Genomic DNA, 60948 nt, shown 5'->3' on the forward strand with positions numbered 1-60948 from the left:
CTTAATTATAGTTTGAAGTTAATCCTTCCAAATTAGAAAAGAACACTTAAACTGATCTTTGAATATTACCAAGCAGCTTGGATGACGGCAAATCGATTTGGCTTCTTCAGAATTTTTCTATTCATTGCCAAGTCAAATTGATGTGTTGGCAGCGTTTTTGCAACTCTCTCATCCCCATCATCATGACTACACAAGCTTGGCAATAAACTTGTTGAAATTAGTACACATTTAATTAATTAATTTTATCGTATTTGTTCATGTGTCAACGCCATTTTTTATCACTTATTTCTTCTTGAAAACTGTCAATTTTTTTCTTAAAAAGAAAACAAAAACGGGGTAGCAACGAGTTTTATAACTGAAGTATCAATTGAGAAATCCCTCTAATACATAAGAGATAAATTCACGTATGAAGGCGTAAGAACATAGAGAGGTGTACATGCAGAGCATGTTTTTGTCGGAATAAACCCCAGTTTCTTCACCCGAAAGGAATTATATAAAATGATGCCATGGAGATATAACTACATAATCCTAAGGGGATGGATTCCTAAGCCCGATCCATAGAGCTGGTGATAGAAGAGACAATTACGAGGAAAAGTAGAAAGAATCATGAATTTCCTGTGACAAATCTTGGTGTCAGCCATGGTATGATCTCTGCAGGATCATGACTCTATGAGCATGTGGGTTTCTCATGCACGAGTCTTGTGTGTGTCGTCGTCTCCGATTTGATTCTCAGTACACAGCACAGACTTTGGCAATTGTAAGGCCTCTGCACTGCCACCTTCACGTGCACATCCACGAGCACACATCAAGCGGTTACTCTCTCTCAAGACCTCACCTCGCCAGCCTTGCTAGCACCTTCCCTAATTTGACAATTTTCTTACACGCTTATTGTTCTTGTTAGATATCCCAGTCATCTTGTAGTATCAACCATGGTTTCTGAACTTGATCCGGGTTCTACCTGATGTTAGGCCTGGTCAAGGATTAAGTGTGTTGATAAAGGTAGATCATTTTTAAAAAATAAAATAACGTAAAACTATATTATTTAGCATTGTTTATTTACTGGAAAATAATTTTCTTTTAGAAAATAAATTCCGAGAAAGTGAATTATTTTCTGATATTTGGTAGTGCAATGGAAAATAAGTTGGAAAACACTTTCAAGTGTTTGGTTATGTCATGGAAAATGAGTTAAAAAATAACTTATTAATGTTTTAATTTTTTCAAGTTTATAAAAATAATGATGAATAAATCTTACAAATTTAAAAGTTGAATGAGAATGAAATTGAAAAAAAAATATAATTTCATAAATTATCTCAAATAAAATAAATAATAATCAAAATAATAGAGATTAAATCTAAAAAATAAAAAAATTGAAAGATGAAGAAATTAAAATAATAATAATTAACATTTCATTAATTATTTCAAATAAAATAAGTACCAATTAAAAGAACGAGGACCAAATTTAATAGATAAAAAATTTCAATTAAAAAATGATAAGGAAAAAGCAAATAACAATTATAAAAATAAGGACCAAAGTTAATATAAAAATTAAATTCTAAGAGATGAAATTGAAAAACAAATATTCAAAACAAAATATATGTAGCAATCAAAAGTTTGAGGACCAAATTTGATTAATCAGCAAATAATATGATATTTCTAAATTTTTCACAATTTCCGGAAAGTATTTTCCGCCCAAAATCAAAGGAAAACACTTTCCTGTAAACCAGACCAAATTTTTCTTTGATTGGAAAGTGTTTTCCGTTGACCAGAGAGTGTTTTCTGTTGATCAACTTTTCTAATGGCAAACAAATACAGGAAAGTTTGGAAAGTGGTTTTTCAAAAAATCACTTTCCAGGAAACAAACGCAGCTTCAACTAGGTTTTTTACTAGGTTTTGTCTGGTTTGCGAGTTGATCTGTTGAATCAACCAAGTTAATTTTAAGTTAAATTTTTTTTAACACTGGCATGAGTTAGATAATGGGATAATCGGGTTTTAAGTCAATCTGTCAAGTCAAATCAAGTTTAATAATGGTGGCATCAATATTTAAAACAATTTTTTTCTCAATTCAATTCTCATGCACATTGATTTAATATATTCAAGGAGCTGGTTTTAAAATTTAAAATAAAAAATCAGAGGAAAAAAATAAATTTTAACTATAAAGTGGTCTGTCTCTTAAGGTTTTTCTGTAGTGTTGTTACTTTTAATTGATCGATAATCAAAAAATTAGAAAATTAAATCATTAAATTTGTTTGAACTACTTCCTTCGACATTCTGTGTTTCTCTTGACACTAAAAGTTCGAAAGTCAAGAAAGTTCCTAAAGATTGAATAATCATAATGAACTTGATCTGATGTTTTATTTTAATAGCATATTATAAAAACCCCAAAAACTCTGTGGGCTGTAATAAGATGGGAATTGAGATAATTAATGTGTTATATAGTACATGTACGTAGTATATACGTATTTTGTACTTGGCTAGCTGCAGGAAGGCAAAGGCAAATCAATGTCAGTTGCTGGATGGTTTATTTCATTGACCCTTGTAATTCTATATTTGTGATTCTATGAATATCCAAAAGACAGCCTTATCGACCCTTAATTAATTACCAAAAATCCTTTTTTTTTTTTAATTAAGTCAATCGCCCGACTTCTCTTCTATTTAAGCCTCCGTTTATTCCCTGCAAAAAACAACGGACACGTTAATTTCATCTGAACCTGGCTAGCTGCATGCTACAAGCCCCCTTCTCTCTTCTCCTAGCCTCCTTTCTTGCTTTATTAATTGTAACTTCCTAGTGTGTGCGCGCGTGTAGCCATGGAAGGCATAGTAAGGCCACGCTCATGTAACCCTAGTTCATCAGCTTCTTCCAAGCTAGGCATGCACAGAGAGTCACATGTAATATCACAGTTGATCAAGCCCAAAGTTCGCATAATTCACGTATTTGCACCAAAAGTTATAAAGACTGATGTTGCAAATTTTAGAGAGCTTGTTCAAAGACTCACTGGTCAACCATGTGGAAGTGAAGGCATGATCAAGAAGAAAGCAAGAAGCAGTGCTCCAGGCAAGAGAAAGAAGACCGGTTCCTCAATATGTGAGTCAAGCAAGAAAGCGATGCAGCAGCTGCCAGAGCTAGGATTGCCTAGTTTGATGAGAGGAGAGAAACTCAGGGTGGAGGTGGAAGCAAATGAAATGTTGGGGGGTCAGAATTGTTCGAGTAACTTTAATTCCCTTGATGGGTATGGAGATTTGAAAGGTTTTGTACCAGATGTGAGCAACAACTTTTCTTTGACAACACCTAATTCACAATCTTCTCATGAAATGGATGGTTATGAAGACACGCACCTTTCTTGGCAAAAGGTGGATTAGTTTAGTTTGAGGGCAATTATCCAAAAAAAAGTTTAGTTTGAGGGCATGGCCGGTTTTATTTTGTGTTTCTTTGTTCTGTCAGTCAATGACTCTCTCTTGCCAGAAAAGCTGATATGAAATTAGATATTGTTTCTTTGATGGGTTTGCAGGTATGGATGGCGCCTGATTGATTTCGTCATATATAGTATGGGGCTTGCATGGACTTCCTCGATCTTCTTACATGGTTTCTCCAGGTTTCTGTTTCATGGGGTTTGCTTAGCGAAACAGCTCTATATATGGAGGATTGACTTCAAGAACTGGGTTCATTGGGGGTTTCTTTTCTTCTTCTTCTTTTGGCTTATATGCCTTTTCATTATTGACTTTATGATCTGATCTCGACCATGTACGCATTGAAACGTATATATATTTTGCTGATCTTTTATATTGCATGCATTGCAATGAGCAACTGGACTTAATTAATTGGAATTGCATGCTTGCTTTGTCATTTTTGCTGATGACTATTCTCCATTAATTTTTCATTTTTCCCTTGAGTTTGAAAAACTGGGAAGGCTGTGAGGCGATAGCTACAACCCTGTTTTTTATTTGTTTCTTCTTAGACTTGGAATCACATGCTTGCTTTGGTGTTTTTGCCTAAGATTTTGCTCTCAGTTTGATGTGAAGTGGAGAGGCGTTCAGGGATCGAGGCTCCCTAAAACCCTATCCTCTCTTCTCCTCCTCCTTGCATATGAATTAAAATGTTAACTGTTGGATAACCGAGAGTTCATTCTATAATGTTGGGTAATCATGGTTGGCCTTGCTGATAAGACAACAATATTCATATTAGAAATCAAGATTCATCTGGTGTCATTTCGCTTATTGCTTAAGCTTGTTTATCAACAGAGTTCTATCCATTCTTGCTCGAAATATAAATCTTGAACCATTCGATCAATTTTACAGTGAAAAATAAACGCAGGCACCAAGAATTCCGTTGAAAGAGCATTTCCAATAACTTTCAATTTTAATCCTTTTGAGTTTTACAAACTCGAGAGGAGAAAATCCAAAGTTTCAGACAAGACACAAAGTCAACACCTGCCTCTGTCAACTTCCTCGACAAATAAATCTTGAAAGCAGCAGCTAATTGAACACCTTCCATGTTTCTTCAATAAAATATCTAGCCGCCCCAAATTGCAAGATTACGGTGATGTGTGCTACTTTGTGAAATCTTATACTACACTCAATATGATTTACTTCCGTTTGTCTTATACTATTATCATACATGGACAATCATAGACCAGAAAATTCAGGAGAAATGTCTATTTAGTATGACAAGCTCACGCCCACCTCCTCTCTGAACTCATAATCTAATTAGCTCGTTATGTTGTTTCTCTTTCGTGTTTTTTTAGAAATGGCATCATGCTGTTTTTTACTGACTTTCATTAATCCGAATTGTAATAAAATAACCAAAGAAAACAATGTGAAAAGAAGAACATTAGAAGGAAACTGCTCCAAGCAATGCTGAGAACAATGATCTCATAGCGTCCATTGACTTGAGATTTTGATGAGAAGATGGGAAACTGGAGATCCCTACAATATTTGACCAGCAATAATGCGATATCTAGGATGCTAGATTATCATCCTTTACACACATATAATTCACATTACACTACGAGGACGACCAGTTGTTTGTTCATACAAATGCAAAGAAGCAGGTAAATTAGAAGAAAATTGATGATGATGATAATGTTAAAGCAATTCAAATTAATACAAAAGAAATACAAACGTAAGAGAGAAGGAGGCTAGGTTTTCATTGATCATTTTATTCTAAAGTTATTATTTTAAAATAAATATAAAGAGATTAAATGTAGGCTAAACTAAAAATAATATTTTACCCTTAACAAATAAAACAAAATAAATATATTTCTTAACATCTCCTCTCAAACTCATGATGCGGCAGCTACAAATATTGAGAGTTTGTCAACTAGAAAACGACAATGAGAAATGAAATACGAATTGGTAAAGAAATCTGCAATTTGTAAAGAAGAAGAAACAAAAGGCAAAGTAATGGTGTCATGCTTGAGATGATGATGAGTAAGATGACAATTGATCTCAATGTGCTTAGTTCGTTTATAAAAAAACCAAGTTGTGAGCAATATGAATAGAACTTTGGTTGTCACAATACATAGGAGTAGGATGAGAAAGGGAAACTCTCATATCCACAAGTAACCAACGTAACCAAACAATCTCTTTGATAGTAGATGTCATAGCACGATATTCTGCTTCGATTGAAGATTGAAAAACAATATATTGTTTCTTGCTCTTCCAAGAAATGAGAGAATCACCTAAAAAGATATAGAAACCAGTAACAAACTTGCAATATGTGGGATCACTATCATGATCAGCATCAGAGTATGCACACAGCTCTAAAGAAGAGGTGGATAGAAGTATATAAAAGACTCTGTAAGACTGTTACCCGAAGATATTGTAAATTACAAAGAACAGTTGCCTAGTGAACAGTAGTAGAAGAAGTAACAAACTAACTAATAATATGAACAATATATGCAATATCTAGACGAGTAATAGTGAGATATATTAAGCTCCTAACAATAGTACGGTATAAAGTAGGATTTGTCAAAGTGTTAAAGATAAGTCATCAAAAGAAGAATACATTGCGTTAACCTCAATAGGAGTATCTACAGTTTTGTTATCAGTAAGTCTAGGCCGCTAAAAAACATTTGCAATATATTTTGATTGAGAAAGAAGGTAACCCAATGGGTGAGTAAGCTACCTCAATACCCAGGAAATATCGAAGATAACCCAAATTCTTCATTTCAAACTGTCTAGCCAACTTTATCTTCAAAACTGAAATACCATCAATATCATCACCAGTAATAATCATGTCATCAACATATAAAGACAGAATGATAAGACCTACATCAGTGCACTTAATAAAAAAAAAAGAATCATGACTACTAGAAATAAAGCCAAAAGAGGAGATCACAACAAAAAATTTCTCAAACCAAGCACGAGGTGCTTGTTTGAGACCATATAACGCTTTCTTGAGCTTATAAACATACCCAGAGTCATGTGAAACACCAGGAGAGGGCGTTATATAAACTTTTTCTTAAAGATCTCTATTCAAGAAGGCATTTTTAACATCAAGTTAAGAGATATACCACTAACGAACCAAAGCTATGGCAATACAAGTATGAATAGTAATCATTTTTGCAATAAGGGCTAATGTCTCCTCATAATTCATACTATACTGTTGAGAGTATCCTTTTACAACCAACATAGTTTTGTATCACTTAATATACCCATCAGAATTAGTCTTGATCTTATACACCCAATGACAACCAACAACATTCTTATCAAGAGGTAAAGGAACCAAATTTCAAGTATCTATCTTATGCAAAGCAGAAAGTTCCTCATCCATAACTCGCTGTCAAAGAGGATCAAGAATTGTCTCTTCATAGGAAGAGGGCTCAAAAAGACAATGAAAAAAAGCTAAAACGAAAGTATATGATGAATAACAAGAATAAACAAAAATCTGGTAGCTTTGTAGACTTACAAATGTGTGTGGATTGACATAAAGGTGGATCCATAATCTCAGATGAAGCTTGAGGGATTGTATATGAGAATGAAGCTGCAGGTGTGCTGGAGAGTAAAGTGTTAGTACTTGCAGAATGATAAGTACAAATTGGTCGAACATGGGGAGAGGTATCTGAAGTACTAGAAACCTAAGATGATAAACTATAAGAAACCTTCGAATACACACACACGCACACACAAATAAGATCAGATCTAGTCAAGCTATGAGTAGTTGATGGACAAGAAAATAAAGGTATATGCTTGAGAAAGACAACATGATGGGATATAAAGTTTCTGAGTTATTGGATCAAAACAACAATATCCCTTTTTACTTTCACCATAACCAAGAAAGATACAAATAGCAAATCGAGAGAACAACTTACTGTGTTTTACATGAGGACAAAGAACGAAACAAATACAACAAAAAACTCTAAAGGAGGAATAATCAGGGGTATACCGATATAACTTTTTGAAATGAGAAAAACCTAAAATATAAGAAGATGAGATTGTATTAATCAAAGTTGCAACAGTAATGACAGTTTCTCCCTAAAATTCACTAAGAACAAAAGTAGATACAAGAAAGAACGAGCAATTTCGACAATGTGCCTATGTTTTCTTGCAGCAACTTCATTTTGCTCAAGAATATGTACATGAAGTTTAGTTAATGGTTCTATCTAAGGCAAGCAACTCACAAAATTTATTAGAGGTGTATTCCCCACTCAAATCACACCTAAAGCATTTGATAACAGTAGAATGTTGAGTTTTGAAAAAAGCTCGAAAGGTTGTATATATCTCAAAGAATTCGGAATGATGTTTTATTAAATAAACCCAACAATAATAAATATGATTATCAATAAAAGAAACATGATATCGAGACCCTCTTTATGGCAATAGGATAAGGTCCTCATACATCATAATAAATCAAGTTAAATTGGAAAGAAGAAACAGAAATACTTTGATTAAAAGGTAAAGCAAAAAATTTCATCGGTTTATATCCACTATAATCAGAAATATCACAAGTTTTAAAATTTCCTAAAGCTCTTGCAGATGCTAAAAATTTCAAACGAGAAGACGAAACATGACCTAGATGAGAATGTCATAAATAAAAACTAGAAGATGAAGGACTCAAATGAAAAGAAGACAAATCAAACAGTAGTAATAGTAACAGCACCAACTAGCACTTTTAACTCATCCAAAATATATAGTTCATTCTCCCTATGGCCTGTTCCAATCAATCCATTCTCCCTAAGGCATGTTCCAATCAACTTCTAAGATTGTAGATCTTGTACACAACAAAAAAAAATAGGAAAAATCATTAAATAATCACCAAAATCACATAACTTACCAACAAAGGCAAGATTCAATCTAAGTTTCAGAATAAGATAAGCATTAGGGAGAGACAGATGAGTTGTGATAATAGAACCAACACCTGTTAAGGGCATAGGAGTGCTATCGGCAGTCATAACAGGAATAAAGAGCGAAGGGGACACAGAAATAAAAGATAAAGAATCTGGAGACATATGATATGAAGCACCAAAATCCAAAACCCATTCAGAATGTGACATACCTTAGAAACTATGAGGCAACTAACCTACAGAAAAAGAAGCGTACATTGCTTGTGGCTGTAAGGAGAGAAACTTCTGAAATTGCTCAGCTAGAGTACTAGGATCGATGATAGATAACAAAATTATTGTTGCAGTGTTGTGGTGTGGTGGTCTATGAGCATTGGATTGTGATTGGTTGTCAGGATTCCAAACTTGTTTTTGTTGTCTCAACTTAGAACACTAAGTCTTCCAATGACCTTTCTGTTTACAGAAACTGCACTCGTCGAAGGCAGCCCTTGTTTAAGGCTTATTCTAATTATTAGAGAATGACTTAGAGGATACTGCTTGTACAAAAGGATTTTAAACAGAAAGAATTCTCATTTTAGAATAAGACTAAAGATGTATTTCTTCAGCCAATAACTCACTAATAACAGAGTCAACAAAAGACAGTGGAGAACAATGCAGAATTGAACCTCTAAGTCCTTTAAAATCATTATGAAGTGCTATAAAAATGGTATTAATTGTTGTATATCTCTACGATCAATACAGGCACCACATACCTTTAATTATGTCAATTATGTAAGAGTCAATTAATCCCAAAAATCTGTCATAACAGAATAAAACTCATGAATACTCATATTCTTCTGGTGAAGAGCTACTATGTCATTCTCTAATTGATATTGCTTTGCAAAATTTGATTGCGTGAATAACCTTTGCAGATGATCTCAAACCTCTTTTGTTGTCTCATATTTTACCAACTGCATACCTATAGAATGCTCAATAGAATTGTCAATTCAAATAATAATCTTTGCATTGTTTGTTTCTTATGTATCTATCAAAGTATATCATTCTCCTCCGTATTCTTAGGTATCACATAAGTTACACTAACATATCCCCACATCTTTTTACCCTTAAGGAAATTTCTCATTACATAACTCCAATACGAATAGTTCTTTCCATCTAACCTCACACATACAAACTAAAGCGAATCATATCTTCCAATAGCCATAATCAACAAACAAAGAAAACCAGAACACAAAAGCACCGAAAAACAAAATACCAGATTGCAGAAATGAATAGATATCACAGAAACTGAACAAATATCTTCTCAAAGTTATACGATTACTCCAAAACAAAATAACAATACATAAACAGAACGCAAATACCAAATTGTAAAAACTGAAGGGAAGATAAAATACCAGATTTGCAAAAACTAAACAAATATCATCTATTTTAGGGCTCTGCCTCAAACCCCAGCTATGATATCATGTTAAAGCAATCCAAATTAACACAAAAAAAAATACAAATGTAAAAGAGAAGGAGGCTAGGGTTTTTATTGATCACTTTATTCTAAAGTTATTGTTTTAACTAAATTTAACATATTATTCTACCCTTAACAAATAAAACAAAATAAACATATTTCTTAGCAAATAAGACCTAGCTGATTCACTAAAATCAATGGCTTATATCATGTATATGATTAAACAACAAGGTCTTTCTGTTTTTTCCTAAACTGTGGTCCAATATGATATTTTATCCATAGTATTCTCTGTATATGATTACATGATCAGTGTAAAATAATGCATGGCTTGCTTAATGAATCAAAGCCTCTACTTTATTTAAAGTAAAGTTGATCGTACAAGCAAGGCACAAAAATGACAGAACTGAAAAACATTTGTCACCATGATTGTAAAGGTAATCATTACAAATTTCAGGTACAATATCCGAAAGTTCTTCTAAGGTCTAGGATGAATTTTGATCACGTCTTGCCCATTGATTTTGAATTTTTAGGAGTGGTGATGGCTCATGGTTAGCAAGCAATGTGGTTTTCATCTCAATGCAATATCTATCAAAGAACCAATTCAACCCAAAAGCTTAAGCTGTTAGATGAAGTCCCAAGATATGATTTATATTATTCTCTAACACGTCCTCTCTAGTGAAAGTCCTTTGGGCTTGAAACTTGCACATGCTATATTACCTTATACTTAATTTTTATCAAATAAATAGGGATGGTAAGATTTGAACTCGTGACCGCTTAGTCATCAAGGTTCTGATATCATGTCAAAGAATCAATTCAACCATAAAACTTAAGTTGTTTGGTGAAATCCCAAGATATGATATATATTATTCTCTAACAATAACATGAGTCGTTTCTACTCTACATCGCCTCACCAAACTTGAAAGGAATTGCAATTGTGTTTTAGGCTGTGTTTGTTTCTTGGAAATTGATTTTCAGGAAATCACTTTCCAAACTTTCATGTGTTTGTTTGCTATTAGAAAAGTTGGTCAAAGAAAATTTGGCTTGGTTTTCAAGAAAGTGTTTTTCTTTTATTTTGGGCGGAAAACACTTTCTGGAAGTTGTGAAAAAATTAGAAATGTCATATTATTTGTTGATTATATCAAATTTGGTCTTCAAATTTTTTATTGCTATATATATTTTGTTTTGAATATTTATTTTTTAATTTCATCCCTTAGAATTTAATTTTTATATTAATTTTGGTTCTTATTTTTATAATTGTTATTTGTTTTTCCCTTATCATTTTTTAATTGAAATTTTTTATCTATCAAATTTAGTCCTCATTCTTTTGATTGTTAATTATTTTATTTGAAATAATTTATGAAATGTTAATTATTATTATTTTAATTTCTTTATCTTTTAATTTTTTTAATTTTTTAGATTTGATCTCTATTGTTTTGATTATTATTAATTTTATTTGAGATAATTTATGAAATTATATTTTTTTTCAATTTTATTATCATTCAACTTTTTTAATTTGTAAGATTTGTTCCTTATTATTTTAATAAACTTGAAAAAAATAAAACATTAATAAGTTATTTTCTAACTCATTTTCCATGACATAACCAAACACTGCAAAGTGTTTTCCAACTTATTTTTCATTACACTATCAAATATCAAAAAAATTTACTTTTCTAAAAAGTTTTTTTCAGAATTTACTTTCTAAAAAAAATTACTTTCAAGCTAACAAGCCGTTCTTAAAAGTAAAACTCTATTTTAGCTTTAGATTGAGTGTTCATAGCGGACTTTTAGAAGGGTAATCAGTTGCTATGCTTTTCGCAGCATCTTCATAAGATAAAGTGGTCCTAAGCATAAAGAGAGGGTAAATGGAAACATAATTTATAAAGATTCGCTCTCATTTATGCACCTATGCTTCACTGCTAACTAAACTAACCAGAGAAAATGCTTCAACTATGGGTTCGTCCAGAGAGAAAACAGGGGTAACAGGTGATATCTTGATGGGTTGAGTGCAGATAAATCTGGGCTAGCAAGATTCACATGCTGTATAAGAGTAGGTGGAAAAGCTCGAGGGAAGTTTCAGATTTGAAACAACTCAAGTGAGCTGGCTAAGATTTTTGTAAAATTTCTCCAACTCGATGAGTGGAAATTGTCATGGTGAAATCCCGAGGGAAGCTTGAAGAGCAGACTAGGTACTTTAGTTTTTTCCAAAACCACCAAATCTCTGTACTATATTAAGAGTGCACTGCAGTACCGCACTCACATGCCTAGGATCTTACCTGTAAGTAGCTTTTTAGTTGGAAGTATTTTGTCTGTGAGAGCACCAATTCACCTCCCACGAAAGGTGTGACCAAGCCTAATATTCTTCTAATTAAATAAACACCATAAGATATGCTAGTTTTTTGAGGTTGAAAGCAACTTTAAGAGAAAAAAAAAATTCACCGACAATGGAGTTGGACCGATCTGAATAAATAATGCAGGAAACATTTCCATCTGGATGAACACTAAACAGGTACCATCTATAGAAAATTCAACATTAGCATTCAGAAAAGGGGTCCGCGGACACGCCAGGCCTTGGCCACCTATATGTATCATTGGCCTATTCACCGTTTTTGCAATGTCAAACATCCCAGCATGTGAAGCTTTTTTCCTTCTTGATCTGAAGCAAACAAGATAAATTCAATGAGACAAGCAATAAAAGCTTAATAACAAAGCATATTTATTTTTAAACACAATACTGCTAGAATCTCTTGGTTTCTACATCAGTTCAGCTAGATTGGTAAACTTTTAATCATTTAATGAAAAAGGATACATATTTTTCACTAGAATTAAGGCATGCATTGATTTAAGTACTAGTATTTTTATTTCCAGTGAAATTCTTTTAAAATTCATTCATAAGAGACAGGTTGCTAAAAATTAATAAAAATTCATGTGCATTAGTTCCAAAACTATAGCCCGGAATGGAGTAACACTGGACCAGGGAAGTAACTGCAATCGCAGCTTAGGACAGTGCAAGGAATGTTAATCCTAATGATGATCTGCAACATCTATCTATTTTAGAAAACGCTGGCAAGACTACAAATTTCATACCGCTGCCCCAATTATTTCCTTAAGCTCACGTTCTTCAGCACCTCGACGAAGGGGATCTCCCAAGCTAACCTGAAAAGGACAAATAACCTTTAGAAATCAAAACAAAATATTGTAATTTCCGAGTTTGTATGAATCCCAAGGATGCATGGAGTTTAAATCTTACAGGTTTTTCTTTCTCTCTCTTTTTTTTTTTTTTTTGACCATTTAGTATGATAGCACACCTCTGATCTCATACAAAATGTTCTCTTGTTAAATGGTTTTGGCTGCTTTTTATGTCAGTCAATGGGAGGCAAGATGGACGGAGACAATTTTAGGTTGAGCCACATAAATATGAAACACGCAAAGAAAAAGTCTGCAATAAGATAACTCAATTCAACCAAATTCAATGTAATAGTTGCAACAACCACAAGAAGAAAAGAAAGAGGATGCTGCCCGAGCAAGTGGGATAGAAGAACTAAAGTTTTCTCTTCGATGGTTACCAGAAAGAAAAGGAGAAGATCCTTAATACTAAGAATGTAACAAGCACTCCTACTCAATTGGCAACCTGTTAGTCAAATTGCAGATAATATTGTGTACACTAGAGTAGAGTAGCACTATGTGCCGTGGTATGACAGTCATCTAAAAGAGAATGCTGTGATGGATCTGTGGCACCTGAAAGGAAGAAAAATAAATATAAATATTTCTACATTAGATGAAGAATTAGTAAATAAATAAATATGTGACTAATAGTGAACCTATCGTTGCAGCAGTCAATAAAAGAATTGTACGTGTTAAGATATTGAATATGAAGAGAGCATAATTAGGAGAGAAAGCAAAGACCAACAGAATTGCAAAGATGATATATACTTTTGCTGGATTGACAGTCCACAGCAGTATTAATTGAATCCACAACTCTTTCATGACCTTTCCGCCTGGTCAAAAATTCAAATTTTGCCGGGACCAATGTGTCTAAGCTGATATTTACAGAAGTAAGCCCGCATTCTTTCAGCTCTGGAAGTTTTCTCGCAGAGTGATTCCATTGGCTGCCATGGCCAATGGCTTTAGTCCTTTCAAGTTAGACAGCTGTAAGCATGTCTTCAATACCTTTTCTAATGGTTGGCTCACCACCAGTCAAACGAATTTTATCTACTCCAGAGCTTACAAAGAGATTTGCCAAATGAACAATCTCATTCTGCGAGAGTAATTGAGGGCTCGGAGTGAGCTCCACACCCTGCATACAGTATTGACAATTTGGATTGCGACGATCTGTCGAGGAGATCCTCAAGTAAGTGTGCATCCTCCCAAATGAATCAATTAACATTTCAGAAGTGGTGCTCTGTGGATCTTCTGACAACTTAGCACATGAAGTTGTATACGCCTTTGTCAAGGAACCATTAAGATGGCCGCTAAAAGAACCTTGGCATTTGCTCTTTCTGGATGCAGAATAAGATCCAACCTCACAATCAACCTACAATTGAATTCTGAACATCGTTACCATTTTAAACTTGCATGTTAACTACAGTAGCAATCAAAATACTGAAAATCATCAGGCATGCTCAAGGTGTAAACACAAGCAGGTGCAACAAGCACATAATTGATCAACATAATTCCTTTAGATGATAGAGATTAGTGAAAACACTTTTAGAGTTGTATTTGGGTATACATCAAATAATTGAACATCAAAAGGCTTGTGGAATAACCTAATGACTATGAAAAGTGATCAGATAACAGTAGTCGTATACTGTCATCAACCTTGACGTGAAGAAAGACCATCCTAAAGCCAAATCTCCCAAGGTTAACAATCATAAAAAGACACTAAGATGGAAGTTTGTTGAGAAAGAACAGTTTTTTCACTATAATTCCCCTTAGTAGTCACAGAGCAATGAATTTTCCTCGTGTATTATGAACGAAAAAATTAGGAGATTGGCATTAATGGCGTAGCATGTCAAAAACATGATGAGAGAAAATTGAAGATGTTCTGCTAGAACAAACAAAAGGAAAGATTTAAAAATTTGAAAAAAAAAAAATTCACGGGCTTCACTAAGTAGCATTGTGATCAAATGAAAACAACTTCAAATCATCTGATATGGTTCCCTAAATGCACGCGGCAGCGAGGAGCTAGTTTTGGACATTGCATCAAAGCATCAATTAGTCCCATCCCCATGAGAAAAGACATTACTAGCGGACACAACACTCATTGCTTTCACAGATATTCTAAAAAAGCAAACACCCCAAAAAATGTAAATTAAACATAAATAGGATGCTACAAGGATGTCCAGTCATGCAGAATCTTAATGAAAAACTAAGAGTGCAAAGAAAAGAAAAGGAATAGAAAATGGCTACATACCATGGAGGGACTGGAATTCTTCAAACCCAAGAGCCAATTAATAAATTTTGAAGCAGACCGCCTCCTCATAGCTTAGTAACTGCTAAACACACCAGAAAAAAAATTCCCTTGCAGCTTAAATCTTTAACTCAGAGGTTCGAGAATCCTAGCTTTATATCCACGCTAGACACTTCAATTGCTTTTACGAGAGGTGATCTTTCGCCATTTGAAAAGGTTAGAAAAGAAGGTGTGCCAAGTGTGAAAAATGACGGCCATGACTCTTGTACATGTCCAAAGAAAGAAAAGGCAATGGATCCAAGCTCAATGAATGCTTTTGATCTGAGTAGTTTAGCCAGTTCGTCATTCAACAGCACTGAGGGCTTTAAAGATTTATGTTTGTGTGTGTGTGTTTTAATTATTCAACGTAGGATAATTTTTACAGTTAAATATCTATTTATTTTGTTTTTATATGCAGACAGCCACATGGTTTTGATGAAGATATTTGGAAGCATTTTGTGTTTTAAAAATATTTATGAAAATTTTAAAAAATATTTTTTTTATTTTAAATTAATTATTTTAATATCATTTTAATATACTTATTACAATTAAAATTTAAAATCCTTACTACAATTTATTTTTTTATGCAATAACCCATAATTTCTCAAAATGTACATGGCCGAAACCGTCTGGTTTCGTTTTAATTGACTTGTCATGCTATGCACGATGCTTGATTTATTTATTTATTTGTCTTTATCTGGAGTTTCCAATTCTGGGTATACACACGCCACTGAGTGCTTTTCGTGCAATATTTTGATTTGTTCAATCTAAGCAAGTCAAGTAAGCCCCCCCCCCCCCCCAATCAAATGGTGATCTAATTAAAACAAATTCCACGTCGACATAGTTTTAACATCTAGCTAACCTTAGTTTAAATGTGAAATAATAGGTTGTTAAAAGATTAAAACTTTAAAAAAAAAATGAGGAGCAAAATGAAAAAATAATAATATATTAAATGAACTCCGGTTAACTTGTGAAATTGACTGCATGGATAATGAACACTATTACAATGAGTTAATCAGGATAGACAATCCATGTCTTTCTTTTTTCTTCTCTTATTCTCTTCCTAGTTGAACTTTAATTGGGTCTTGCTTGACCTCGAGTTGGATTAAATTTGAAACTAAATTAAAGAGTTGTAAAAGAATTAGAGATGAAATTTAAAAAATAAATAAATATTAAAAAAAAATTAAATAAAGGGGAAAAAACAAGCAAAGTCAGGCGAATCTCCTAAAGCTGAATTAATTTTCTAAACTCGCATCCCGTGAAATCCTACAACGGTACTTCACCAAAAAGCTCAATTCACAACCAATTTAATGTTGAAAACTAAAATAAATAAATAAATATCAATTTAAAAAATTTGTCAAAGCAAAATAAATAAGAATAAAAAAAAGAATCAAATCTAATAGTTAACAAAGTTGAATAAGGATGAAATTATAAAAGAATTAACTTTAAAGATGATCTAAAATTAAACAAATTATAACAATCAAAAGAACATGAACCAAATTTGATAGATGAGAAAATTAAAGGAAGATGAAATTGAAAAACAAATTTAATTTGTAAAATTATTTAAAAAAAAACAGGGACAAAATTTGAAGGAAAAACAAATTAAAAGGTTTCTTTAAAAATTTAAAGTGTCGTGCGCTAAAATTAAAAAGAAAAAAAAATAAAAAGCCGATGATGTCAAACTAGAAGTTTATTAATCACGCGCCCTGACCAAGGATGAAGAGCCACTAAGATAATCTTGTTTTAAATAAAGAGAGTGTAAAATAGTAAATATTAGAAGTGAAAAGATTCAACCAAACTAGAAGTTGTTATTCTTTGATAATATGACAGAAAAAAAAAAGTAAAAAACTGATTCATTTCAATCAATCAAGGTCCGCTTGATGATATATCCAAACACAAACACAGACACAATTGGAGCAAACCATGTCCATTATTCAAGATTTCCAACGAACAGTGGCGGAGGGAGGGGGGGGCTGGCAGGGGCCCCGGCCCCTGCAAGAAAATGCCCCCTCCCTTATAAATATTTAATAAAAGTAATAAAAAATTTTCTTCCCCCCTAATTTAGAATTTGGCCCTCCCTAATTTTTTTCTCTTGCTCCGCCCCTGCCAACGAAGTCCAGGTTATGAACTCAGCAGGTCCGCCGGCTTTGATTGTCAAAGATAAATCCCAGCGGGTTCTAGATTGTTTTCAAGGACACATTATATGAATGAATTGGAACAAATGGCAATTAAGGTTCTGATTCCGTGTATAGAATTCATGTTTAAGAACTGATCGGTTGTTTATGATACATTATAGCAGCAAAGAGTGAGAGGAAAAGAAAAGGGAACCGTTAAATCAACTGATTAAAATAAGAGAGTCAAGTTCCATTTTGAAGAGTTCACTGCGAATCCTATGAGAAGATGAACCAAAAACTAGCAATTATAACAATTATAATTATATTATATAATTAACAATACTCTAAAAGGCGTGGGAAGCTTTCCCCACATCTTTTATTTTCATTATACTAATATTTTTTTTAGTTTTTTTTACTTGTTTTTTTTTCTTTTCTCATGATTGATTTCTTTTTTAAAAAAAAACAATTTGTATGTTTTTTTCAAAATTATTTTTGCTGATTTTTTTTCTAATATTGAACTGATTGAGAATTTAGCTATATCATTTAAAAAAAAACATTGTGGATTACTATAATGCTTCCCTCTATGATTTTTTTCTTTCTTTTTATGAAATTTTTTTTCAAAATAGTTCTTTTTGGGTTTTTTTTCATATTGAGCTGGTTGATAATTTAGTTTTATAGTTTTTTTATATAAAAAAACATTGTAGATTACTACAGTATTTTCTCCACATGTTTTTTTATCAAAATTATCTTTGTTGAATTTATTTTTTTTAATATTGAGCTGGTTGAGAATTTAGCTTTAGCTTTCCCCACGTGTTTTTTTCTTTATTTTTTTGTTTTTATTTTTGCTTTTTTTTTTCTTCCTCAAAAATGTAATTTTTTTTGTGTTTTTTCAGAATTATTTTTGTCGATTTTAATTTTTTAATATTGAGCTGGTTGAAAATTTAGCTTTGTAGTTTTTTCTTTAAAACATTGTTGATTGCTATAGTGTTTTTCCATATGGTTTTTTTTTTCTTTGTTTTTTTTTCAAAATTGTCTTTGTCAATTTTAGTTTTTTTCATATTGAGCTGGTTGATAATTTAACTTTATAGTTTTTTTCTTGAAAAAAAAACATTGTGAATTGTTACAGTGTTTCCCCACATTATTTTTTTCTTGCTACTGTATTTCCCCACATGTTTTTTTATTGATTTATTTTTCAAAATTATCTTTGTCGAATTTATTTTTTTCATACTGAGCTGGTTGAAAATTTAACTTTGTAGTTTTTTTCTTTAAAACACTGTTGATTGCTAAAGTATTTCCCCACATGATTTTTTATATATAATTTTTTTCAAAATTGTCTTGATCAATTTTATTATTATTAATATTGAGCTGGTTGAAAATTACAACTGTAGATTTTCTCATGAAACACTATAGATTGCTATAGTGTTTTCCTGCATAGTTTTTTTTTATGACTTTTTCCAAAATTATCTTTATTGATTTTACTTTTTTAATATTAAGTTCGTTGAGAATTACAATTGTATATTTCCTCACAAAACACTATAGATTGTTGCAGTGTTTCCCCACATGATTTTTTTTCTTTTGTTTTTCTATGATTTTTTTTAAATTATCTTTGTCTATTTTATTTTTTTAATAATAAGCTGGTTGAGAATTTAGCATTGTAGTTTAATTTTTCTTGAAAACATTTTGGATTGTAATAGTGTTTCTTCATATGATTTTTTTATATAAATCCATGACAACGCACAAGTATGCCATAAGCCTGCGGCAATTCGCGGGCATAGCAACTAGTAACATATACTAAAATGCATCAGTGTTTCACTGTGCACTGCACAGTGCAGTCCACAGTTAAACGCTGAGCTATCTTTTTTTTATTTTTAATTGTTTTTCTTTTTTTTGTTTTTTTATTTAGTTATCAAACTTACATAACACGGATTAACCTGATTTGATGAGTTAACCCAGAATTTTTTTTTATTTTTTTTATTTTTAATTAATTTTTTTCGTTTATTTTAGTTTGTTAATGTTAGATTTCTTTCTATTTAATTATCAGACTTTCATGACACGTATCCCGGGCTTGACGGTTAACCCAGTTAATTCAAATTTTTTTCTTTTTCTTCATTAGCTTTTTTCTTCTTGTTGGTTTTTTTTCTTTGTTTTTTTCTTTTTAATTAATATATATTATTATCACATTTTTATGACACAATCTTGTAGCAAGACCCACATCCAAGGCTCTTGAGTCCGGTCTTGCAGCCAGACTCACTTAAACTTGAGTCATGTAAGTTTAATATTATTATTAATATTATAAATATTATTCTTGGGTCACGCGTTGCAACTAAACCCAAGGCTCTTGGGTATATCTTTGCAGAAAGACCTAATACTCTTAGATCTTAGCCTTTTTATATTTTTTATGCAAGAAAAAAAAATTAACATGTGGTATGCCTTTGTTTTTTTTTCTTTCTTTTTCTTTTTAAGCCTTTTACTGTGTATTGCATCATGCAGTCCATGGTGAAAAAGTTGATACCTTTAGTTTTTTTTTTTCTATAGTTTCTTAAAATTAAATTTTTTTGTTTAATTATCAGACTTCCATGACACGGATCCCAGGTTTGACGGGTTAACCCAGTTGATTCAATATTTTTTCTTTTTCTTCATTAGTTTTTTTTCTTCCTATAGATTTTTTTCTCTTTGTTTTTTCCTTTTAAATTAATCTTTTTTTTAATTTAGTTCATTAATATGAAATATTTTTTCTATTTAGTTATCATACTTTCATGACACAAATCTTAGATTTTATGGGTTAACCTGATTTTACGGGTTAACCCAGCTGATTCAGATTTTTTTTCTTTTTTCTCATTAGTTTTTTTCTTCATATTTCATCTTTTAATATTGTATGCAGTCCACAGTGAAAAGGTTGATGCCTTTAGTTTTTCTTTCTTTCTTTTAATGCCTTTCATGGTGGACTGCACAATGCAGTCCACGGTGAGAAAGCCGATGCCTTTTTTTTCTTTTTAATTAATTTTTTTATTTAGTTTGTTGATATTAAATTTCTTTTTTATTCATTTATCAGACTTTCATTACACGGATCTCAGGTTTGACGGGTTAACCCAGTTAATTTAGATTTTTTTTCTTTTTCTTCATTAGTTTTTTTCTTCTTATAAGTTTATTTTCTTTTATTTTTTATTTTTAATTAATATTTTTTCATATAATTTAGTTCATTAATATTAATTTTTTTCTATTTAGTTATCGACTGATGCCTTTAGTTTTTCTTTTTTTCCTTTTGTTTTCTCATTTTTATGCCTTTGACTGTGGACTGCACATTGCAGTCTACAGTGAAAAGGCTGATACCTTTTGTTTTTTCTTTTTAATTAATTTTTTTTGTTTAATTTAGTTTGTTAATGTTCAATTTTTTTCTATTTAGTTATCAAACTTTCATGACACGGGTCCCGGGTTTGACAGGTTAACCTAATTTGATGAGTTAGCCTAGTTAATTCTAGCTAAGTTAACCCGTCAATTTTTTTTTCTATTTAGTTATCAAACTTTCACGACACAAATCCAAGGTTTGACGGGTTAACCCAATTAATTCAGATTGTTTTTCTTTTTCTTCATTAGTTTTTTTCTTTCTGTTGGTTTTTTTCTTTGTTTTTTTCAATTAATCTATTTAATTATCACACTTTATAACACGACCTTGCAGCCAAACCCACATCCAAGGCTATTGGGTCTGGTATTACAGTCAGACCCACTTAAACTTGAGTCATGCAAGTTTAATGTTATTATAAATATTATTTTTGAATCAGGCGTTGCAGTCAAACTCAAGACTCTTGAGTATAACTTTGCAGAAAAACCTAATACTTTTAAATTTTAATTTTTTTATATTTTTTATGCAAAAAAAAAAATTGACCCGTGACATCGCACGGGTCATGTAACCAGTGAACACTAAAACAAAACAAAAAAAGTAGCATTAGGTTACCTTGTGCACACATGGTCAAAAATAAATTTCTTCCTTCTAAAAGCGTGTCAAACCTTGGGATCTCACATTGGTAGATGATTGGAAAGAAGCTTCAAGTTCAACCGCTTGCCAAACTGACTTGGGAGAGCAGGGCAGTCACAGGCGAGCTTAAGGTAAAAAACCAATGTTTCACGCTAAACTAGTCGAAAGCTAAATCAGTGACATGAAAGCCACATAGCATTGATGAGAGAGACAAAAAAAAAATTATAAGTATCTTAGGTTTGAAGGAGAGAATTGAAAAGAAAGATACTAAGACCTCGTTTGTTTGCTGAAAAATAGTTTTTTTTTAAAAAGTGAATTTCAGAGAAAGTGAATTCTGAGAAAATATTTTCTAATATTTGGTAGTGTAATAGAAAATAAGTTGGAAAACACTTTCCAGTGTTTGGTTGTGTTATGAAAAATGAACTGAAAAATAACTTATTAATGTTTTATTTTTTCAAGTTTATTAAAATAATGAGGAACAAATCTTACAAATTAAAAAGTTGAATGGGAATGAAATTGAAAAAAAATATAATTTCATAAATTATCTCAGATAAAATAAATAATAATCAAAATAATAAAGATCAAATAAAAAATAAAAAAAAATTGAAAGATCAAGAAATTGAAATAATAATAATTAACATTTCATAAATTATTTCAAATAAAATAAGTAACAATCAAAAGAATGAGGACCAAATTTGATAGATAAAAAATTTCAATAAAAAAATGATAAGGAAAAAGCAAATAGCAATTATAAAAATAAGGACCAAAGTTAATAAAAAAAATTAAATTTTAAGAGATGAAATTAAAAAATAAATATTCAAAACAAAATATATATAATAATCAAAAGTTTGAGGATCAAATTTGATATAATAAGCAAATAATAATATTTCTAATTTTTTCACAACTTTCAAAAAGTGTTTTCCGCCCAAATTTTCCAGGAAAACACTTTCCTGAAAACCAAGCCAAAATTTTCTTTGACTGGAAAGTGTTTTCCGTTGACCAACTTTTCTAATGACAAACAAACACATGAAAGTTTGGAAAGTGTGTTCCCGGAAACCACTTTCCAGAAAACAAACATAGCCAAAAGGAAAACACTTTCCTGAAAACTAAGTCAAATTTTTCTTTAACTGGAAAGTGTTTTCCGTTGACTGGAAAGTGTTTTTCTTTGACTGAAAAGTGTTTTCCGTTAACCACCTTTTCTAATGACAAACAAACACAGGAAAGTTTGGAAAGTAGTTTTTCAAAAACTACTTTTCAAAAAACAAACATGGCCTAAAAGAAAGAGGATGAGAGGTAACTATGTGAGTGATCACAAACCAAAAAAAAAAATATGAGAAGAAAATAAAAAATACTGTTTATATGGATTGAGCAGGTTTTAAAAATCTATCGAAACTGTGATATCTATTTATTATATTTTTTTATGGATTGTATTTATGAACGACCACACTGTAAAAATGACCATCCATTAAGGAATTAATGTATAAAAGGCTTGTGCTTTGACGGTCAACAGATAGCAGGAAGCTGTTCACTGGACTGCATAAAACCCTGGAAGACATGGACTGACGCCGCACGCTATCCAGAATCTGTAAAGCTGAAGTAGTACGTGTCTTGTTTTTGTGGAAAGGTGCAGCTGACATTCATGAGGATGACCTAGACAGCCGGGGCTGCGGTGATTAATATTCAAAGCCAACTGGGGACCCGGCATAAAGGCATGGCTTGACTTTCGCAATCAAAACAAGAGAAATTACAAAGTAGAAATGAATACGAAAAGTTTTAGTTGCTGGTGTGGGGGCGGTGGACAGAAATGCTGTTGAGTGGTTATGAAAAATTGCCTTTTCTCTCCTTCTTAAGCATGCAATATTCTACTGTTGCATTCTCCCACCGTCGACTGCCACTGCCGGTCCCTCTGTCCCATCCCCAAAGCTTTAAAAGTACTTTACCTGTTATTATTTTCTTGTTCTAATGCTCTGTTCTTATTCTAAAACTCAGATGCATCGAAGATTCTTTGCTTTCGTTCGTAATTTGACTAATATTATTATCAAATCTTAAGGGAGCATGATCGCTGTACATGCACACATCTATTTACTACAAAAACAACAAGGGTACCGTTTGATTAAAGACTCTTTCATTAGCCTAGAACTTGCTATATTAAGGCTGCTAGTTCAGCCTTAACACGGTGCATGTCCCAACTTTTTCATTAATCTCCATTTTCCCACTTCACATGCATTAATTATATATGGGGAAAATGTCTCCGTTAACATTTATATATGAACAGGTCGATCTTTGACGAGCATGGTTTGAAATCACTTGTATGTATGTATGCGATCCAACTGTATAAATGAATTGACATTAATTAGAAATTAAACCCTGATCAAGAAAACAAGTTTATAAACGCACCAAAACTATAACCTACAGAACTATTATTGAAACACTTTTAACACAATTCATGGGATTACAGGCTTCGAATATATTTACAAACAATTATTATTTGACGTTGTTTTTATTATGAGGCCATCGTTAATATCTTTGCTAAGCATATTCTTGCTATGTTTATCCTTTAAGGATACATTTGTTTTGCAAAAAACTTTTTTTAAAAAAAACAAGTTATATTCGTTGTTTGATTGATATACCAGACAAAATGTTTTTTTTATAAATTTATTTTTAGATTAATGATAATATAATAATAAAAGATATTGTATTTGTGATATAGGGATTGTAGTGGTGATAGTTATTAGGGTAAGATTTGCTGTGATAGAAACAGTGATAGCTGGTGTGGTAAACTAATGATAGTATTTGTGGTGGTAATGTTTAAATGACAATAATGAAGGTAGTCATAATATATAATTATACAATAGTGTGATGTTTATAATAATTGTAATGGTTTGTTTGAAAATGTAGTTATTGTTGTTTTTTAAAATATTTTTTACTTGAAAATATATTAAAATAATAATAAAATTGATTAATAATGATTAAAATAATATGATTATAATGAATTGAAGTAATTACATAATAATATACTGTAAATCAATAATATATGGAAAATATTTTTCTCTTCGTGAAGTTAAAGGGTACAAAAACATTTTTTTGTTAACTTAGTTTTTAGCATTTCTTTTGCAATAAAAAAATTAAAAAAAATGGTTTTCTAAATATATTTTTAACAGCGGTGGCTGAAGTGGGCAAGCAAACTATACTCTGGGCACACGAAATCTTGCTGGGATCAGCATCAGTACTGTATTGATCCTAGAAACGACAAATTTGCACTTTCAATCAGAATAAACTGAGATTAAAAGAATGATAAAAAAAAAAATTGCAGTACAACAATGAGCAGAAAATTAGGCCAAGACGCAACATAAGATCACAGATCATATAAGATTTTTAAAAAATAAAAATAAAAACCATGGGAATACCAGGAAATCAAAAATCTGGCCGGCTCATCCTTGGCAAAATATGAATTGCCAAGGCTTCAAATCCCGGTGGCGTTTTCACCACCCATAGTTTCACCGGAAGCGCCGCCACATCCAGCACCACAATCTCAGTACTACAGCCGCGAATAACACAAACTCTACCGCCACCAGCAGCAATCTTCTGTGCTCCAACAAGCCTTTCTGACTCCATCATATGCTCCCAATAATCCCTTTCTGGATCATACTTTCTAAGCACACCCCTGGCTTCATCCACCACAAACATAGTCTCTTCATCCATGGATGCTACGGGTCCTCTCCATCCTGCAAGCATACCCTCTGGCATGTTCTCCCATGCGTCTTTCTCAGTGTCATAAACAAGCCCTTCTTTAGGTGCATCTCCTTTCATGTTCACCATACAAAGTTTCCCTCTCCACCCCACTGCATCGATAGCATCCCTACAAAATCTCCCATCTTTTAGTTCTTTAACCTTTTCCCATTTCCATGTAATTGTTTTATTGGCGGTGGTGGAGATCCCGACGTTCTTGCTTTGCAAATCCCACTTCTCTACTGACTTGGACACGTCCGCGTTGAACTGGGATCCGATCCCACTCGCCACATAGACCGTGTCCTTTGCTGAGCCTGCAGCACACCAGCGGCGAGGTGCGGTGAGTGGGGGGCCAAAGCCCCATACGCCTGAGAGTGGATTAAAAACAAGAGGGCGAGAGAGAGCTGGGGAAAAATTGTGAGAAGTAGCAGCAATAAGTATCAAGCGACCACAAGCAGAGATGGACTGGATAGGAAGGTCACGGGAGATGAAGCAAGGGTGGCGGAGAAGGAGATGGAGTGGTGGGTCTGGTGGTGGAGGAGGGAGAGAATCCCATTTAGAAGAAATGGGGTCAAAGTTGAAGGATTGGATTGGATTGTTATTGGAAAGGCGGTGATTTATATTTGTTGATGATAAAACCGCGTAGAGAGATAGAAAAGGAGGGAAAGAAAGGGAGTAGATTAGGCGACGCCATGAGTGGCAAACAGGGTAAAGTGTAGAAGGGTGGACAAGGGAGAGGCAAAGTTGGGCTACGTGGTCAGGAAGACCTGGTATGAGAAGCTGTTCTTGGTGGTTCTGGTGGCGGTCTGTGGTTAGCTTTCTACGTTTGGAGGGGTGTTTGGTGGCAGTGCCAGCGGTGGAAGTTTGGATTGAATTGGTCATGGATTGGAATGGAAGGGAAAGAATTGTGCTTTAGGAAGAGCTTTATATCGGGCCCGCTTTTTAGGGTTTTTTTTTTGGAAATTTTGTTTTTTTAGCTTTACTTTTCTTAGAAGAAAAGATAATGAGTTCTCATTGTGGATTTAAAAGTGTGTTCATGGAGATGAAGCCCAAAAGCTCGTCAGAGCTGCTTAAAATAAAACGCAAATGCAGGGAGGAATTGAAAATGTAGTCGCTGGGCTGGCATGCAAGCGCGGGAGGGAGGGAGGGAGGGAGGGAGGTCACACCACATCCACCAAGAAAGGTATCGGCAGCCATTCAATGCAAGCCGATGGGGAGACCACATGGGCTTAGTTGGACTTCTAGCAATAAAAAGGAACACGGTAAACTACTGTGTGGCTGTAGAGAAATATAGACTTTTTCAAAGCTAGCTAGATTCTCTAATGTCTCTCAAAATCCCTTCTTTCTTCCCTACTTGAGGACGTATCTAGAAAAGTTTGGAGGTCAAGAGGTTATCAATTTGCTAGCCATGGGAGTTTCAACAATATTGAAACCAAAAAAATCTACAAAATATAAACTAACTTAATATTTTAAATACTCAAATAACAACAATCATAGACATAATTTAAATATTCATATTTAAAACCAGATTTAAATTCTGAAATATGTAATTAAATGATAATAACCATAATTTATGATTAAAAGAATAAAAGAATTTGATGGGATAAATTAACATCTTAAGTTTTTAGATATTTAAATAAGCAAATCCTGGATGAAATGTCAATGAATTAAAACATTTCAAAATCAACGTCATCTTCAAAGTCATCAATATCCATCAAATCTATAATGAAAAGATAATTAATAAACAAATACTATTTGTTAATTTGACTATATTTTATTTTAAAAAATTAATAACTAATTAAAGGATAATTATCCATTGCTATCATTTAAAATGTCTTGAATAGTTATTATTGATAGGTCACAATGAAAGCTCTCCGTTACTTCACTTGTCAAGATCGAAAGTTCCATTGCCATACGTACCCCTCTTGAATCAATCGGATCGTAGATTTCATCTCCCCAGGAATTCTTATTCCATGACAGAAAAATTCCATAAAAAAAAACAATAATCTAACTAATCAAATTGTTTTTTTAAAATATTATTAATAATAAAAATATTACCCTAATTCTTTTACATATTAATTATTTCCTCACTTCACTTTTATTCTCTTAAAAATTACAATTTACGTTTATAATTTATTAAAAATAACTAAAACAAATAACCAGAAAAATTAAATCATGAAAAAAATTAATTAAACTAATTAGAAAATTAAAAAAAAAACATTCAGTTTAATTTTTATTTTGTAAAGTGAAAACTAAAAAAATCAAATCAAATTAAACTAATTTAAATATAACTTAAAAAATCATGACACTATAAATAAATAAATAAATGACCTTCCATATAAATCAACCTCTAATTGCGAGGCTGTGATGGCAAGTGATTTTTCTATTTTCCTTAAAAGATTTTTAAAAGGTGTTAGAGAGTGTTGTAGCCTTGTAATAGTTGCTTTTTAAAGTATTTTTTATTTAGAAATGCATTTAAATAATATTTTTTTATTTTTAAAAAATTATTTTTGACATCAGCATATTAAAATGATCTGAAAAGATCAAAAAAATATTAATTTGAAATGAATCAAAAAATTAAAAAAAAATCAATTTTTTTTAAATATTTTTAAAATGTAAAAACAAAAATGTCCTCCTATCATTAGTGCTTCAATTTTTATATATTTTTTTAAAAAAAAAAACATTATTAAACTTCCAAGACACTCCGGACATAACAGCTATGCATGAAAGCATTGCCTCGTGACTGATCGAGATATTATTTCCCGTGAAGTGACGCCTCAAAAATTGGCGATGTCAATTCCAGTAGGACCAAGAAATCCAGGGCGCGGTAGGATCTCGAAAACAAATGATCAAGGGTAGGCCCCTCTTACCCTGTAGAATTTCTTATAAAATTCCCATGAAATATATTTTACACTAATTATTTCTTAAAGTGCTAAGTATTATCGCAAATATGCAATTGTTTGGAATAAAATTAGCTTTAATTAAATATACAACTTTTGATTTGCTCGTGACCGATCCAGCGCATTAAATATTTTATTTTTTAACTCTTAAATTTTTAATTAAATTTTTGAAATCGGATAGTAAAAAATACTGAAACACATAATTCTAAGAAGTGGTTTATTTATGTTTGGTTTTTGCATTAAATTTTTTAAAATATTTTTCAATTACAAATATAATAAAATAATAATTTTTAAAATTTTTTTATTTTTAATATCACAACACATCAAATACCTAAAAAAAAATACAAATCTAACATTTATGGCATTGCAAAAGGGGCACCTACCGTGATGTCATATTGTAGGGACCGTTTGGGAACGCGGCTGCGGCCACGTTTCCAAAAAATTTGAAAATTTTTTGTTTTTTTTTTGCTAAAATTTAATATGGTTTGTACGTTTTGGATCGTTTTGATGTGCTGATGTTAAAAATGATTTTTAAAAAATAAAAAAACATCGTTGGCATGCATTTTGGCACGAAAAGTTATTTGAAAAGCACCCACAATCACACTGTCAAACACGCTTGTAATAGATTTGAAGCCTAAATAGTGAAGAAGAACTAACGAACCTATCCTTTATCGTTTATAATAACAGTAGAAGTAGCTACAAAACGACTGTTCATAGCAGGAAATGAAGCATGGCGAGGAGTCGGTGGGGGCGGCGCTGTCCAACGAACATTATCACAGGCCACTTAAACAATAACACGCGTAAATTATTGTAAAAAACATTTCTGAAAAAGGTGATTTTGTCGTCTTCTTGGGTGACCACGAAGAGGGCCTTTTTGTCACGTGCAATCCCATAGAACACGCGTTTGCCTCCTCCTTCGGTGCTCAATTCTCAAAGCTGCCACCATGACATCAGCTTCCCATCGGCTTTCTTTTCATAGCCCTCAATAAATTATAAGAGATTTTTTTTTTTTCATGACCAAAAGAGGAGAGATTTGTCTTCTTAAACGACAAAATCTTTCTTTATTTATCTTTTGGAAAGGCATGACTTGCACTGTCGGTATATGTTATAAAATTTAAAAAGTTTAGATAAAACTATTTTTTTATGTCACGCTTTTTAATTATAACTAGTTATATTACCTGCGCGATGCCGCCGGTCATTTTTTTTCATAAAAAATATAAAAAAAACTAAAATTTAAAAGTTTTGGGTTTTTCTGCAAAGCTACACTCAAAAGTCTTGCGTTTGGTTACAACGCCTGACCTAAAAGTAATATTAATAATAACACTAAACTTGCATGATCCAAGTTTAAGTGAGCCTGACTGCAACACCGGACCCAAGAATATTGGATGTGGGTCTGGCTATAAGGTCGTTTTATAAAAATATAATAATTAAATAGATTAATTAAAAAAACAAAGAAAAAACCAACATGAAGAAAAAAACTAATGAAGAAAAACAAAAAAAATCTGAATTAATTGGGTTAACCCGTAAAACTTGAGATTCGCGTCATGAAAGTATGACAACTAAATAGAAAAAAAATTAACGGGTTTACCCAGATTTAACTAGGTTAACCTATCAAACCAAGTTAACCCGTCAAGCTTAGGATACGTGTCATGAAAGTCTGATAATTAAATAGAAAGAAATTTAACATCAACAAACTAAATTAAAAGAAAAAAAATTAATTAAAAATGAAAAAATCCGGGTTAACTCGTCAAACCAGGTTAACCCATCAAACCCGGGATCCGTATCATGAAAATCTGATAACTAAATAAAAAAAATTAATATTAACAAACTAAATCAAACAAAAAAAATTCATAAAAAAAATAAAAATAAGAAGGAAAAAAAATAAAGACAGTTCTATAATATAATATAATATAATATAATAATTATAATATAATATAACAATTATAATAATATAATATATTAATAAGTGAAAGGATAGTAATAATAATTATAATATAATATAATAATTATAATAATATAATATATTAATAAGTGAAAGGCGTGGGGAAGCTATAGTGCTTTCCCCACGCCTTTTAGAGTATTACTTAACTAGTTACATGATGAGTTAATTTTTTTCATAAAAAATATCAAAAAAAAATTTAAAAGTGTTAGGTCTTTCTGCAAAGTTATATTCAAGAATTTTGGGTTTAGCTGCAACACCTGATCCAAGAGTAATATTTATAATATTAATAATAACATTAAACTTACATGACCTAAGTTTTAGTGGGTATAACTGCAATACCAGACCTAATAGCCTTGGATGTGGGTCTGGCTGCAAGGTCGTGTCATAAAAGTGTGATAATTAAATAGATTAATTAAAAAGAAAAAACAAAGAAAAGAACCAACAGAAAGAAAAAAACTAATGAAGAAAAAGAAAAAAATCTGAATTAACGGGGTTAACCCTTCAAAGCAGGTTAACTCGTCAAACCTTAGATTCATGTCGTGAAAGTTTGATAACTAAATAGAAAAAAAAAAATTAGCGGGTTAACCTCGAATTAACTAGGCTAACCCGTCAAACCCGGGATCCATGTCATGAAAGTTTGATAACTAAATAGAAAAAAATTAAACATTAACAAACTAAATTAAAAAAAATTAATTAAAAAACAAAAAAAAATAAAAGGCATCAACCTTTTCACTGTGGACTGCACAATGCAGTCCACAATCAAAGGCAAAAAAATGGCAAAAAAGCAAAAAGAAAAACTAAAAGCATTAGCCGATAACTAAATAAAAAAAATTAATATTAATGAACTAATTTAAATAAAAAAGACAAAAAACCTATAAGAAGAAAAAAAACTAGTGAAGAAAAAGAAAAAAAATCTAAATTAACCGGGTTAACCCTTCAAATCTGAGATCCGTGTCATGAAAGTCTAATAACTAAATAGAAAAAATAATTAATATCAACAAAGTAAATAAAAAATAATTAAAAAAAAAGAAGGCATCAGCCTTTTCATCGTGAACTGCATTGTGCAGTCCACAATGAAAGGCATAAAAAGAAAAAAAAACTAAGTTATCAGCTTTTCACTGTAGACTGCATACAATATTAAAATATAAAATTGGAAGAAAAAAACTAATGAAAAAAAAGAAAAAAAATCTGAATCAACTGGGTTAACCCGCAAAATCAGGTTAACCCGTCAAACCTAGGATTCATGTCATGAAAGTGTGATAACTAAATAGAAAAGGATTTAATATTAATGAAATAAATTAAAAAAATAATTAAAAAGGAAAAAGCAAAGAGAAAAAAACCTACAAGAAGAAAAAAACTAATGACAAAAAGGAAAAAAAAATATGAATCAATTGGATTAACCCGTCAAATCTGGGATCTATGTCATAAAAGTATGATAATTAAATAAAAAAATTAATATTAAGAAAGTACATTAAAAAAATTAATTAAAAAAAAAAGAAAAAAGCAAAAAAAAAAACTAAAGGCATACACCACAGGTTAATTTTTTTTCTTGCATGAAAAATATAGAAAAGACTAAGATCTAAGAGTATTAAGTCTTTCTGTAAAAATATACTAAAAAACCTTGGGTCTAGCTAGAGGTGAGCAGAAAACCCAAAAAACCGATTAAATCGAGAAAATCAAAAAACCTGTGAAGCCTCTGGAAATTTATAATTTAAATATGTAGATGTATAAACCCTCATGTAAATGTAAGACTGAAAATGGTAATATTTCAATGAGTGATGGAAACCAAGATTAGAAGTGTAAACAGGGTATATGTCAATAACTTGGGATCTACCAGTATAGGGGAGACTCTGCCGAAATTTTGGTAGAAATTTTAATGGAACCTGTATATCATTAAAAAAAAATTTACCTTAAAATTTCTAATATATCACGAAAAAAAATGTACAAAAATCAGGGTGGTTACAAAACCAAACTAAAAAAAAAAACTTAACCGATTAGAAAACCCAAAAGAATTTTCTCTTCTCTCCCTAGCAATAAATTCAGCAGCCCCTCACCCCTCATTTTCTCTCTTTGCCTCCCTGCATCTTAATTATTTCTCCATCAAATTCTCCTCTCCCTAGCATATCTATTTTTCTAAAAACACTAATTTGAGCTCTTATTTGGATCCAACTCGCTCACTATGAACACATCTGTTTTTCTTGCCATCTTGATTAATCTCTAATTTCTATTTTCCTTGATATTTTGTGGGTTTTAGCCTTTTTTCATTATGTTCTAATTTGCGACTTTGGTTGTAAACTGGATCAAGTTCTTTGAAGAACAAAAACAAGATTTGATTCTCAGTTTTACCGGTTTTTAAACAACAAAAACCGAACCAAAACCATTAGATTTGAACTGGTTTCGGTTCGGTTTTAAATTTTAAAAAAGAATAATTTCGGTTTGGTTAATTTTTTCAAGTGAAAACCAAACCGAAAATGATCACCCCTAGGTCTAGCTGTAACGCTTGACCCAAGAGTAATATTTATAATATTAATAATAATATTAAACTTACATTACTCAAGTTTAAGTGAGTCTGGCTGCAACACCAGACTCAAGAGCTTTGGATGTGGGTCTGGTTGCAAGGTCGTGTAATAAAAGTGTGATAATTAAATAGATTAATTAAAAAAATAAAGAAAAAAAAACTAATGAAAAAAAAAGAAAAAAATCTGAATTAACTTTGTTAATCCTATAAATTAGGTTAATCTATCAAACCTGAGATTTGTATCATAATCCATCCATGATTAATGCCTAACACAACAGACACATCAATGAAAAAAAGGAAGAAGAAGCTCTGCTAATCCACCATCCCTCTCTCAAGGAGGGGAAAAGAAACAAAGCAAGACACTTCTAATTAATATTCCTTGTTTCTCTGGCAACCTTTGAAGGATGACAGGCATTGATGCTGAGGAAATGAACGCAAGCAGGGGGTCTTGTGGCTAGCAGCCTTGTTGAGTGTAGAAGTGTAAGCAAACGCAAGGTTTATTAATTAAAAAATTAATTTGAAACAATAAAAAAAATAAAAAAAATTTCATTTTTATTAAATATAAAAACAAATATACTCTTAAAAATTGTAGTACTATTTTTGTCAAGAAAATTAATGGGTCTTAGAATTATTTATTCACAAAAATATTTTATATTTAGAATTTATTTGATATTATGGTTGGGGCTGTATTTTGTCTTAACCATAATTTATAGCTACTTGGTTAAAAATTTGATGTGTGATTTAGAGGTGGGTCCTACTAAACAATAAGGTTATACCACAGGTTTTACTAAAGTAAAAATTACTGCTTTTCATTATTTAGCCTAGCGTTCCACGAGACAAACCCTCTTAACCTGTTTCTGAAATAAAATCATGACTTTATTAACCTTTTGTTCTTGTTTCTGTGTTTTGACTCTTTTATGCCTCCATGCTGTCTTCTTCTTTTTATCCTCCCCTCCTCGAGCTCCTTGTAATACTGAACCAAAATACCTCTTTTCTGACCCGGTATGATCCGGGATAATTTCGGGTCAAATCCCAGTATTAGTTTCTTTATATATACATATACGTATACATATTTTTTTATTCTTGCTGTGTGTTTATTCTTGCTGTGTGTTTATTTTTCTAAGCTGGACTTTCGCATAATAAGAGAACAGACATCAATCAGCCCAGGTCAGCCCAAAATCCGGCCCGATCTATAAGGAGGAACCCAAGCATCGCTTGAGCCCCGACATTGTTGATCTTGGTTTCCGAAACTGAAGCGATTTTCTTTGAAAATCTTAAATGAGGAATGAGAAAGGCGCGTCACTTTCACTGATTCTTTTTTTAATACCAAGTGCTATATCAGCAGGGTTATGGAGGGTGATGTTTGAACTTGTAGTAATAGTTTTTTTTTAGAATATTTTTTTATTTAAAAATATATATTTGAGTTTGTGGAAATAATTTATTTTTAAAATATTTCTTATTTTAAAATATTTTAAAATAATATTTTTTTTATTTTTAAAAAATTTAATTTTGCTCGTTGAATTGAAATCATAAAAAAATAATTTAAAAAAATAAAAAAATATTATTTTTTAAAATATTTTTTAAATATAAAAATAAATAATTTTTATACCACGCCATTACATGATTTTTAAAAAATAAATAATTTTTGAAAACATTTTCTTTCAGTGGAAACTTGGTAAACATAGGAGCGCCAAGAGAGCCCAAGCAAATTTTTTTATACGGAGCAATTGACTTTTTCGTAATGATTTAATAACTTTATATTTTATAGAAAAGAAAGGATAAACAATGACCGCCGAAAGAAAGAAAAGAAAATAAAGAGAATATGTGCGGATTTAATAACCCAGATCGGCCCGGCGGGTCGACCCGGTATCCAGACCAGTTCGGGCAACACAAAAGACCAGCACAAGAAAAAAACCGGCCAGACCCACCTGACCCGGGTGACCCAGTCTGACCCGGCCTAACCCAGGTGAGACCCAGAATATATATATTAACTCACCTGTCTCGGGGAATTTGGGAAAGCAAAAGAAAAGCTAAAGTTTTTGCCCTAATTTTTTTATTTGCAGTTCGAACAATCAAGTTATCTTCTTCTGCTGGTAGTTCTGCTTGATTTCTCTGTTTTTTTTTGTCTTTGAATTTTCTAGCCCCTTACTGGATCTTGTTATGATCTTGTAGAACTTTGCACCAGTGGTCTGAAAGAGAAGCTAGATTTCACTATTATAAGTTAGGTACTTTCTCTTTCTGCTTCACAATGTTTTATTTTAGGTTTAATGTTGTTGGCAATAATTTACCATTTCTGCTTCTGCAAGTTTAATGTTCTATAATTTTATTACCGAGTTGGTTCTTTTGCAATATTGCAGCTGCTAAATTGAGAACCTACCTGCCATTTAGAATATCTGGAATTCACTCAAGTTGTCTTTTACTATGTGCTTCAAGTTTGATTAGTTATGGCCTTCGAAATCCAAGTGCTCTAGTGATTTGATATGAATACCACTCATTGAAATTTATTCAGGAGTCGGTGGTTTCTGGCTTTGTGTTAGTTTACTTTTCAACAGTTAACTCTTATGATCAGCCCCCTGACTGGTTCTTCATCTTGTTTCATGCATCATCATTAGGTTAGTGTAAATTGTTGTTTTTTTTTTCACACTGATTATAGAACACAGAACCAGATCAATATGAAAATATAGTCAGAATCAATTACAAGATTTGTTAGAACTTGGCAAAAAACACTTTTATATTTAGCTTATAGTGGTGTATGCAAGGTTGTTAAAATCGCGAGTTTGACATGGCACGGAAATTACTAAACAAACTCAGATCGTAAAAATAGATCGTAAAATCGTAAGGAATTTTAAAATACATAAAAAAAAATTCATGCTTCAAATAAAAATTCATAGCACCTTAAAATACATGATAGTTCAAGCACCTTAAAATACATGCTTCAAATAAAAATCCATACATAATTTAAATAACTTTTCATTAGCTAATAATTAACAAATTTAAAACAAATAATCTGCTGGTGTGTCATGTAAACTAAAACCAGTTTCATTGTTTTCATCTTCCTCATTATTCCTCAGACATTCATCAATATCATTAGCATCAAGAGGATTATTAGTGTCACTACTAGTACCAACACCAATATTATGAGCATTAGTGCTGCTACTAGTACCAACACCAATATCATCAATTTGAATCTCCAAATCATCTTCAGTACCATGACTCTCCATTTCAGCATCATTAGGAATTTCTTTTATTTCATCATCATCATTCTCATTTACACTATATTGAAGGGTCTTTCTTTTCTTTTCAGTTGCTTCTAGATTTTTCACCAAAACACCTAAAATCATTTGCTTAACATTTTCTGGTACTTGTTAACATGGCTCAACATCCTTACGAGTGCAAGCCAAATGCTGTTTAAAACGAAAAATACCTCCACTAATAATTTTTTGACAATACTTGCACTGAACTTTTCTAGAATTCTTATCAATATCTATCCCATGTTGCCATCCCACATCAAGCCTATTACCAGAAGATTTTTTTCTAGATGCCATAAGTTCAACAATTCAAGAATCAATTCAAATCAGCCCTGTAATCAATCCAAACATTTTATAACAGGTTACAAACTTGATTTTAGTACACACTCAGCAGCAGAAGCAATGCAGCAGCAGAATACTAATTGATTGAACAGAATATATAATGCAAGAACAGTATACCGAATTATGCATTTATAGCATCTTTCTTAGCAATTCACATGAATCACATTGAATAATGTAATACCAAGTAAACAATAAATAAATGAAAGCAATTATAGAGCATTAAAGAAAAGATCATATATTCAGAGAGAAGTATTGAATTGACTTAGAATTGATATATATAATCGAAATCAAACTTTAAAATATTTAATGCATAAAATCAAAGTTGAATAAGATCTCAACAATTGTTTTATAAGCTCGGTGATGTTTACGAATAATTTTATATTACAATCTATACTCTCTAACACGTGGAATGGCAACACCCATTTCTACTATAAATCCATTCATCACAAAATCATAATTCACAACTCAGCAGCAGCAGCAATGCAGCATTGAATCTAAAACAGAGTCACACACGCACGATTAAATTTGAATCTAAAATTCACAAGCAAACTCTCAACAATAGACATTAGACAGACTAACAGAGTCACAGAAACTTTGAATCAAAATATTAATCTTTAACAATTAACATCATTAAACTGTAAAGAAACGGACATGGTAAGAAACTAAGAAGCTTACCTCTATTTTGAGCAGTGAGCACCGAGGCTGAGTAGATGCAGATCAATATTGCAGTCAAGGTTGGAGCCTGCAAATTCAATCAAAGAAGTACCAGTGAATATTAACATCAAAGTAAGAAGCGACAGGGAAAAAGAGACGCAGGTAGTTATCGATAGAGAAGAGAGAACCGGTGAATTTTTGTAGGAAATGAAACAAGAAAAACAGAGTAACTTACCTGGTGAAGAATGGAGAGACGCCGTTGTTGTTGTGTGGACTCTAGTTCTCACGGTGGCTGCTGAAAAGGACGCCGTCGATGGTGGAAAAATAAAAAAGATGAGGGGCGAGGGTTGTTGTATAGGTGGACGGTGGTTGATTGTTAGCTGAGAGAAAGAGATTAAGAGACTGAGTGGCTGAGGATTTTGATTTTATGTTATGATTCTTTGATTTTTGAATGTGAACGGTGAATCTGAAGAGAAGAGAGAAGACTGATTGTTTCAGTGAAATATGAATTGCTTTTGATCTGGTAAAGCCAATAGGCAGTCGACACCTGACAGCTGAATTGCATCTTTATTTCCTATAGGCAAACTCGTTCAATCGGGTGTAAAATCACTATTTTACCCGATTCCGAGTTTTATAGACGATTTAGCACGTAAAGCCTACATTAACTCGTAAAAGCGGACAATTTTACGAGTTGAATCGCGATTTTAACAACCTTGGGTGTATGGATAACACTACATGGCAAAACATGGACGGCCCTATCTTTCCATATGTTTCTTTCTGTTTTTATTTACATAATTGCTTGCACTTGGAGCAAAATTATCTTCCTGTATGCAGTTTCGGTTTGATGAGATTACATGAGCAATATTTCTGCAAGTACCACTTCCAACACATACAACCTTTTTATTCAATAATGTTTGTTTGTGTCAATACTAGCTATTCATCATGTGATAGATTAATTGTTCTGGAACTGTTATCCTTAAATCCGGATTATTAGTTGAACATGATGAATGCATCCCTTCTTATGAAATATGTTGTTACGTTACTAAACATTTGTTTATTTGAAGATAAATGCACCTTCTAATCTATTGATGCTAATTAATTATACTAGTATATATGTTAATGTGATATTTTCTTGTTAATTATGCTAGCATATATATTAATGTGATATTTTATGTCTAAAGAACCATATTAATATGTATTTTTGTTTTTAATCTGGATTAACCCATAAAACCTGTAACCTAGTTATTTTACTAGGTCAATTATCAAGTTGGGTTAGATAAATATAAAAAAAACAATCACAGTTATACTCACAGTCAGGCTCTAAATTCTCCATCACATCACATGGGCATATGGGCATCAGCATTCATCCACCAGACAATATGTGCTCCAGGCGAGTTTGGCTTCAGTTATGCCAGAATAAGCATCTTACACCTGGCATCAAGAGCGATTCTCCTGTAAATATTGGTGCCACCTTTTTCAGCCAATGACGTACATTTCTTTTTTTCTTTTTTCTTTTTTAATCCAATCAAAGCGAGGGCAACAATCCCTGCCAACCAGTTCTGCGGAAACGTGCAGATTTTTGCTGATGTGATTGACTTCAACTTTTATTTATCCAAATATGACGTAAATAGCCTCCACCACCAACTAATGAAAAGTGCCTGGTCAAAATTCGATACCTCTTTGACATTTGAATATTTGGCACGCTCATGTCTGATTTGTCCAAAGGGCAAATGGCCAGACAATTATAATTATTATAAGAAACTCTATTCGGTGATTCTTTTTTCATCTTGATTATCGAACCTTTTTCTCATCAATTACTTTATTTATGGCCAAATTGAACAACAATTGTTTTCATTAATTGCATTATTTTATGGCCACATTGAACATTTATTTATTTATTTATTCTTGAACTAATTTTTAAGTTTTTTTTTTAAATTTGAGCGAACCTCACCTCTGAAAAGTACACTTTATAGATTTAGGTGAGCGAATAAACTCACGGCTATCCCAAACTTTTACAAAATATGCACGTACTGACTCAAACTCAAAATCTACTATATAGATTTCAAGCTTTTTACTATCACGTTACAAGAGTCTTTGAAGACTAATAACTTTTAAATTGTCTACAAGGCATTATCAAGTTTTTTAAAATCTTTAAGGCCATCGATATAGGGTGAAAAAATGAGTTTTCTTTGTATAAAACATCACTTTCTCGAGACCTCTGCTCACTGGAAATTAGACGCAGCCGGTGTCTAGTTACACTATTTTTTCTCATTAATAATCAAATAATCTTGTAATTAGGTCTTTGATAATTTTTCTTGCTTGATATTTTTTTTAAATTTGATATTCTATTGATTTTTAATTTAATTGGGTAACGTTATTGTAATTTCAAATAAACATCTAAATATTTAGTTAATTTTTTATTTTAAGAGATTTTATTTTTATTATTATATAATAAAATAAAAAATTATAAGAAGTTTGATTAGTTAATTTTAATTTGTTAGGAATGAGGTTTTTTAATTTGTTTTGATTGAATAAACGATTTTTAATTTATTTAATTAAAAATATGTATCAGTATATATATATATATATATATATATATAAAAGGGAAAATAGAATGGTCTTGTTTGTGTCCGGTCTATAAATAACACAAGACCCCTGCCTCTCTCAACCAAACCCCTTTCTTTCTCCCCACATTATTTTAATTAGCAAAGCGACGAAGCCTCAAATTTCCAAGAACTCAGGTAAGAAAATCTGAACTTGGTCTTTGTTGCTCTGTTTTCTCACTCAAAATGCCTTTTTGTGTGTGTGATTCAGATGCTTGTTTTTTCAATTTCTCGTGTTTATTCTTAGCTGTTAGAGTTGGAATTTGAAGAGGGTTTCTTTTACCATTACTGAATCTTCTGGTTCATACCCTGTTATGAATTATGTTACTGGGTTTTTGTGTGCTAAAGTCCAATTCTTTGTTCATATTTGTGACATGGGTTGTTGATTTTTCCTTTGTTTTTAGCTAATTCTGAAAATAGCTGTTTGTGTCTGTTCTCACTTCCTTTTTAGCGTTGATTCTTTCCATCCAATGAAATGAGGTCACTGGTCAGTTTATTATTTCTCGTGCCTTTTCTTATATATTTATATTTAGAGTAATTTAGACTAAATTCTTTGATCGAATCATTTTAAAAACACACATCTAACGCTAGTTTTGTATCATTTTTTAAAATTAAATATAAAAAAATTAAAAACAAATAAAAACTCATTAGTCAATAGATGAATCTCTCGTGTCAATGAAATATAACAAATTTCAGTATTTCGCAACGTTTGGAAAACAAAAAAAAACTAAAATTAGGGTTTGACTTGTAGGTTGGTCAACAAAATAAAATAGGGAAAAAATATCGGTATTATTAACTCATGGTAATTGGAATGGAATATTCAATCAAGTGAAGGTTTAATTTTCAATAAGACTAAACAACGGCGAAGGCATTTCATAAATCTAAAATTGATCGTCTACGATTAACGTTCTCTCCATCCTTCATTTCAGTATTTTTTTTTCCCCTTTATTTCTCTGCACTTCCGTTTCAATTATTGGGTATTACTTTGATCACCTGCATGATTTGATCGTTCGATTGAGTTGTCTTTTATCAATTCTTCATTTAGTCAAAACCTAAACCTTTTTTGATTCATTGACTGACTGTGTAGGTGATTGATTGCTCGGCATGGTTTTCTTTCGAAGCGTTCCTCTTCTTTCCAGGCTTCGTTCTCATGCTGTAACTTCTGCTGTTCTCTCTCTTTACAAGCCTCCATTTTTTTATTTTTGGATAGAAGGATGATTTGATTTGATTAGATTGGATTAATGCAGCAGCATCAGGTTCAGAAACAGTCAAACCTCAGCAATTCTTTCAGATGGATTCAAACGCAGACCATCTCTTCTGATCTTGTACTCATCTTTTCTTCTCTCTCCTCCATATCTTAAAAATCATCGGGATGGTGTTTAGGGTTTTGATGTTTTTGACGCGGACCAATGTGGTTTCTGTTGCAATTTGTTATTTGATTTGCTTTGTTTTCTTTTATAGTGATTCTTACTCTCCCTCTCTCTTGAATTTTTAGGACCTTCATTCTCAGCTGAAGGAATTGATCCCAGAACAACAGGTATGTATTTCCTCGTTTAAAAAGCAATGATAATTTCTCTTATGTCTTAACTTTTTGGTGCTTGCACCTTACACTCAATTAACTTTGTCGCAACAAGTTTTTGTACAAAATCTGATAAAGCTAGTTCTTGCAGATTGCTACAAGTATTCATAGTTTCTTATTTTTCATTTCGTTGCAGGAGCGCCTGAAGAAGCTTAAGTCAGAGTATGGAAAAGTTCAATTGGGAAATATTACTGTTGACATGGTAATTATAGTTCTGAGTTTTGCTGTTTGTTTTTAGATCAATAAGTCACAATTCTGTTTAATTTCTATTAATATAACAGTTGTTATTTGTTGTGTAACTTCTGATTGAATTATTTGTTCGCTGAATTGGTAAGGTGCTTGGGGGGATGAGAGGAATGACTGGATTACTGTGGGAGACTTCATTACTTGATCCAGATGAGGTATGGATAAATATTAATTAATCAATCATCATAAACTATTCTATTTTTCTTATTTTAAACAATTTGATTACAGCGGGTGCTGAATTGATTTAGGATGAGAGAAAAATCATCAAAACAAGAAAATTGATGTAGGATAGAAACAAAAAAAAATCACAAATAAGAGAGACAATCTTGATCTTAAAGGACTAAATCAAGAGCACGCCCAATCTTGTAAACAATCCAAGTCTTTATTTCCAATTGAAAACTAAATGTCTCCTTAGGGTACTCATTTACTGACACCCAATAAAATAAGTCATAATAGAAATAGGAAACTAGAATAATAAAATTAAGCCCAATTTTTTTTTCCCAAAATAAGTAGACTTAAAAAATCTACTATAGGCCCGCATCACATTTCAGTTATTGTGCATTGTTTCTCAGGGAATTCGCTTTAGGGGCATGTCAATTCCTGAATGCCAAAAATTGTTGCCAGCTGCAAAGCCTGGTGGAGAACCTTTGCCAGAGGGTCTTCTTTGGCTTCTTTTAACGGGAAAGGTACACAACATCATAAGTCATCATAAATTTTTTCTCTCGCCATCATTTAGCATTTCTTCTCTTCTTTTGTTTTAGGTACCAACCAAAGAGCAAGTCGGTGCCTTATCAAAGGAATTGCGTGACCGTGCCTCTGTTCCAGGTCCATAGTTTTTTCTTTTTGAGAAACTGCACCGCTAATAAGTTTTTTAGCAGCTGGATGGCACAGTATATTTCTTGTGGCAGCTGGTCCTGTTTAATGCATCCCTCTCATTGATTTTCAACTGTTTATTGACCTGGAAGTATTAATTTTTTTGTTTGCATTCGTGATTAGCATGGCGAATGACCTCTTGTTCTTGGTTGCAGATTATGTCTTTAAGGCCATTGATGCCCTACCTGTCACTGCTCATCCAATGACTCAGTTTGCAACTGGTGTTATGGCCCTACAGGTAGAGAAATGCTCTGACACCGTTATATATATGTGGCCCACCTTCTGTCCTCTTTTATCATAGCTTAGATTGTATTTATCATCACAGTTCAGCTAATTCAAAATGACCATTGTTGTTTTTGATTTTCTAATACGACTTATTGAGAGCTTATCTGTGACATGCGTGACCAATTGAGGCTCTAAGAGATAAAATTGTGGAGTGGGGAAAGATTAACTGAATAATTTAACATGTTATCCGGAAGAAGACACATTAAATAGTGTTAGTTGACTTGTATTTTTGTATTTGTTGATGGTCTTTCAGGTTCAGAGTGAATTTCAAAAAGCCTATGAAAAAGGGATTCATAAATCAAAGTAAGGTTTTTAGAATTTTTCTCCTCATTTATTAGTGTTATATGTGTTATTCTGGTGTTATAACAATGTAAATTCATAGGTACTGGGAGCCAACGTATGAGGATTCTCTTAGTCTGATTGCACGTGTGCCAATAGTAGCTTCATATATTTATCGAAGGTCAGTGAGCATTTTATACAGCATTCAACCTTGCATATTGTGCCTGATAGCATCAGAAAAGGCTGGGGCATGGTGTTGAATGTAGTGTTTTGAAAACTTTCGCTACTCCTGTATTGTGGGGATAATTTTTTTTCTTGAGCAAGAACTCTCTGTGAATATTTTCATCCTTGAGCCACTTTTGCAAATCTATGAGCGTGCAAAATCTCTCTCTCTCTCTCTCTCTCTCTCTCTCTCACACACACACACACACACACACAAACACAAACACAAATTTCTGGTAGTTGGGTGTTTTATGCGGGACTTAATTCACTGTGCTTATAATATTACATTTCATGAAATTGATTTTGATTTCCTTGATCTTTTCGTGTTTCTTGAAGGATTTACAAAGATGGGAAAGTTATTCCTATGAATGACTCTTTGGATTATGGTGGAAATTTTTCACACATGTTGGGATTTGATAGTCCTGAAATGCAAGAGCTTATGAGGCTTTATGTTACAATCCATAGGTTTGTATATCTTGTTCTTTTCTTGGATTGAAGAAAATTCTAGTGACTTTCATGTGATGCATGTGGTAAACAGAGAAGCATTTTATCATGCTAATTTTTCTTTCTTTTCTTAATGTGATGCAGCGACCATGAAGGTGGGAATGTCAGTGCTCATGCTGGTCACCTGGTAAGTTACTCAAGTTATGCACTTTCAGGACTTCACCTACTCACCCCCCTTTTTTTAGGTGGGAAGGGAGGGGTATTGTGTATGGCTTCTTATCCAGTTAAATGCTAATGCATATGGTTTTCCTTGAATGAATGTTGTGCTGTGTTCAGGTTGCTAGTGCACTTTCAGATCCTTATCTTTCATTTGCAGCTGCATTGAATGGTTTAGCTGGGCCACTCCATGGCTTGGCAAATCAGGTATGGCAGCTTAAGTCCTATCTTCTGATCCAGCTTACTCTCTATTCTCTCTCTCACCTAATTCTTCGTTGATGTCCTTTCTTCGTCTGTTCTGGGGCTTTGGAGTAGGATCGACATTTTAGTTTGTGCTGAAGAAGATATATTAAGAACAAGGACCAAAAGTCTTAGGTTGTCCCTTTCTGCGGGCGCTATCATATTACCCTAAAGATTTCTAATTTGTTGACACTTGACAATGAGCTTGATTTCTAAATATGCAACTTAAAAGTTATGGATCTCTTAGATTATAAGGTACCCAACTTGCGTTGTATTTTTGAACTAAAGACAAGCAAAAATCTGGACTCAAGAATGCTCTCTAGAAGTTCTGATTGTTTTGGTATTGGCTATAGACACTCAAACTCTGTCACATATCCTTAGTAACTGCAAAAGCAAAGATGCCCGATCACAGTCACATATCTATGCAAATGGGTGGGAAACCATGTCTGGCAATAAGAGTTTCTCATTTATAGGCAATACTTCACTGAAAACCATTGGATGGAGCAATTCATATATAAAAATAGAAAGGAAAAAAAACTTTTTGCAAATTGTGAGTACAAAGTCCATGAGTGATATTGAGACTAAATCACTTGTTAATATATAAATGAGGAGATCTTATAAAACTTAACCAATATATCAGGCATTTGTTGCTCTTGTTTGCCCCTCTTTTCTTTGTACCATAAATAGATTGATAAACCAAAATGTTTCTCTTGCTATCTGTGTAGGGTTTTTCACATTTATTTCTAACATCAAGATCACCAACTGTGTAATCTATTACAAAAAGCAAGTTCCTTTGAATGCTGGCATCACTTTCTTTCTGCCGTAGATGATTGCTATTGCTTCTCTTCTTGCTCATCAGAATTTTGTGGTTGCAGGAAGTTCTCCTTTGGATCAAATCCGTGGTAGAAGAGTGTGGAGAGAATATAACCACAGAACAACTTAAAGACTATGTTTGGAAAACTTTAAATAGCGGAAAGGTAGTTTATGTCAGTTTATGTCATTTTGAAATAAGAACAGTTGGCTGACGCTTTTCAAAATCTATAAATATCTTAGTTCCTCTCACATTGTTACTTCACAATAGTCCTACTTCTGCTTTAGTTGTGTTTAATTCACACATTTCTCTTCATTCACAACTCCCTTATTTTGCAGGTTGTTCCTGGATTTGGTCATGGAGTTCTACGCAAGACTGATCCAAGATATACATGTCAAAGGGAGTTTGCATTGAAGCATTTACCTGAAGATCCATTGTTCCAGCTGGTTGTCACTTTATCCTGATCATGTTACATTAACAAGGCCATGCCTTTTTAATACACATGGTTTTTTTAATCCCGTGGACAATTCTTTCACTAGCTAACCTAGTTTTGACCTTAACAGGTCTCTAAGCTATATGAAGTTGTACCTCCAGTTCTTACCCAGCTGGGCAAGGCAAGTTGTTTATCCTTTTGATCTAGGCTGAAAACATAAATAACATGGAATAATGCTCTTGTCTTTTAGGTAGCAAGAATACCGTCTGTATTTTTGTCCATGGATCCAATTGCTCGCAAAATCTGATGGTCCTGCAATCCTATCTGGGAGTGGCTTCTTATTCTAATATGGATTTTATTTCTGCTTTTAGGTTAAAAACCCATGGCCTAATGTTGATGCTCACAGTGGGGTGTTGCTGAACTACTACGGTTTAACTGAAGCTAGGTATTGCATTTATGTTTCTTTGAATAACATATTACCACATTGACTTTTCAATAGCAACCACATAACTTATGAGGAAAGATGATAACGCTCCTTTAAATTGCTTTTTGATAGGTACTATACTGTACTTTTCGGTGTATCAAGGAGTATTGGTATTTGCTCTCAGGTTTGTTCTACAGTCATTATCATTTTCTGTGATCCTGTTTGGTGCCTTAGATTTTACTGATACACTTTTGTTCATTCAGCTGATATGGGATCGAGCTCTTGGATTGCCGCTGGAGAGGCCAAAGAGTGTTACAATGGAATTGCTTGAGAAGCACTGCAAGAAAGCTCCTGACAACTGAAGAAGAATGCCATCCTGTTTTCCTCAGTAATAATTTATCAGAAACACGAGTTTCGTGTTGGATAGAGGACTGGTGTAAAATTAATGAGTTCCATTGTAGTCAAATTTCCAGGTGTTTCAAAGTCAGGTGTTGAGTTTCTTCCGCAAAATTTTCAGTTACAACTAGGTGACAACCTCAAATTTCATTTTGATCGATACCAACTTTTTATTGTGAAGCTTGTTGAGAGTAAAGTTATGAACATGAATCAAAGCTTCATGGAGCCCATTGAATAAAATAGTGCTGTGTTGCTCATTTCCTTTTGACTCACATGACACTCCTTTTCGTCCTAGTTTTCCCTGTCCGCTCACCTGGCCTTCTGGCTGGATTTGTTGTTAGCCTAATCCTATCTATTTTCGATTTTAAATCAGCCCCCGCAGAGCTAAGCCTCTTTCTTCAACACCTTTTTTGGATTTTTGGACGTGATAAAATCTGACATTCTCATTTCTCTTGATATGATCGTTGGTCATTTATGTCTATGATCGTGTTGAAGCAAAGTATTTGGTATTATGGTAGTTATTGTGGTTATGGTTTAAAAAAAGTTGTTTTATAAAAAATATTTTTAGTTGAGGTTAGTTTGAAAAAATAGGTGTTTGGTTAAAACTGTGGTTGAAATTGAGGTTGAAGAAAAAGTAATTTAATGTGTTTGGTTAAGAATGCTTTTGAAATTGAGGTTATAAAATAATTTTTTTAAAAATATACTAATATTGATGGTTTTAAATTTAAATATTGTAAAATTAATTACTCTTATTACATCATGAAAAAAATAATACTTTATATAAAATATTTTTTATTATTCTTTTAAACTATTTATAATTCCATTACGTTCAAAATTCATCCGATAAGAACTATAATTTTCATAACTTTTTGAGCGTGTAATAAAATTAGATAAAATATTATCAGATATAAAATTGATATTACTGTGCGCGTGAATTTAATTCACTCTATACTAATTTTTTGAGAAAAAAATATTGTTCACATTGCGAATGAATTTAATTCTCTAAACTAGTTTTTTTTAAAAAAAAAATTAATACAATTAACACACTTAAAAAAAAAAAACCCGTGAACAGTGCAAGTGAATTGCACTGTTCATGTGAACAGTGCAATTCACTCGTGAACAGTCCAAAGTCCATTCCACAAAACTTGTCTGCCCCACCTCGGGATGATGGCTTAGAACACCTAAAATTAATGCAAACACAATGCATTAGCATCCCATTATAAGTGTTTTGTCCCACCCGAAACAATAAATAGAGGAGAATGAGGATTTGCCAGGTGAACAAATTAAATTAATAAAAAATATACAGGTGATGCTGATGAGATATCACGCGACAGTACAAGAGATAATTTACTGTGGATGGATTGTAATAGTAAAATTATATATATATTTTTTGTCCTTCCCCAAATCAAGTCAGAAGATTAAGTTCATGGGTTAAATAATATTTTCCATGTGATTCATTTGTTGTTCTTATTTTTAATGAGAATACAAACGTATTTTTATCTTTTTTTTCTTAAAAGTAAAAACCTTCTCTGCTTTTAAAAGAAAACACTCACATATTTCGTTCTCAGAGGAGGCTTTTTGAGTTTTCATGTTTTTTGCATATGTTAATTACTACCTTACACTTTATGTCATAATTAATTAATCCTTGCTGCAGGGGCATTTGTGTGTTTTCATTATTCTTAGCATAGTGAAATCACAAAATCAACCTTTATCTTGGAACTTATTTAGGCTTGATTCAATGATAAATTCATGTTTTCACGTTGGCTTTTTTAGTTATAAGTAGGTTAATTGAGGGGAAGATTGGTCATTTAAAGTAATTAAAAAATAAAAATAAAAAAAAGTTGTCAGACGCATAGGAGAGGCCGCCGCATTTCGGTGGCGTGTGCGCCTTCATTCGATGACCAAAATATTTCTTCAATTGAGTCATTAGGTTTCTCACAACATTGTGTTTTTTTTTTTTTAATGAACGGATTGTCATTATAAACACTTTTTTTTCTTTTCTCTCTTCCCCTCGATATTCGCACATGACATTTAAAATTTCAAAACAATCCTCTTAGTTGGGTATATTTGTGTATCGGTTCTATTTCTTCTTTTAAATTTTTTTATGATTGATTTTTTTTAATTTTATCATTTAATAATTAATTTTTTTAAATTGAGAATTGTGTTTTTTTCGAATATGATACTTCCAATCATATGATCCGGGTCATGAGTTTTGTAAATTGGCATGGGTTCTCATGTTTTCTTTTAGACTTTTTCTTTTCTTTTTCGGCATCATTACTCGATGTTGGTTTTAAAAAGAATAGGCTTCATGGTATTCTTCTTTATCTTTTTATAGATTTATCCAGATCTTATGAGCTGGCCCGTTGGTTTGACGAGTTAACCTAGGTGGTTCGCGCTCTTTTTTTTTTTGCCTTTTAATAACTATTTTTTTCTTTTGGATCATTTTGTGTTATTGATTTTTTTTCATTTCATCTTTCAATATTTAATTTATTGAGAATTGATCTTTGTGGTTTTCTCATATCTAGTGTTTTCGATTAAATGGCCTAAGACACGGGTTTTATAAGCTAACAAGGGTTGGTATCGTTTTTTTTGTTTTTTACTTATTTTTGTCCCATATCATAATTTGACATTGGGTTTTTAAAAATTAGATTTCATGATTTTTTTTATTTTTGTTTCACTATAGTGTTATCTCGATCTCATAACTTGACCCGAGGTGGGCTCAAGCTTTTTTTGGCTTATAATTGCTATTTTTCTAATCTTTTCCATGTCATTATTTAACATTCAGCATTGTTTTTTTTTTAAAAAAAATAGGTTTCATTATTTTCTTCATTTTACTTTTTTTCAGATTATTTCGGTCTCATAACCTGATTTATAGGTTAGGCGGGTTGACCCGAGTAGTCTCTTGTTTTTTTTTAACTTATAATTGCTATATTTTTTTTTTTTTAATTTTTTTCAATTTAATCATTCAATATAATTTTTTTTACTTATTTTTCTTTTTGTTTTCATTGATCGAAAGTGTTATTTTTTTGCTTTAAGATGTGATTTTGTCGACTGAATATTATTATTCTTTAAGATGTGATTTTGTCGACTGAATATTATTATTATTATTATTATTATTATTATTATATTCAAACTGCAGCAAAACACAGGCTATGAACTCCAAGCAACAGAGGCAACAAAAGCCACGAGATCCAATCAGACCAAATTAATTGATATATAGCATCTCATGACGCCTTAATCAGCACATTCTCAGTCCTCAATCTCAGCATGATGATTTGTTAACGTCTAAGAGCATCACCTTCAAAACCATAATTTCTTTGCCCTGCCCTCTTAAGAACAACGGTTGTCCAGAACCTCAGTCAGCTTATCGGTTATGGTAAGCGCATCAGCACTCGATCCTCCGTTAATCTGCCAAGCAATTCAAAGTACATTCGCAACATACGCAGACCAAGCTAAATTTCATAATAACAATATATGCAGTTACGGCAAATTAATGTTCGTCCAGACCTTGGTTTTCAACTGAAAACAATAGTTATCGCAGCCAATGTAGTGACCGGAAACAAACCGGAGATCTAAATGAAGCTTATCAAGAACCTTGGACGCAGACAGCGAGCAATGATTAATGTTCTTCTTCTTTCGGTGAAGGACTTAATGATAACTTCATCAACTATATAATGTGAACATCGATCTATCTCTGTATCTTCAGTAAGCTTCTTAGAAAATGATATTGATCCATTATTAATATTATTGCACGAATGATTATACCGTGATCCAAGAACAGTAGGCTTTGTATTAACGTTGACAACCCCATATTTCTTCATTTTCGTTCTCCCCACCAGTTGTTTGAGTTCATCAACTGTTCGGACAAGTTGTTTGATGTAATAAACAGCGTCTCCGACCACAGCTGCTCTATCCTTCTGTATAGTAAAAAAATAAACGAGTCAAGTCTATTTCAAACAAGAATATTTAATGATATGGCATGGCAAGAACCTTTCTGGAACGATTTTCAATAAAATTGCTGTCTTCTTTGACCCTCCGTAGGAAAGGAGATGAGCAAAGTAGGGTCTTGTATCATATCGGAAGACAACGTCAATCCAAGTCGAGGATCAGGTACTTCTTCCATGGAGGGCTTAATTTGCTGTTAAGTATCTGTTCAAGCTAGGAAGAGGAAAATATTGAAAACAAAGATATAGAATTTAGTTAATCATTCAATTTATAAAAAAATCAAAAGAATAAATTAGAGAGTGATTAGGAGTTGCATGCATTCATATGCATGAGATTGTGGCAGCTGATTTACTAGTACTCCCCCATTGATCACACCTTCAGTTTAACGGGCATCCTAAGCTTCATTAATCAATTGTGTGTCAATTTTATTTTTATTTTTTTTTATCTTTGTGTATTTTAATTCAATCAATTATTATTTTTTATTTTTTTCTTAAATTCTTTAATTTATATCTCTTATGCTCTTAAAATTGTTTAATCAACCCAGTAAATAATATTTTTGTTAACTATATATGCTATTTAAATAGCATTATTAAATATTATTTTTATTTATTTATGAGAAGAGTTTTTGTATTTGTGTTATCTAGGAAGATCTATAAAAAATAAAAACTAGAGGAAATAAAAGTCTTTGAGTACATTATTTTTTAACCAATTTGGCTTAGTTTCACTAGAAATTTAGTTGTGGGTTTGCAAATATGAGGTAGTAAGATATAATCACACTTGAAATATAGGGACTAAAGAATAATTTATTCTACCTTCATCAAATCACTCGAATATTTTTTTTATGGCACTGAATAATTCCATTATCATATTTCCATCGGAAATAGTAAGAAGAGAAGAAAAATGGCTTCTTCCTTTTCTTCTCCCAAACTGATTCATGGGTTTCATGGTCCAAATAGTTGCAGTTGCATACCTCATTTTCACTCTATCAAACTTGGCAGCAACCGCTCTCAAACCCCTCTCAGTTTCAGGTGTTCATAATCTCCAAAAGTTTGCTTCTTTTTTTGTTTCGTTCTTTTATTAGTCATCATGCCTATCAATGCTTTTGCAGCTGTTTCTTTGTTTTATAGTATTTTATATTTCTTGGGTTTTCTTCTTTTGCTCATTAGATAAATAAGAGAGTGAGTTGTTTGGTGCTTCTGAAGTAGAAACCCACTTGTGGGCATGCATTATTTCTTGGATTTAGGCACTTGGTTTAAGCAGTGAAGAGTTATATTCTGTATATCAGTTTATATCCTGGTGGTTCAAAAAAAGAAAAGAAAAGAAGGAACATGATTTCATTTTCAGGGACGAAAGTTCAGATCTTTGAAATTTATATTGGTGTTTTCGAATGACAACATTGTCATTTTCTAAAGCTACACTGAATGTTTTGCAAGTGCTTATAAAGGAGTTGGGAATGGTGAGTGCTGGATTATAAAAAAGGAATGGTATTGAAAAGTACTAGTTCTTATTGATTGAGTTTGAAAGGTAGCATTGGAATCAATGTGATTTTGATGACTCATTTTGTTGAACAATTATTGAATGAACTGCGAATACACAATTCATTTCTGTAAGTGTGAGATCTGATCCTGGTACTTTTAGAGGTGCATTTAACCATTTGAAATTGATAGGAAATGTTAGCAATTTAGGACACATACATTGGCAGCATGAGTGGATCAGATCTTGGCTTCCTTATTCTTTTGCTTTTTTATATATATATATATATAATTGATTAATTATTGGTGTTCTTAAAATACAAATACATATTGCTAAATAAGCAAGTAATGCTCTGAACAATATCTTTTTCCCCATTACAATTTGAAATCTAATATTATTAGCAATTGGAAGAGAATTTCAGAAAGTTGGATGTGTTTACTACCATAGTTTGAATATTGAAAAAAATCATTCGAAAACCTGAAAGATTTGGTCATGTACTCTTGCAAGATGTCGATCAGGGCAAAGCATTAACAGAGCATAGTCGCAATGTCAGATCCAAATTGTCCTTTGACAGAGGTAGCTCAACTTTGTTTGATTCTCGATGATTAGAGCTTGAAGCTACGTCACAGTCCTTCTCTGGTGGTTTTTTATTCAGATCAAAAGCTTTTCCTTTCTTAATTTTAGGACATATGTTGGCACATTTCTTGCTGTCATTAGCATTAATCAGACTGATAAAATCTTTTGTCACGGGTTCCTTCAATTCTTCCCTCATTCGAATTTTGGTTGCAATCATTTGGGGTTGCTTACCTCGTGCACGCTGATACTAACAATAAGCAAAACATATTAAGAAGTAGCAAACTCTATTGAGGATTCTGAAAATGATTTAAATTTCATTTAGGCATAGTAATCACTTACCTTGAAAAGGGCGCTCTCATGTTGTTTCTTTTCCATTGAGAAAGAAGCAAATGTCTAGGATGAAAATGGAACAAGGTGCGTTTGGTGGCCTTGAGCGAGAGCTTATATAGAAAACTTATTTGAAGGTTTATGATTATTATTTTGACATCTCTAGAGATTACAAAATCTTGCATCTTTGGAAAGGTGATCCTAGAAAATCACTCATTCAACCCCGTGGATTGAATGTGTATTTATCACAAACTCTGGATTTAGTTTTATATTTTATTTGAAAATTGCATAATAGATTAATTAATGTTACTATAAACATACTTCTTTTAGGCATCTCGCCTGGTATTATTTGGAGCAACTGATAATTATCACAATATAATGCTGATTCTAAGATGCATGAGAAGAAAATTTTCAAGTAAATTTATTTGTTAACTGTTGTGGAATTACTATGCTTTGTGTCAATTCATGGATGATGTGCTTGTGAACATGAAATCCACATCATGGCTCTAAATGTCCTAATAAATTGTTACACCACCCTTCCTCTACACTTTTTCTCCTAAATACGTGTCGAATAATTAATATTTTTTTATGTATAATGTTTGCTATGGTCATGGATAACTTTCCATATGAGTTTCTCCACCTACTCTTTCCACGTTATTAGTTGTGCGGTGGCTAAATTGTGGGGCCAAATGGCCGCGTAAACTCTTGGATTGTATATCCTTGCTTGGTATGAGAATGATATTTGTCACCGTCTCCTCTGCATTGAGACCATGTATTAGGCTAACTCATTAGTTCTTGTTATCAAGTATGTGCTTAAGCTGATACCGATTAAATTTGGCACTGATTAAGTGCTGAGGTCTTCAATGGCCCTTATATCTCTGTGCTTGCTGGGTTATATGTTTTTGTTGAATATCGTAACAATACTAATGTGCTCTTTTGGCTTGCTCTTTACAACATTACAAATTTCTCAAGCTCCTCCGAAGTTCTATTTGATTATACTTTTTTGTTCCGTATGCTAATTATGCTTTGGGTTAACCAATAGAGTTGGTTTATAGTCACACAGTTTGGTTGCCAGAAGATACAGTAAAGAGAAGAAAAATGGAAGTGTTGATTGGATTGCGTCTATATCTCTGACCTTTTGGATGTTGTCTATGTGGATATATATATTTTAATGGCATGTTAACTCCTTTTAGAGAAGGCCTATTTGGTTGATCAAGGGGTATGAACTCATTTGTTAAAACGCCCAATGACATTTGATTATTTTAATATCTTCATGAAGACTTACTTTGATATGGTTTGGTATGTTGTTGAATGGATTATATCATTATCCCATATGTATGAAGTGATGAATTTGAAATTCATTTGGATTAGTGTTTAATTACAAAATGATGGAACCACATGGTAGCTGCATAAAGAAAGCAGCAGTGAGGCTAAAGATGTTGATTATAGCTTGAAAAGTTAGCAAACTGTCCGAATTGTATCCAAGACTTGATATCTTATGCTCGTAGCTTTTTCAAATGAGATATTTGTTTTACATGTTTGTGTACACATCTGTTGGTGAAGTACTTGTGTGCTGTTGCTCAAACCGATGCCTTTGCACTTTATATCAAGTATTTTAATTTCTTTTGGGTCCAGGTTCAGAAATGCCGCAAGATTGCAGTTAAGGACAAGGTTATATACTGTGTTTGCTTCAAACTCCAGCCCTTCTGATGGAGATTCCAGCGAAGAGAAATCCGGCAGGACAATATCCAGCGATGATGCCCAAGGTCCTCCATTCCTAACTATTTTGGCAGGATTCCTAGTTTTTTCCCTCTTATGTTGGGTTTTTGGGTCTATCATCATGTGGCTGTTTGGTCTAATTGTTAAGGTGCCGCTTTCCAAGTAGATCGAATATTGTACTGTTCATTTTCGGAGCAGAAGCTTGACCTCTACTCAACAAGGACACAAGAAACCACGTATGTCAGATGTTTGGACATGTAAATGGAAAACTAGGTTGCCCCAAAAAAGTTTGTACTTGTAACTGCAAGTCTGCAATCACTCCACCTGGATTCAAACAACTGCTCTAGTATTTTTTTTTTTAAGCAAACAATTAGTTGAAACTTGAAAAAAACCCCAATAACAGAATAATACAGTCGATGCATTTAGTGCCAAGTAGCTGTTAAGAACTAGCCTGAGACTTCTTTTTCCTCCTGTCAAGGCACTAGCTTGCAACCCCAGCTAAGTTGATGTACAGAGAACAATCAATGGGAAGCTTTAATTTATCTAGCATCTTATATAGGGGCCTCATGTTGAGGCACAATGGACTTGTAGGAGAACAAAAGAGAAACGGGTGTCATGGCACCGATTTAAGGAGGAAGACGACCAAGCAACAAGACTATATTTCTGCACAATGTGATAATCCAGAGAGCTAACTTGTCCTTCCGGTACCAGTGACCTGCTCCACGGTACATTAGCTAATGCATGATATTTTATTGTTAGAAGGGAAGGTTAAGCGAGTGTTTAAAAATGTGTTAGTTTTTGTTTTGTTTTTTTGTGTTTTAAAAGCATATTTTGATTAAAAAGATATCAAATTAATATTATTTTTTATTGTTTTTCAATGGTTTTGACATTAAAAATTAAAAAATATCTATTTTAATACATTTTAAAACAAAAAATACTTTTGAAAAAATCTTCCACAAAAAATACAAAAATTATTACCAAAATGTATTAGAAATATTGGGAAGACATAAAAGGTTATACAACAGTGTCATTTCAGAACTCGAAGCAGAAACTAAATCATAAGAACAGGCCTGCAATAATTATTTGGGATTTTCTCCTTTCTCTTCGGATTTATCATTGCCAACTGATGCAGTAAAATTCCGACGTTCATCAGCGTTAGCAGTAATAACTGGCATCCATACATCAGCAGTGTCACTTAAGAGTGACTGCACTTGTGGATCTGAAGCCAGAGCCGAGGATATCATTTCATCCACGTCATCTAACTTGGCTGATAATTTATCCAACTCTCTCGCTATTTCCAGCTATTGATAAAATCAAAGCACCCACATTAAGCAAACTCTTGAAAGATTTATGGTTATACTCTGAAAGGGGAACATTGCTTTTGGGGGTGGGGGTTTTTAACATCTGAAAAAGGTAAAAAAAGGACTTTATTGTACCTCATCAAGATTATTTGTCGACTTTGAAGGAAGTTTTGCAACCTCCAATCCAAGTGCTTCAATTTTGGAGCGCAGCTCAACTTCTTCCTCGTTTGATTGCGCTTCCACCTAGATTAACGAGACCAGTGAATGAAAAGAAACACCGACAAAACATCAAAGATTCATAGGACCGAGAGATAAAAATTAAGCAATTAAGTTATGCCCTGTGTCCTATTTGTAACTGGGGATCAGCGCATAGAGAGATTCCCCTTCAGCATTGCGTCTTCAACTCCATCACAAAAACGAAGCTTCTCTTTATATAGGCATCTCTCGAATTAACAAGAGAAAACAATACCAAGTTGCATGAGGAAAATTGGACTTTCTGATCAGTTATCTTAAATAAGACAGCTGGTCCTTCGAGGAGAATTTCAGAGCCAAAAACTTTTCAGCTGCAGGTGGAAGGGGTAAGACAGTCATGCTCAATGAGGCTAATAAAGCACGCTTCCCACCACAATACAACCCACACAGTGTGTGCAAAATTCAAACTCCTGAATTGCAAAAACAAGTTCACATCATTGGTACATTCCATGGAGCATATCAAATGCAGCTTCTTATTGCATAATAAGCATCAACTGCTGCTACCCCATGTACTTATGAACATTCCACGGAATCCTGCTCCTATGTAAGGCTTCGTTCTATGACGTTCCTTGAGCACTTTTTTGCTCTCTGAAGGCAATTCAGTTGCGTAAACCTCCAAGAGATCCTTGGATAAAAGCATATTTGTAACTATAATAACACGATTTACAGATCATTTCTTCATGTACATGTACAAAACTAAACCAAAATCAAATTGTGCACGTCTCTGAAACGAGAACTTGGGATAATTCTCAAATAATTCCTGAATCAAATAGGTGGAATGTAATGAGATTAACAATATTTAGTGATTTTCTCTTCTTTTCGTAATCAGGAATTAGAATACACCTTGTGAATGTCAACAAACTCAAGCAAATACCATCAAATCAGAAATAAAAGACATAACTTGAGAAAACCCAGATTAGAAATTTCACTATATCATAAAAAAAAACCCAATTTCATTGGTCCCCAGATGCTCAATCATATGTCAAATTCCCATTCTTCAACACCCCAAATCAAACAATTATCAACACAAGAATTAAGAAAAGTAAAACATATAATTAAATTAATTAATAGAAGAAATAGAGAGAAAAAGCAGTGTGAAAAGGAAAAGAAACCTACTTGTTGGAGGAGATTGGAGAGGAGCTGAAAGAGCTGTGCATCTGATTTCCCTTCTTCTGCCATCTTTTGGATTTCTTCTATCTCTCTCTCTCCCTCCGCTTTCTTCAGTATAATTTGTTTTTTTTTTTTTGGGAAACCTCAAATTTAGTACCTGATGTATACAATAATGATCAATTAGGTCCGAAAGCAATAGGGTTGTGTTCGGTTATTATTTCTACACTGAAGAGACCGAAGCATGAAGTATATAGTAGACTTAAATTAAATTTTTATATAGAAGAGATTTCGTTTTATTGGATAAAATACACATTAAATAAAGTTAAAAGAGAACCGTTGCAGTGGTGGAGCATGCATGAAAGCGTCCCCTGCCCAATCCAATTAATGAAACTAATTACTGTTAATACAAATTGATAAGAGGATCCAATTGAAAAATATAAAAAACTTATTTGGAAGATAATGCGACAAAGCTTTTAGGTAAAGCAATGAATGTTTTTCAAGTAGGCTGACGAGGACAGGACTGTGATTTAATTAATTAATCATGTGTCGGTTGCGTTAGACATCGATCAATGAATCTAGGATAAATTCATTGAAACAATTTATATTCTTTTAGATAAGATCATATAATCTTTTCGAGATCTTAGATTAAGCATATTAATCATTTTTTTATTATTATTAACATGAGTGTCCGGACCAGTTTATGCACCCCTCGACTAATCCCACGGGTCTTGAAGTTAATGACCACGTAAGTCTCCAGTAACCATCATATTAGCAATTACAAGGCTCGAAACTGAGACCATAGAGAGAGCAAACCCCTTAATCTTAAACTCTTACCACTGATCACCTACTATATGGTGACGGCTCCTAAAGTTAATGATCATGGAAGCCTTTAGTAGCCCTGAGATTTGTGAGACCCGAATTGGTGACCTCTAAGAAGTAAACTAAGGGTTTGACCAATTGAACTACACCCTTCAAGGTTAAGTTTAGCTATTCTTGTTAAATAATCATGGCATATTTTCAGAAAAACATAAATAACTCAAATTATTGAAAGTTTTTAGGTTTGAATGTAGCCATTTTTATAATTAATACAATCATCCTTAAAAAAATACTAGTATGGTGTTATATTGTGTTGGTTCGCATTGATGTGATTAGCCTGTTTATTATGCCTTTGCCTTCTTTCGGATCAACTGATCCAACTGTTCAACCTTAAAAAGATAAAAGGACCCCACCTAAACTCTCAGCTGCTCTGGTTTTAGCAGAAGACCTCAACCTCACACACCTTAGCATATTACTAGTTAGATGACCCGCGCGATGCCGCGGGTCAATCTTTTTTTGCATAAAAAATATCAAAAAAAACTAAGATTTAAAAGTGTTAGGTCTTTTTGCAAAACTATGCCCAAGAGTCTTAGGTTTAGCTACAACGTCTGACCCAAGAGTAATATTTATAATATTAATAATAACATTAAACTTGCATGACCCAAGTTTAAGTGGGTTTGACTGCAATACCAGACCCAATAACCTTGGACGTGAGTCTGGCTACAAGGTCGTATCATAAAAATGTGATAATTAAATAGATTAAGTAAAAAGAAAAAAACATAGAAAAAAAACCAACATGAAGAAAATAATTAATGAAGAAAAAGAAAAAAAATCTGAATTAACTGGGCTAACACGTCAAACCCGGGATCTGTGCCATAAAAGTCTGATAATTAAATAGAAAAAATTTAATATTAAGAAAGTAAATTAAAAAAATAATTAAAAAAAAAAAGAAAAAAGCTAGAAAAAAACTAAGGCATCAACTTTTTTACTATGGACTGCACTGTGCAGTCCACAGTAAAAGGCTTAAAAAGGGAAAAAAAGAAAGGCATACCCATGGGTTAATTTTTTTTCTTGCATAAAAAAATATAAAAAAGGCTAAGATCTAAGAGTGTTAGATCTTTCTACAAAGATATACCAAAAAGCCTTGAATCTAACTGCAATGCTTGACCCAAGAGTAATATTTATAATATTAATAATAATATTAAACTTACATGACTCAAGTTTAAGTGAGTTTTACTGCAACACCAGATCCAAGAGCAATATTTATAATATTAATAATAATATTAAACTTACATGACTCAAGTTTAAGTGAGTTTTACTGCAACACCAGATCCAAGAGCCTTGGATGTGGATCTGACCGTAAGATCGTGTCATAAAAGTGTGATAATTAAATAGATTAATTAAAAAGAAAAAAATAAAGAAAAAAAACCAACATGAAGAAAAAAAATTAATGAAGAAAAAGAAAAAAAATCTGAATTAACTAGGTTAACCCTTCAAACTAGGTTAACCCATCAAACTTGGGATTCATGTCATGAAAGTTTGATAACTAAATAGAAAAAAAAAAATTGATGGGTTAACCAAGAATTAACTCAGTTAACCCGTGAAACCAGGTTAACCAGTCAAACCTGGGATATGTGTCATGAAAGTCTGATAATAGAAAGAAATTTAACATTAACAAACTAAAGTAAACAAAAAAATTAATTAAAAAGAAAAAAAACTAAAAAACTCGTCAAACCAGATTAACCTGTTAAACCTAGGATCCTTGTCATGAAAGTCTAATAACTAAATAAATTTTTTTTTAACATTAACAAAATAAAAAAACAAAAAAAATAGACGGGTTAATCCAGAATTAACTGGGTTAACCCGTGAAATCTGAGATATGTGTCATGAAAGTCTTAACTCGCGAAACCAAGTTAACTTATTAAATCCGGGATCAATGTCATAAAAGTCTGATAACTAAATTAAAAAAATATTAACATTAACAAACTAAATTAAACAAAAGAAAATTTATTAAAAGAAAAAAAACAAAGAAAAAAAAGAAAAAAGCTAAAGGCATCAAAAATGAAAAAATGAAAAAAAATAGCTTAAACTAAATTAAACAAAAAAAAATTTATTAAAAGAAAAAAAACAAACAAAGAAAGAAAAAAGCTAAAGGCATCAAAAAAAAAAATTAACAAACTAAATAGAAAGAAATTTAACATTAACAAACTAAAGTAAACAAAAAAATTAATTAAAAAGAAAAAAAAAGCTCTGGGTTAACTCGTCAAACCAGATTAACCTGTTAAACCTGAGATCCTTATCATGAAAGTCTAATAATTAAATAAAAAAAAATTTAACATTAACAAAAAAAATAAAAAAAAAATGGACGGGTTAATGTAGAATTAACTGGGTTAACCTGTAAAACCAAGTTAACTCGTGAAACCTGAGATATGTGTCATGAAAGTCTGATAACTAAATAGAAAGAAATTTAACATTAACAAACTAAAGTAAACGAAAAAAATTAATTAAAAAGAAAAAAAATCCGGGTTAACTTATGAAATCAAGTTAATCTGTTAAACCCGGGATTAATGTCATAAAAGTCTAATAACTAAATTAAAAAAATATTAACATTAACAAACTAAATTAAACAAAAAAAATTTATTAAAAGAAAAAAAACAAAGAAAGAAAGAAAAAAGCTAAAGGCATCAAAAAAGAAAAAAATAAAAAGAAAAAGAAAAATAGCTTAAAAAAAATAAAAAAAATAAAGAAACAGCTCAGCCTTTCACTATGGATTGCTACAGTGAAAGGCTGAGCAGTTTTAGTATATTTTTAATTTTGTGGTAGAGTACGAGCTAGATTTTTTAAAAATTTTATTTTTTTAAAAAATTATTTTTTATGTATTTTAATTCTATTTATGTGTTGATATTAAAAATAAATTTTAAAAAATAAATTAAAAATAATATTATTTTAATATATTTTCAAAAAAAATACTTAAGAAATATTAAATAGAAAGCCAAAAAAATTATTATTTTAACTGTTTAATGTTTATTTTACATGTTCCAGCAAAACTGCTGAACAAAATGTCATTTTACCATTTTTCCTATAAAATTATTCTTTCTACATATCTTATAAATATATTAAAATATTATTTATTAAAATAATATTTTTCTTAACTAGTTTTTCCTTAATTTTTTTTAAATTTATATTTTTTATTTATTTTTTATAAAATTATTTTAATCTCATTGTCTATATTGCAAGTTTAACAAGATGTGCCGTGTCGTCGGTAATTTTTTATTTTTTTCTTAGTGACTGTTTAGAAACGTGATCTAACCAGTGTTTTTTAAAATTTTAATTTTTTTATTTAAAATTAAAATATGTTAATATAAAAATAATTTTTTAAAAATAAAAATTATTATTTTAAAATATTATAAAATAAAAAATATTTTATTAAATATTTATAACTACACTTTCAAACATTTCGGTGGAAAGGGTCCTGTGGTGTCGTAGAAGAGGGCCCATGGAGGGGGCTGTGAGGAAGAGGAATGGAAGCAGGTTCTAAAGGTAGCAGATTTCTGAGAAATTGATTTTTTTGGCTGTGATCATGCGTATGCTGACATCAGCGAGGATTACAAAAACAGCCTCTTTTCTTTCCACAGCTTTCCAACCCAACAAGAAAGACCTGATGAGATATCTCGGGCTACGGTCCTTCTAACAGTACTGTCGTGCCATGAGAGTGTCGCTGTGCGAGGTCTGTTCATAAAAGTAGCTGTTACCTTAATCAGCACTCATCCTCAGATATCTTTC

General features: G+C 32.2%; 4 protein-coding genes, 2 long non-coding RNA genes and 1 pseudogene across 15 annotated transcripts; 3 read left to right on the forward strand and 4 right to left on the reverse strand.

Annotated features, from left to right (window-relative positions):
* Positions 1–2805: 2805 nt before the first annotated feature.
* On the forward strand, positions 2806–3357 carry LOC133680737 (VQ motif-containing protein 18-like). Its single transcript, XM_062103743.1, has one exon. The coding sequence runs from the start codon at positions 2806–2808 to the stop codon at positions 3355–3357; it is 552 nt and encodes a 183-aa protein (XP_061959727.1).
* An 8803-nt stretch (positions 3358–12160) lies between these two features.
* Positions 12161–13501, reverse strand: LOC133704612 (uncharacterized). The gene is made up of 2 exons (XR_009844095.1): positions 12814–13501; positions 12161–12382 (listed from the first exon to the last, which is right to left on the reverse strand). It is a non-coding gene; the product is annotated as an uncharacterized LOC133704612 (long non-coding RNA).
* Positions 13502–13516: 15 nt separating this feature from the next.
* LOC133704603 (GTP 3',8-cyclase, mitochondrial-like) lies at positions 13517–15513 on the reverse strand (annotated as a pseudogene).
* Positions 15514–23358: 7845 nt separating this feature from the next.
* LOC133700946 (F-box/kelch-repeat protein SKIP25-like) lies at positions 23359–26300 on the reverse strand. Of its 2 annotated transcripts, none has more exons than XM_062124697.1 (2): positions 24670–26300; positions 23359–23592 (listed from the first exon to the last, which is right to left on the reverse strand). In XM_062124697.1, exon 1 carries the CDS (start codon positions 25871–25873, stop codon positions 24677–24679), a length of 1197 nt encoding a protein of 398 aa, XP_061980681.1. In that variant the 5' UTR covers positions 25874–26300; the 3' UTR covers positions 23359–23592; positions 24670–24676. The 2 variants fall into 2 exon arrangements, with proteins under 2 accessions (XP_061980681.1, XP_061980675.1); XM_062124691.1 differs by lacking the exon at positions 23359–23592 and adding an exon at positions 24342–24502.
* Positions 26301–39200: 12900 nt separating this feature from the next.
* On the forward strand, positions 39201–45903 carry LOC133674222 (citrate synthase, mitochondrial). Of its 9 annotated transcripts, none has more exons than XM_062095252.1 (20): positions 39201–39336; positions 40286–40353; positions 40431–40523; positions 40694–40735; positions 40914–40979; positions 41113–41178; positions 41596–41709; positions 41785–41848; positions 42052–42134; positions 42435–42484; positions 42564–42641; positions 43019–43147; positions 43271–43313; positions 43463–43549; positions 44458–44559; positions 44732–44839; positions 44957–45007; positions 45198–45271; positions 45383–45434; positions 45514–45903. In XM_062095252.1, exons 2-20 carry the CDS (start codon positions 40303–40305, stop codon positions 45610–45612), a joined length of 1452 nt encoding a protein of 483 aa, XP_061951236.1. In that variant the 5' UTR covers positions 39201–39336; positions 40286–40302; the 3' UTR covers positions 45613–45903. The 9 variants fall into 9 exon arrangements, with proteins under 9 accessions (XP_061951236.1, XP_061951266.1, XP_061951287.1 ...); XM_062095282.1 differs by having other exon boundaries at positions 40446–40523; XM_062095303.1 differs by having other exon boundaries at positions 40449–40523.
* Positions 45904–50352: 4449 nt separating this feature from the next.
* On the forward strand, positions 50353–54118 carry LOC133669825 (uncharacterized). Its single transcript, XR_009833979.1, has 2 exons — positions 50353–50619; positions 53603–54118. It is a non-coding gene; the product is annotated as an uncharacterized LOC133669825 (long non-coding RNA).
* A 531-nt stretch (positions 54119–54649) lies between these two features.
* LOC133669817 (uncharacterized) lies at positions 54650–56581 on the reverse strand. The gene is made up of 3 exons (XM_062090131.1): positions 56356–56581; positions 55123–55230; positions 54650–54987 (listed from the first exon to the last, which is right to left on the reverse strand). Exons 1-3 carry the CDS (start codon positions 56416–56418, stop codon positions 54766–54768), a joined length of 393 nt encoding a protein of 130 aa, XP_061946115.1. The 5' UTR covers positions 56419–56581; the 3' UTR covers positions 54650–54765.
* Between the last annotated feature and the right edge of the window lie 4367 nt (positions 56582–60948).

The sequence above is a fragment of the Populus nigra genome, chromosome 1 (genome assembly GCF_951802175.1).
Source record: "Populus nigra chromosome 1, ddPopNigr1.1, whole genome shotgun sequence".
NCBI lineage: Eukaryota > Viridiplantae > Streptophyta > Magnoliopsida > Malpighiales > Salicaceae > Populus > Populus nigra.

Coding starts and splice junctions, on each gene's coding strand:
- LOC133680737 (XM_062103743.1), top strand. CDS start 2,806: ATGGAAGGCATAGTAAGGCCACGCTCATGTAACCCTAGTTCATCAGCT.
- LOC133669817 (XM_062090131.1), bottom strand. CDS start 56,418: ATGGCAGAAGAAGGGAAATCAGATGCACAGCTCTTTCAGCTCCTCTCC. Junction 55,231..56,355: donor TCTCCAATCTCCTCCAACAA/GTAGGTTTCTTT, acceptor TCGTTAATCTAG/GTGGAAGCGCAATCAAACGA. Junction 54,988..55,122: donor CGACAAATAATCTTGATGAG/GTACAATAAAGT, acceptor TTTTATCAATAG/CTGGAAATAGCGAGAGAGTT.
- LOC133700946 (XM_062124697.1), bottom strand. CDS start 25,873: ATGACCAATTCAATCCAAACTTCCACCGCTGGCACTGCCACCAAACAC.
- LOC133674222 (XM_062095252.1), top strand. CDS start 40,303: ATGGTTTTCTTTCGAAGCGTTCCTCTTCTTTCCAGGCTTCGTTCTCAT. Junction 41,179..41,595: donor CATTACTTGATCCAGATGAG/GTATGGATAAAT, acceptor ATTGTTTCTCAG/GGAATTCGCTTTAGGGGCAT. Junction 44,840..44,956: donor AAGATCCATTGTTCCAGCTG/GTTGTCACTTTA, acceptor TGACCTTAACAG/GTCTCTAAGCTATATGAAGT.